The following is a 72089-nucleotide window of genomic DNA, read 5'->3' on the forward strand; positions in this document are numbered from 1 at the left end:
ACAATAGCATTGTATTTGCAAGATTTAATCGTAGGCAAGAAATTATTATCTATAAAGAAATAATCAATTCTTGAGTAGCAATGATGTACTGGTGAGTAGAAAGAATATGTTCTTGAGTTTGGGTTTAAAAACCTCCAGGGGTCTGATAAGTTGTGATCAGTTATAAACTTTGTAATTATCTTTGCAGTGTTAGATGTCATCCCCCCGTGATAGAAGTCCTATCTAAGAGTGGATTTAAAACACAATTAAAGTCCACAGCCATTATAATTTTATGAGTGTTCACATTGTGAATGGATGCAGATAAATTTTGTATAAATTCCTTATCATCGACATTAGGTGCATAAACATTTATCAAAATCATTTTACAGTTAGATAAGTTGCCCATGACCATCACATATCTCCCTTCAGGATTCAATACTACATCTGATGCTACAAATGAGACTGTTCTATGTATGAGAATTCCCACACCTCTAGTTTTCTTTGTAAAGCTAGAATGGAACATTTGGCCAGTCCAGTCTTTTGCAGCCGGAACTGATCCTTGCTTAGTAAGTGGGTCTCCTGTAAAAATACTATTTTAGCATTTAAACCTGTTAGGTGAGAGAATACTTTCTTTCTCTTTAATTCGTGATTCAGGCCTTTAACATTCCAGCTCACAAAGTTAACTGTCCCATCATGGAGACATTGATTCTGAATTTTTGATGTCATTTTATAGTCTTAACTGGAAGTGAGACAGCTTTAACCTTAATTTCCTATTTCCCACGAGTTATTGCCATGCAGCCTATTGTTACATTGGTAGTTATAATTATAGAGATTAAAAGGATAAATTAGATATAGATATAGCCTGCTCTCTTTCTCTCCTCCCCTTATCCCCCCACCCCCCATTTTGCCTCCCCACATGAGGATGGACTGCACTTCACTGAGTCCCGGTCCTCTGACACACCCAGAGATAGAGCACGTCCAAAGCAAAACAAGCCCCCATGCAGCGGCATTTTAGAATTAAAAAATAGAGATATCTATTGCCAATATAGTCTAAATACTATATGCCTAAAATATAATCATTAACAAACTATGAACTTAAAATATAATCTTCAGCAATCTTAAAGTATTAAGATAATAAACCTGGGGAATGGTGTTAGAAAGTGGTCCAGAATAAGCATAGTAAGTCTTAATGCAATATTAACAATAAACCAAGGGTATGATGTTAAACAGTCTCCTTTAGGTTAGAGAAAAAATAAATAAATAAATAAACATAAACATATATATCTGTAATTAAAATATAAACAGATAGCGTCCGAGTAATAAAGAGGATGTATAATTATAATACCCGTATCTTTACAAATAGATCAGACAGTAGGTTATATATCCTTGCCATGTCATGACAGGCTACGACTCACTATTGTGTTTCAGAATAGTGTCGGGATCAGCTTTCTTAATTCCTTTCTGCTTCTTCCTTGCTTGCGAAGACATAAAATTGACCTAGCAATTCCACTTTCAGTTTGGCAGGATACAAGAGGCTGTATTTGATATCAGCTTTCCGTGACCACTGTTTCATATTGTAGAAGGTTGCACGTTTAGTAGCTGTTGCGGGAGAGAAATCAGGGAAGATACGAATGTGGCTATTTTCATATATAATCTCTTGCTTGTGTCTGAGGAGTGCCATCACCTCTAGCTTAAATAATAATCTCTTGAAGCGAATAATAAAAGATCTAGGTCTAATGGTATTTGATCTGCGTACGCGATAAGCCGCTGCTATCTCAGAATCTGCTTAAAGTCCTCTCCAATTATTTTAGAAAATAGTTCAGCTGCGAATTTCACTGGGTTTGGACATTCTCGATTCTCAGGTAGACCTTCGATTCTAATATTATTCCTTCTGCTTCCATCTTCCAAAGCAGCAAGTCTGTCTCTGAGTTTTTTGCATTCACGGTTGGCAGCTGTTGCTTTGCCTTCAGCACTGGCAGCTAGATTTTTGGCTGTTTCAATCCGAGTCATGAATGTCTCCTTGACATCCTCCAGTTGATCAGCAAGTGTGCTCAGTTTAGATGTGGTTTCCTGAATGTGCTCTTCAATTTTACCCAGCATATCTTTAAGGACTGCCTCAAAGTGAATATATATGCGTTTCTCCAAGTCTTTATTATACTTCTGCAGCTCCTGTCTCAGCTTCTCATTTGCCTTTTTATTTGCCTTCTCGCTTTTCCTGATATCTTTCTTTATCTCTTGCTAGAGCTCTGCTTGCTATCAAGGTGCTTGCTTGAGCTCAGTGATCATCACCTTCAGTTAAGACAGATCATTTCTGCTTTCGCGCACCGTAGATGAGGCGGTGGGCTCTATTACAGCCGGTGTTCCCTGCTCGCGTGGAGTAGTTGAAAGCACGGACTGCAAGGCCTTTTCCAGTTTCAGATGATCTTCTCCAATCGGCGAGCTATCGTGACCTGCGTCACTCGCACTCATACATTCGCTCCCCATTTCGTTCTCAGCCAGAGACAATGTAGTGGACTGTGGTCCCGAGGAGTCTGGGCTTTCGCCCATCTGATCCAGGTCAGTCTCTGAAAGGTCGTACCTTGAGCTTGAACTTGGACATGTCGGTCTGAGCTTGGATGTAGATTTAGTTTTCGTTTCTTTCTGAACCCCTTTCTTGTTGGTCATGTTTATATATGCTTGCATATACTGTAGTAGTACCCTCATGTTGGATAAATACAGGATATCTCAGGATAATAAGAAGATAATATGAAAAATAACACCGCTGCTAGCGGAGCTCCGCTTCAGACGTCCATCTCCCGCAACAGACTATTTTGTTTGGCATTTCTGAGTGCAGGCACCACCACATGTTTCATGGTCTGTTTTTGGTATTGGTGCCTGTGGGGCACTTGACTCCGACTTGGGTTACTCCATTCGCGACACCTCAGAATACAAATATGTTTCAGGAAGGCTTGCTTTGTACAGTTACAAAAGGAGTGAAGACCAGGCATGTAATCTTCTGTATTCTTTATTGAAGGCTAGTGCTGTATTTGCATAAAACAAACTCAACAATGTAGAACTTGGGGTGTTGCTGTCTTATCCATTTAGTTTTAAGAGTAAACAGGCAGCATTTGTAGCTCAGACACAAATAAATAATGCCCCTTACGTTCAGTCTTTGGCCTTACTGTACTGCTCCATGCCATCCGCTGCACCCCAGCGTACTTCCTGAACACCCATACACCTGACAGAGCTGCTTCCGCTGTAAGAATATTTGATTGGCTCTGTGTTTCTTACAGTGCCCCAGCTGCATTTAATGTGGTCTTTGGAAATGTGATGTGTGACACTGTCATGTCAAACACATACATATTGGTCACACCCTCTTCCTCACTTCTAAGTTTCTGGATGAATTCTAACAGAGTCATGTGTGATCAATTATTCTTTTGATTCAGTGTATTAGGACTTTTTGTATGTTTTTTTTAACCTTTGATTTTTGGTTAGTATACAGCACTAGGATTGGGTATTTTGGAAATCTGACTTTTGGTCTTGACCTTTTAACTCCTCCAAGGTTATGATTTTTCTCTTGTGTCCCAGTCCTGCTTTTTGCACTTTCTTTTCAGTCCAGTCAGAAGAGCTCCTGTCAACATTTTCCCTAATATTTATCATTTTTCCCCACTTGCTTACCTTTGTCTTGTCTTCTTCTTCTTCTTCCTCCTCAACTTCTTCAGTTTCTCTGATTTCTGTGTGGGGTCAATGTTTTATAGGTTTCCGTGCGATGTCTTTGTCTTCTTTAGTTTTTTAATTGTCCCTGGTATCTCACCCTAAGTTCTATATTAGTAGGAGTTGGACCTCATAGTGAATTACGACCATTAGGTGCTTAGGGCTTCAGTGACCTGAGATGCTCATTTAAGACACCTGATCCTTCACCCCTCTTGTGGGCTCCTTACTTTTATAAAAGATTTAATATTCTTTTAAAAGACCCCTTGGTTTTAAAAACTTTGGTTTTGCGTTTTTAATATTTTAACTTTGACTTTGGCTCCTTGTTTTGTTAACTTTTTTGCTGTGTTTTTGCGTTTTTTTTTTCCTATTGATCTGGTTTACTTCTTTTGATAATTTATTTTTTCTTTGTTTAGTTATTTTTTAGCTAATTTAAGTAGGTAGGTTTTGTTTACTTCTTTAGTCTTCATTTCATTCAGTTTAGCAAAAAAATTTTATTAATTATTATTGGTTCTTTGAATGTGAATCCTTAATGTGATTTATTTAATAAATTAATTTAGTTACATATGAAGTTATGGAAAGTTTTTTTTTAAACTTTTCTGTCGTTCTGATTTTGGATGTAAATCACAACTGGTGCATTTTTCTCATGTTAGAGCCAATCTTAGAAAGTTAAAGTTTTGAGTTAAACTCATATTAATGTTTGCTTAATTTGAATAGAATATAAATTCCTTTCATAGTCATAACTCATGGTATAGTCTTTTCCTGAGTAACAGTGTAATAATAAGCTCAGTTTGTTTGGAACAGGTCTCAGTAAAGAGGGACTTGAAAGACTCATTTTAAGCTTAGAAATAGGATAAGCATACAGTTTTCTGACTGTTTTGAAATGGTTCAGAAATAAATAGTAAATAGTAACGATTTGAGATGTAACAAGATTAAGCTTAGAATTTAACTTTTCTTAACATTAATTTTCCTTTTTTGATATTTTAATTTTCCTTTTTTTGTGTGAACTGTTTTACTTTAAAACTTAACTAAACTTTTAGAAACAAAGATATTTTGTCTGTGGAATCATTTCTGCCCGTCAGGCTTTTGTTGAATCCCATTTTTGAGTTGAAGCTGCAGAACTTATTAATTTTGGGAAAACGCAGCTACAGTCCCCTTTGTACTGACTGCGAAAAGGGCAGTCAGTAAAGGAAACAGGAATGAGGCACAGGAGAAAGAAATCAAAAGCAAATGTCACAGCCAAACAAACCATAAACCAAAAATCAGAGTCAAAAAGTCAAGAGCTTTGTTTCAATAACCAGTAATCAAAATGTCAGGGAAAGTGAGTCACTAGGCTTGGTCCAGTCTCGGGTACAAGTGTCTGTTTTGGGAGAATCTTTATAATGGTGCACAGATGGCATCTCAACAGGTGCAGCCCCAGTGCCCTATGGTAGAGACCCCATGGAAACATACAACACAAAAGCATCAAATTGGTGGCACCCACTGGCAAACCAGAATGGAAATGATGGCAACACACAATCAGCTTTAAAATGGAAGCTTTAGGTAAAATTCTGACTGCACAATTTGATTCTTTAGGTGTTAAAACACCAAACTGATGCAAAATTGAATTTTCTAGCCTAATGAAAGCCTGAGAAAAAAAAATAACTAAAATTATAACACTGTCATGAAACAACAGATGTTTTTTTTAAAACCAGGTGTTCTGGATGAAATCAGTGCCAGGGTGCTGTAAACATGTGCCAGCCAGCTCTACAGGGGTCCATCAACACCTGTTCACTCTTTTCCTGAGTTTGCAGAAAGCTCCTCAGCTGTTGAAAACATCTTGTGTGGTCCCAGGGCCAAAGAAAGGGCATTTATGATGATTCCAAGGACTTCAGACTAGTTACTTTATCCATCATGAAGACCTTTGAGAGGCTAGTCCTGTAACTTCTCCAACCCCTAATTTCAGAACATCTGGATACTCTGCAGTTTGCCTATCATTCACATATAGGTGTGGAGGATGCCATGATCAACATGCTCTATAGAGCCTACACCCTCTGATCTTGGAGTAAATGACCAACAGACAGCAGTTTGAGGCTCACAGACTGTGTGTCAGAAATGGTAGTACTGTATATAGTGCTGGAGTACCTCCAGGAACTGTCTGTCTCCCTTCTTGTTTAACCATACACAACAGACCTCAAATATAACAACAGTGCTTGCAATCTACAGAAATTTCCAAACGACTCTTCCATCAAATGCTGCATTAATAATGGAGACAAGTCAGAGTGCAGGAGGCTTGTGGAGGACTTTGTTTTGTGGTGCAGGAAGAACGACCTACACCTCAACATCAGCAAGACAAAAGAGGTGATGGAGGATGTATGGTGTGCCAAAGAGCTTCTGAAACATGTCATCATTCAGAGGGAGGACATGGAAGTGGTGCAAAGCTACAAATACCTGCAGAAATACATAACCAACAAACTGAACTGGTCTGACAACACAGCAGCACTGTACAAGAAGGCTCACAGCAGACTGTACTACCTGTGGAGACTCAGGTCTTTTCAAATATGCAGCAAGCTGCTGGAAAGGTTTTACCAATCTGTAGTAGCCAGTGTGGCCGGTGTGGTGTTCTGCACTGTGGTATCCTGGAAAGCAACATGACTTGAAATGGTGCACAAAACCTGAACAAACTTATCAGGAAAGGCTGCTCCATCACATGGGTAACCCTAGGAACACTGGAAGCCGTTGTGGAAAAGGTGATAGTAGCAAAATTGGATGCCATGATAAAAAAAATCCTCTCCATCCCCTCCAAAAGGTGCTCTCTTGGAGCACTTTAAGCCACACGCTCATTCCACAACGGTCTGCTAAGAAGTGCCTCTGGGGGTCTTTTCTGCCTGCTGCTATCAGGCAATTCAATCCTTCCTCTTAATGTCCCAGACTAAATACTTACACTCTTTAATTTGCGACAACTGCACAAATATACATGCATGTCTTTCTTTACCTATCTGTTGATTCATTGTACTATTTGACCTGTGAGTCTATATCTTTGCTTTTTATGTTTCTGCTGGTGTAAGCATCTGAATTTCCTTTTAGGATTAATAATATTTATGTAATCTAATCTAAATATAATGTTTCTGTTATTAAGTCAAAACCTAAGTGAAAGCACCATATACATCCTAACCACTGTTTTAGGCCTACCATTCCAGATCAGAATACTAAACACGTTTTTTTTTTAATCTAAAGTTTATTAGCAAAGAAAATAATTATAGAATCAAACATATTTAATAAAAAATTCTATAAATATTTTAAATGTTACCTCTAAGATACAACCCACAAGCACTCAAAACCTAAGTCCAAAAGTCAATAATGAATCACAAGAACGAAACATTTCCAAATGCCAAATAATCACAACGAGAAAGAGAGCTTACTAAGAACTGACAAAGGTTATTCAAAAGCTGATCAACAAGAGCAGAAGCTACTGCCTCATCTTAACATGTCTGGGATTCCCAATTCCCACAAATAAAACGCCAGGTAGTCCTGCCACCTTGGGCTCAACATATGAAATACCAGAATAAAAGCTAACAAAATTAACATAAGAAGAAAGTACAAACTCATTAATAAATAAAAAATAACATTTAAAAAACATTAAACTACTAAAAGAGAGAAACAGAAACATATTTATAAATATAAAAAAACATGAGAAGAAAATACAAACTTGTTAAAAAATAAAAAAAATAACATTTAAAAACATCCATCCATCCATCCATTTTCCAACCCGTTGAATCCGAACACAGGGTCACAGGGGTCTGCTGGAGCCAATCCAGCCAAGGCAGGAACCAATCCCGGGCAGGGCACCAACCTACTGCAGGACACACACAAACACACTACAGACAATTTAGAGTCGCCAATCCACCTAACCTGCATGTCTTTGGACTGTGGGAGGAAACCCACGCAGACAACATGCAAACTCCACGCAGGGAGGACCCGGGAAGCGAACCCAGGTCTCCTAACTGCGAGGCAGCAGCACTATCACTGCGCCACCGTGCCACCCTTTAAAAACATTAAAATATTAAAAGAGAGGAACAAAAACATATTCATAAAATATAAAACACGAAACAATTCATTAAAAAAAATAAATTATCCCTGGTGAAACTATAACAGTAGGTGGCATTTTTCCAGTCTTTATTTGTTAAGTTTTGGTGATGACATGATTCACTGTCGTCTCATCTTTCTGTTTTTAGCTGACGTATGAAGTGAAGTATGGTGTGGTCCAGCCCATCTCCTTCAAGGTCTGACATGTTGTACATTCAATAATCCTCCTACAGTATGTGTGCCACTGTTATAAAAAGCTGTTATTGTGTAAGTGTGGTCTTTCTGTTAGATGGAATGAGTCTGTCCATTCTCAGCAGATCCTCATCATTTTTGTCCACAGCACTGCTACTCACTGTAGGTTTTTGTTTATCACTACATTATCTATAAACTTCTAGAGGCCATTATGCATGAAATTTCCTGGATGACGGCTGCTTCTGAGATGCTCGATCCATCAGATATGGCACCAACAATCAGTACACAGCCATTAAAATTGTTAACAGAACAACAACTAAACCTCTTAACCAAGTTATACTGAGTTTACACCCACATGATTGGCTGTGTGGAGGACTGGGTTAGCCATGTGAGGTCTTTACACCTAATAAAGTACCGAATGAGAAAATATTTTTTTTTATATTTCATACCATCTTGCTTATTTTAGCGACTTTGAGTTTGCCTTGTAGGTTTTGTTTGATCATTATATACCGATTTAACATGTGATCCTGAGCAAGTCACTTAATATTCATCTATTCCAATTATAAAATATTTGCATAAATAATTGGTGTTCAATATTCAAAGATCCATCCATTTTCTAACCCGCTGAATCCGAACAGGGTCACAGGAGCCAATCCCAGCCAACACAGGGCACAAGGCAGGAACCAATCCTGGGCAGGGTGCCAACCCACCGCAGGACACACACAAACGGGCCAATTTAGAATTGCCAATCCACCTAACCTGCATGTCTTTGGATTGTGGGAGGAAACCCACGCAGACATGGGGAGAACATGCAAACTCCACGCAGGGAGGACCCGGGAAGCGAACCCGGGTCTCCTAACTGCGAGGTAGCAGCGCTACCACTGCGCCACCGTGCCGCCCAATATTCAAAGATGCTATATAAAAATAAAAGTAAAGCCACCCTAGTGTCTATTACTCTCACTAATATAAACCCATCATTTATTAATACTAATATTACATTGCATTAATATGTCGCCTCTCCCACACTCAAAGTGCTTAAAATGTCACCCCCCACTCTCACTTTATCAAGCATACCTGTGTCCTCTATGCTTATGAGCAGCACCGAGCAACTTAACGGAGAGTGCTAAAGTGGAAGTGAAGATCTGCTTTGCGCTAAGTGTGCAGCAGGATAACAAATGGTTAGTAGATTCTGTGCCTTCATATTTTTAATAGCCTCTATTACCATTTCATAGTGCTTATTCATACTAATTTAGCTCAGCATTTTGAGTCTGTCATTGGCCATTTCAGCTCCTGTACTGCCAAACAATACCTTTTGAGTGAGATTATTGTGTCCATAGGAGGAAATGAGGTGGACAAAGTTGATGATCTAAGCTGAATTTAGGTTATACACGTTACAACGACATAAATAAGGACATCACAAATGAATAGAATAAATTATCATTATAAAGCAGGGGTGATTAATTATCATTAAAGACCATGACTGACAAACAACATAAAATACACTTCATGTCTGCACTATTTTTTTTTATTATTACAAATTGGTATTTGGTAATGCATTCTCCAAATGTACTTATTCCACTACATACGTGCAGTGAGCCAGGCCAATCCTGGCAGCATCAAGTCCGGTGCAGATTCCAATTTGATGTAATGGGTGTCTGGTGCAGGGTACACTCACACACAAAGCTGCATTCTCTCATTCAGAAGCATTTTTAAATTCTGCTCCATCTGCAATTTACATACACCATAATAAAGCAAACTTGTCCATTTGTTATATTGCATATAGTATTAAAAGGAAAAAATATAATTTCCTGAGAAGATCAACAGAAATTAACCTCAGGCAATAATGATACAACCTGTAGAGAAGTCCAAAAACAATTATAATCATTATATAACTAATTTACCTCTTTGTGTATGCAAGTGACTTGACAATTTAATACCATAGCTAGCATTAACAAAAAATTAATTATCACACGACAGCTAAAGAGGCCTAAATATTTTGAAATTACTGGCCATATTGATGCACCATGGAATAAATAATGATCCTCAATTTAAGTATTAGTGTGGCCTGTTTATATTCTTCAATTATCACAAGGCTAGACAATATTAAGGAAATAAACTTTTAGGGTATTAAAGTATAAGCAAAAACAAAATAAATGTTTTAACCATTCTGTATCTTTCCTGAGGCAGTAGAATGTTTAGTGCATCTGTCAACGGGCAACAACGAGATGCATAGGATTCCCTGGTCAGTCAGCCCTCTTTATTCTCTAGTGGATGAGTTAGTGGATGGATACTACAAAATTTCTTTCCACACTGCAGAAAGACTTAAGAGTTAGATTAATTGGTGTGAATGTTCATGTGTGTTACCCTCCAATGGACTGGTGCACCATCCAGAAGTGGTTCTTGCTTTGCACCCTGACATGGATAAGTGAATAAGAAATTGGATGGGTGTGCCGATTTGATTCCCCATGGACTGTAACCTTGTCATAATTCGATAGCTCATGTATCTCAGTGATGCCATAAGCTACAGTGTGTACAGAAAGTATTCAGACCCCCTTCAATTTTTCACTCTCTGTTATATTGCAGCCATTTGTTAACATCATTTAAATAACTTTTTTCCCTCATTAATGTACACACAGCACTCCATATTGACAGACCAAAAAAAAGAATTTTTGAAATTGTTGCAGATTTATTAAAAAAGAAAAACTGAAATATCACATGGTCCTAAGTATTCAGACCCTTTGCTCAGTATTTAGTAGAGGCACCCTTTTGAGCTAATACAGCCATGAGTCTTCTTGGGAAAGATGCAACAAGTTTTTCACACCTGGATTTGGGGATCCTCTGCCATTCCTCCTTGCAGATCCTCTCCAGTTCTGTCAGGTTGGACGGTAAACGTTGGTGGACAGCCATTTTTAGTTCTCTCCAGAGATGCTCAATTGGGTTTAAGTCAGGGCTCTGGCTGGGCCATTCAAGAACAGTCACAGAGTTGTTGTGAAGCCACTCCTTCGTTATTTTAGCTGTGTGCTTAGGGTCATTGTCTTGTTGGAAGGTAAACCTTCGGCCCAGTCTGAGGCCTTAGCACTCTGGAGAAGGTTTTTGTCCAGGATATCCCTGTACTTGGCCGCATTCATCTTTCCCTCGATTGCAACCAGTCATCCTGTCCCTGCAGCTGAAAAACACCCCCAACAGCATGATGCTGCCACCGCCATGCTTCACTGCGGGGACTGTATTGGACAAGTGATGAGCAGTGCCTGGTTGTCTCCACACATACTGCTTAGAATTAAGGCCAAAAAGTTCTATCTTGGTCTCATCAGACCAGAGAATCAAATTTCTCACCATCTCAGAGTCCTTCAGGTGTCTTTTAGCAAACTCTCCAAGATATGAAGAAATTAGATTTGAATGATGCTTATCCAACATTCCGTATTATCCGACGTCCTACCACACACAGAAAAAATGCATCAATCGGCAACAAGAACTGCAAGTTGCGAGCGTGAGCGTAGTCTATTCTTTGTTGCTCCCGACTCTGCCGCAGCCACTTACATTGGAACCTCGGTTTGCGAGCAAAATTCATTCTGGAAATGTGCTCACAGTCCAAAACACTCGTACAGTATAATCAATGCGAATTTCCCCATAAGAAATAATGGAAACTCAGATGATTCGTTCCACAACCCCAAACTATTCATATAAAAATGATTAATACATAGGCCTAATATAAAGTAAAAAATAAATAAAGCAAATTATCCTGATACTGAACTTTACCTTTGAAAAGAATTATGGCTGGTGTGAGTGAGTTTCTAAACTCTTGTGGGATTCCATTCAACTGGACGACACGTGGAAGAGCGTCCCAAAGCAATCGCAGTCTCCCAGCGCGGTAGCAGTTCGCCATAAAGGCCAATCCAAAAATATCGCGGACATGCTATATGCGCCTGCCATCGATGGGTGATACAAGGTACAAGGAACATTATAAATGCGCAGGGCACAGTGTTACTTTCCCCCCGACTCTGCCTGACTGCTGTGTCTGTGTATAGGAGAATGGCAGATCCCGCTAAAATAAATAACCGCGCTGTTGCAGTTTCAAGCTGAATAAAGCTGGTGTTGCTAAAAGTACTCAGCTTCGAGTTTTCGGGTGCAAGACTATATGAGTGACGGAGTTAAGGCTCTAGAAACTGCAATTAATTACGTTGAGCAACAAGAAGAAGCTACAGGAATCGACATAATGATGCTGCAAAGATGGCGAGACTTGACAGCGAAGAAACGGTACTCGTCAGGGAAGCAGACTACGATCAAAAATGTCTTTAAATCATCACAGGACTGAACGTTTTAAGTACAGTACATAATGTATTTAACTCCAGACCATTCTGTAAGTTCATTTTTTCAGTTAATTTATTCCGTTGTTTTGTTGTAAAACATGATTATTAAGTTCATAATGTGTAAAATTATAACATAGTTTGACGTTTACTGATAGGCTTTTTTTTTAACACCTGCCATTATCCAACATTTTCGCTTATCCGACGTTCCGCCGGCCCGTTTATGTCGGATAAGCGAGACTCTACTGTACTTTAAAAATTGTATTAACAAATACAAATTCAATATTCCAAATGTAAAAAAAAAAAAGCGTTGCATCATTATTTTTCTTATTTCAACTGTTGGTATAGTTTTTTAGTTGCTACCTAGCGACAACACTATCATCCTTCCGAGCCCGGCACGGCGTACGTGCCTACGTATGTACGTGGGTGAGGCACAGCGCCCCGTGACGTAGGCGACGTCGCGTTCCCCGATCGTGCGATACCTCGAGTGACTCACGCCCTGCTGATTGTGACGTAACCACGGCCTGCACAACAAGAGGAAGAAGAAGAGGCGTCCGAGGCGAGTCAGGTTGTGTTTGTACGCACTGCCTGTCTCTGTTCATTGACAATGGCTTTATTTGGAAAGCTGTTTGGTTCTGGGGGCAAGACGGGGAAGTCTCCGAGCCCCCAGGAAGCCATTCAGCGCCTTCGGGAGACGGAGGAGATGTTAACCAAGAAACAGGAGTTTCTAGAGAAGAAGATTGACCTGGAGCTTCAGACAGCGAAGAAGCACGGCACCAAAAACAAGAGGGGTAAGGGGCAACATAGACACGAGGACAGAGTTTAGAAAAGGGGACAAACGGAAATAGACGCTTTCGGGACGTCAAAAGTATATGACAGGACAGTGTGGGGGGAACGAAAGAAGGAGAAGTGGACCGGGTGGGGCAACATAAATGAAGGATTTTGGAATAACTCAAATCCCTGCCATTCGTTCACTGCCCCAGTTACTTTACGATCAGTGTAAACCGAGCCTATATGCAGTGGTACGGAATTCTCCTTCTGGCTAATGTATGCTGCTTACCAGCACTGCACATTCTACGATAAACCTCGAGGAAGTGTTCGCTTGCGATGTCCTTCCGTGTGGTCGACAGAAGACTGCTTGCCAAGGCTACCTGGGCTTTTAGAGCAACATTTACAGATCTGTATCTAGTAAGAATGAGCGTCGGCATCGGGCAGAACTAATCGATAATCAGAAAAATCTACAGAAGGTCTCTACTGTCCCTTATTCTTTTAGCTGTGTTGTTTACCTCACGTGTTTATTATAATTACCAATGTCCGTTGTCACAAGTATTAGGAGTCTATAAAGTAAATGTTAAGGATAACCCTGTTGTAGTGCCGTGGAATGTTTTCTGACTGTCTGGTTTATATTTCTTAACGGTGTGTGTATGTGTGTGTATGTCTGAGCTTTTTTATTTACACAGCAGTATGATCTCCCCTCGAGGTTTGTTGTGAGGATCAGATGACAGGTTTACTGTATGGGCCAAGTTTGTGAGACTACTTTGGGGCACACACACACATACACCCAAAGACCTGCAAGACAAAGCACTAGACCCTGGCCATTTCAGACATGTTACGTGGTTTTGTTTCGAATATCTGTACAGTTGAGTTTCCAGCTGTTGAGCCTAGCAGATTTCCAGAGAAGATATTTGTTTTACTGCTGTCTGACCTTTAACACCTTGCAGCCCTGTGTTTAAATTTATATTATATTATATATAAATATATATATATTATTTTTTTTTGTTTTGACATTTTACCTTGTCTTTCAATTACATGGGTCTTCAATTAAACTCATTAAAACTGTTTTAATTGTGAAGTTATTTTTTTCGTTCATTAACACAATAAAAATATAATTAGAATGTTTCCATCACATGTAAGTGCAAACTTGAAAAGGAAGTTAATTAAAATTTAAGAAATTACAATTTATTAATTTATACGGTTATGCTCTAAATCAGTTCAACATGAAAATATTTGGTCAATCTAATACTTTTTAATCTTCTGTAAAGAAAGCAACACTACACATTCATTGGTAAACTTGCATGTAACTTCTCTTGTATTCGTAGTTCAACATCACACTGACATCCCAGCATTCCTGACTCCCAGGTATCTTCTTTTCATGCCCTTGATATCCTGATGGAATCTTTCACCCCACTTTACACTCATTGCCATAAAAATGTTCAGGGAAATTCTCCATTAGCAAAAGTTGCAACCCGAGTCTTTAAACTTAACTAACACATTTATCACAATTTCTTTATAATTTGGATCTTTATTATTACCTGAAAACGTAGTGACCGCTTCTTTGAATAATAGCCATGCTTCTTATTCCAGGTCGGTTGTCACACCATTAGATTTTGCATCCGAAATACATTTTCTAATAGTGTGTGTTCAGTTCCAGCTATATTCTGACATATGCAATAAAATAACGTTTATTACTGTGTGGTGGGTGCCGTCACATGCTGTAACCGGCACATGCTCCCAACCTATATATAGGTTTTAATTTATGAATTATTAAACTCAAACAAATTATCATTGAAATAAAATATTATTGAATTGTAGTGCAAAACGAATAACTCTAACTGACAGCTAAATGTATTTTGTGAAAAAATGTTTTGCATTCAGTTTACAGAAATGTATAAAAATCACATGAAATACTCCAAACAGCTTTTTCAATGAACTCCTTTGTTATCATAACAGTTTAGTGTGCAGCACTGTCTGTGCTAATATGTGCAGCAATTGGGCTGCATTACTTGGTCATTAAATCTTCTTTCTAATGTATAGTAGTACAGTATGCTGCTGATATAGTAAAAACCTGTTGCTATTAAGGGAATTCTAACTGTCTTCTCTGAACTTCATCTTAGCTGCTCTTCAGGCCTTGAAGAGAAAAAAGAGATATGAAAAGCAATTGGGACAGATTGATGGTACGCTGTCCACCATTGAGTTCCAGAGGGAGGCACTGGAGAATGCCAATACTAATACTGAAGTACTGAAAAACATGGGATTTGCAGCCAAGGCCATGAAGGCGGCACATGAAAACATGTGAGACCCTTCTTTCTTCTGAATGATGCATCTTAAAAAAAAAATCTTTCACAAGCTTCCACAGCTTATCTGATACATTATGCCTGTCATTTTAGGGACATTGATAAGGTGGATGAACTGATGCAGGAAATTACTGAACAACAGGAGCTTGCTCAAGAGATCTCAGATGCCATCTCAAAGCCTGTTGGATTTGGTGAGGATTTTGATGAGGTGAGATGTTTATTTTTTGTCCTATAATTATGAACCAATCACTTCAATTTTTTTTTTTTTCTTAAGTTATTGTTACAGGGTAGATGTCCTTCAAAAATGAATACAGTCATGTACTGCCAAGGTTGGGCAACACTGAGTGAGCTGCTAAATTGGAGGAGCAGAGTGAAGTAGATCCAGATTCAGGAATTGCTAAAACTTTTGGGAACAATAGCTAAAAAAGAAATGGAATGGTTGTGGGATGAGGATATTTTCTAACACTAAGTTGCTTTCTAATCTTTCGTTTGTCCAGGATGAATTGATGGCAGAATTAGAAGTTTTAGAGCAAGAGGAACTAGACAAAAATCTTCTGGAGATTGGTGGCCCAGAAACAGTGCCACTTCCCAATGTGCCTTCTACATCATTACCAGCAAGACCAGGTAAGTACCGAGTAGCAGAGGGGTGCATATTTATCTCTCAAGCCTAGAATTTCTTGTATTGCAATTGCCAGCTGTGTAACTTATACTGCTTCATGCTTAGTATTATGGTGTAGAGTACTTGTCTTGTGTCATAGCAATGCCCCAGAAGAGCCCTTTTTAAATGTACTGTCAGATGTCTGTTTGTTGTTGTCACTTTTTGATCATCTCTTATCATTGCAGCAAAGAAAGAAGAAGACGAGGATGATATGAAAGACTTGGAAGCCTGGGCAGCAATGTAACTTTGCATGGGTGGAGAAAGCACAGACTGTCAGCTTGCACAGCGGCCATACATATGTGGTTGGGAGGAAACTTTACACAGAAAACCTGTAGCTCTTAACGTCTACTTAATGCAGTGAGGGGTGTGCTGATTCATGTCCGCTGCTTCCAAGAAGAAAAGAGAATCGGTGGAAGTTCTACAGACCCCTGGTGTATCCCTACATGACTGACTGCAGCACTCCTCTGCTTTTTACTGGACATAAGCAGCACTTTTCAGTCCACCTTCACCTCACCGAATTCTTAGACTCGCCGCTTTCATGTCCATGTTAAAGGACAGTTTTGAGAGAGTCTGGCCTTGGATTCATGCTCCCTTGGCAGGGTTGCACTATTTAAAAAAAAAAAAAAGAAAAAAAATCTCTTCTCATTATTTTCTTCTTTTCAAAACATGCGTTTCTGGGTGATGTGTATGCAGGAGTAGAGAGATCCCTAATTTTTGAAGGCACCTGGATAGCAGGATGGCATCTTATTGTTCATGGTTTTCATCTTTCTGTCTGGTTTGTGACAACCTTTAATCGGTTCTGGGTGGCATTTGGGCTTTTTAACCTGTGTCAACTTTGAACTCAATTATTTTTAAAGACACGTTTATAGAATCTTTGTTTCTAATGGACTGACATTACATGTAGGGCAGCTTGCTGCTAGAATTGGGTTTGTAGGGTGGTATCCTCAAATTTGTTTCTGACTTAATGGTACACTTTGTGTGGCTCCTTCACCTCATGGCCCAAGTGCACATCTTGCCTTTTTATGCCCACCACATTTTAAGTGGCTGCATGATAAACATTTCATCCTCTGCAGATTGTGCTCACTTGACCCAGTGGTACAAAGAAAACGTCAGACTGGGGGCCCTCGGGGCCAGTATGAGTGCTCATATAATGAGTTCAAAAAGTTAGTGATCCTTAGGCATTCTAAACTATTTACATGAAATCCTGTATGTTTTGCCACATGCTGGCATGAAGAAGGTAGAATACAAGGCTGTTTGGTTTTTTTTTTTCCTTAAACATCAACACCACAGTGAATGGGTTTCTTTTTTTTTTCTTTTCTGCAAGCAGCAACATGAACAGCAGCATGTCTCCATTTCTGTGTACCACTGATCAAGATACATTATGATTTGTCACTTATTAAACTACTTGATTAATTCTTTTTTGCTGTTTGTTTTGTTGGAAATCTGCTTGAGTGAATGACCTGAAAACGTATGCTTTGTGCACTCTGTATGAAATGTTTAATGTGGCTTTGAAAGCACCTGCTTGTGACATTCATATCTGAAGCCTGTATCCAAGCTGACCATTTAACCGGGTTAAAGGTGTTGTCTTGGACCAGTTTGTTTATTTATTTATTTTTTTTTAAAGATGAGGAAATGGTGAAATATTTTACAGTAAATGGAGAGAGTGTGTTTTGTTTATTTCTGAAAAGATAAACCCATCTGTTGATGCAGCTTCAGTTCACTTGCCCTTTTCTGCTAGCAACCTGTGTTGCCATTGTGTACTTGTATTTCATATTAACCAGCCAGAGGCTCTTTGACATTACCGGTGGTCTGACTTGATTATTTTGCAATAAAATCTTGTGAGCTGCAGTTAGTGTTCATTTTGCACAATCTTCTGGTATGAAAGATTGTTCTGATCTATGTTGGAAATTTTATAATGACATTGATTTTTCTCTAGGGCCTTCGAATTTTGTTTTGAAATATTATTAGTGCCAGGTTTATGCCACTTAAAGCTCTCTGTGTGACCATACGCATTGGAAGGGTATAAATATTTTGCTGTGATTCACTTGCAGTGTAATTTTGGTACCTATTGTTTGTGTTGGGAATCATTATAAACTGGCATATTCTTTCTCAATATTTAAAATATCAAGACAAATACAATTGAACATGTTACCACCCAAAGGTGTAGCTATTTAATGTTAACTAATAAGGATATTAGACTTTATCTAGTTTGTTCAAGGGCAGCACGGTGGCGCAGTGGTAGCGCTGCTGCCTCGCAGTTAGGAGACCCGGGCTCGCTTCCCGGGTCCTCCCTCCCGTGGAGTTTGCATGTTCTCCCGTGTCTGCGTGGGTTTCCTCCGGGCACTCCGGTTTCCTCCCACAGTCCAAAGACATGCAGGTTAGGTGGATTGGCGATTCTAAATTGGCCCTGGTGTGTGGGTGTGTTTGTGTGTGTCCTGTGGTGGGTTGGCACCCTGCCCAGGATTGGTTCCTGCCTTGTGCCCTGTGTTGGCTGGGATTGGCTCCGGCAGACCCCCGCAACCCGTATTCGGATTCAGCGGGTTAGAAAATGGATGGATGGATAGTTTGTTCAGGATTGTTTCTAGCTGTGCCCACCATCTCTACCCCTGGAATTTGATTAAGCAGTGAGAAAGAGAATGGAGTATACCATAAAAACAATCCTGTTTGGGAGGTATTTATAATTTGCCCGATAGTAAGGTGATGTAGTTAGTGCATTTAATTTAAGTATAGCTGACTTACCAATTCATAGTTATAGTACTAGGGTGTTGTACTGTGTATGTAGAGAAAAGCCAAGCAAAATGACACCTTTTATTGGCTAACTAAAAAGATTACAATATGCAAGCTTTGGAGGCAACTCGGGCCCCTTTTTCAGGCAAGATGAAAGAATTACATCTAAATGTCTTTTTAGTTAGTCAATAAAAGGTGTCATTTTGCTTGGCTTTTCTCTACAATTCATAGTTATGAAATAGTTCTTTATTTTAAAATCATACTCCTCTTTCAAATAGTTTTTGCTATAGTGTATTCTTATCCATAAAAAGGTTCAAAATGTACTGATAAAGTATGTCAATACTATTTCTTTTTAGTAGCAATGAGAATTTTGGTTATCACCTGTGATTGCAACACGCTGCTTCTTTTGAAATGTGCGCATATACTGTATGTGTTGCTCAAAATCTTAACAAAAGAAGAAGTATTTTGTGGTGAAATCAGATTATTAAATGAATGCATGAAGTAGTGTTCTTGGACACTAACATTTTTAGAATGAAAATGAATGAAACAGAACTGCTTTGTTCCCCATTCCTAAATTTAAAAGCTTAGGCACATACTGGTAAGTTTTATATAGCAGTTGTACTGGTTTCTTGGGACCACAAAAATTAAATGTTACACTTGCAGATATTGTAGTATGCATGCTCCGATGGGAAGGAATTTAAAAGCATATACTATACAGTGGGATGCAAAAGTTTGGGCAACCTTGTTAATAGTCATTATTTTCCTGTATAAATCGTTGGTTGTTACGATAAAAAATGTCAGTTAAATATATCATATAGGAGACACACACAGTGATATTTGAGAAGTGAAATGAAGTTTATTGGATTTACAGAAAGTGTGCAATAATTGTTCAAACAAAATCAGGCAGGTGCATAAATTTGGGCACCGTTGTCATTTTATTGATTCCAAAACTTTTAGAACTAATTCTTGGAACTCAAATTGGCTTGGTAAGCTCAGTGACCCCTGACCTACATAGACAGGTGAATCCTATAATGAGAAACAGTATTTAAGGGGGTCAATTGTAAGTTTCCCTCCTCCTTTAATTTTCTCTGAAGCGTAGCAACATGGGGGTCACAAAACAACTCTCAAATGACCTGAAGACAAAGATTGTTCACCATCATGGTTTAGGGGAAGGATACAGAAAGCTGTCCCAGAGATTTAAGCTGTCTGTTTCCACAGTTAGGAACCTATTGAGGAAATGGAAGACCACAGGCTCAGTTCAAGTTAAGGCTCAAAGTGGCAGACCAAGAAAGATTTCGGATAGACAGAAGCGACGAATGGTGAGAACAGTTAGAGTCAACCCACAGACCAGCACCAAAGACCTACAACATCATCTTGCAGCAGATGGAGTCACTGTGCATCGTTCAACCATTCGGCGCACTTTACACAAGGAGATGCTGATGCAGAGGAAGCCTTTTCTCTGCCCACAGCACAAACAGATCCGCCTGAGGTCTGCTCAAGCACATTTGGACAAGCCAGCTTCATTTTGGAATAAGGTGCTGTGGACTGATGAAACTAAAATTGAGTTATTTGAGCATAACGGGGCGTTATGCATGGAGGAAAAAGAACACAGCATTCCAAGAAAAACACCTGCTACCTCCAGTAAAATATGGTGGTGGTTCCATCATGCTGTGGGGCTGTGTGGCCAGTGCAGGGACTGGGAATCTTGTCAAACTTGAGGGACGCATGGATTCCACTCAGTATCAGCAGATTCTGGAGACCAATGTCCAGGAATCGGTGACAAAGCTGAAGCTGCGCCGGGGCTGGATCTTTCAACAAGACAACAGCCCGAAACACTGCTCAGAATCCACTAAGGCATTCATGCAGAGGAACAAGTACAACGTTGTGGAATGGCCATCTCAGTCCCCCAGACCTGAATATAATTGAAAATCTGTGGTGTGAGTTAAAGAGAGCTGTCCATGCTTGGAAGCCATCAAACCTGAATGAACTAGAGATGTTTTGTAAAGAGGAACGGTCCAAAATACCTTCAACCACAATCCAGACTCTCATTGGAACCTACAGGAAGTGTTTATAGAGGCTGTAATTTCTGCAAAAGGCGCATCTATTAAATATTGATTTCATTTATTTTTTGTGGTGCCCAAATGAATGCACCTGCCTGATTTTGTTTGAACAATTATTGCACACTTTCTGTAAATCCAATAAACTTCATTTCACTTCTCAAATATCACTGTGTGTGTCTCCTATATGATATATTTAACTGACATTTTTCATTGTAACAACCAACGATTTATACAGGAAAATAATGACTATTAACAAGGTTGCCCAAACTTTTGCATCCCACTGTATGTGTACCTTTTTCTTGTTCCAAAACTCAGTCTGAAATATGAAAGAGCATATGAAAAGATTCAGGCATGTTATTTTTACTTTATGGTGTTAATAACTGGAATATTCTGCACCAGCTTTGATGAGTCCAGAAGGTTAAAAGAATGTTGCCTCATAGAAGCAGGGCAGTTGGGCTTTAGTGTGCTACAAATAAAGGTATGGACAGGATGCTTCTCTTCTGCAATGAAGATGCAGCAGCTGAGATATTATCTTGCCCTAAGTGGAAGAAGAGAACTCGCTCACTTTAACACACCCCAGTACCATTACAAAAACTGTTCTTGGTAACCACAGGTTTACTATGAAAGGTTTTATGTAGACTGTGGAGAAGGCTGGGCTATTCACAGAATATTTGCAATAGCTATCATCAACAGTGGGAAACAAAAAAATATTGGGGCAATGAAGTTTTATGGGCTTCTTTTTGTTAAATATTCATAAAATATTTGAGTTGAAATGGACATTGGACAAAAATATAAACAATCGTGGAAACAATGAGTTTTATTGTGTTTAGTCCCACTGTTCCAAACGAGCACAGGTTTTAGAATTAAATAATCCAATGCAAAATAAGGTTTGTTAAAGTTAGTATTTGGTGGTGTGCCAGTTAAACAGTAGTTACCCAGAGTCTGCTATACTTTGATGTCACCAGACTTTTGAGAACTTCTTTTGGCAGGCCCTGTCTCAGTTGGTGTGTGTTTTGGGGCCTCTTCTGATTTTAGTTTCTCCTTTGATAGATAAAATGCATTCTCATTTGGTTTAAATAAGAGAAATGACTTTCCACTTTTTCTTTCCGATGAACTCCTTGGATAGTTGAGAAGTATGTTTTGGGTCATTATGTTTCTCATTCACTAACCTCTTTTCATAGAGCCTGGAGGCATTTGTTTGGATGTGAGAAAACAAGCTGTTTCGATATACTTTAGGAGCCATCTAACCCTGTAAAATATGGTCTTGCTAGCTTAACACACCATGTTAAGTGCACAGCAAAGCCCCAATCTCAAGGGTTGGTAAGAATGGTAAACAGCAGTTCCAATGGTTTTAGACATGACGTACACCTTTTGTGCTGATAATGTGTTAGCTGGATGTCTTCCGGTGTTTGCATTTACATATCATTGAAGGCCAATGAGCCAGTTCTGAAAGCCATCACTCTGGTAAAGGTTACTATTGTAACCATCATATGTCCATAAAACTTGGCAGCAGGACCCTTCCAGCTCATCTCTGTACTTCTTAATGAATTCATGCAAGGCCTTTCTGTTATTGGGGGCGAGGAGAGGTTTGCATCTTGTACTGCTGCTTCTGTATTTTTTCTTTATCTTCTTCTGCAAGCAGTGAATAATGACACTTCCATCCCCGCACCATTTAGACTGCTAACAATACTCCCATCATCAACTGCTGCAGTCTCCGTAGGACAGCTTTCTCACTGTAAATTGCTTACACTTTTAAAGTTTTGAAGGAAGAAAAGGAAACCTGGTGGTGGATTGACGAAATACAGGAGAGTATACAGAGGAAGAGGATGGCAAAGAAGAAGTGGGATAGTCAGAGAGATGCAGAAAGTAGACAAGAGTACAAAGAGATAAGGCGAAGGTTAAGGAAAAGGCGTATGTTGAGTTGTATGAGAGGTTGGACACTAAGGAGGGAGAAAAGGACCAGTGGATTAGACAGAGGGATCAAGCTGGGAAAGATGTGAAGCAGGTTAGGGTAACAAAGGATAAAGATGGAAACGTACTCATAAGTGAGGAGAGTGTGTTGAGCAGATGGAAAGAGTACTTTGAGAGGCTGATGAATGAAGAGAACGAGAGAGAAGAGGTTGGAGATAGTGAATCAGGAAGTGCAACGGATTAGCAAGGAGGAAGTAAGGACAGCTATGAATAGGATGAAAAATGGAAAGGCTGTTGGTCCAGATGACATACCTGTGGAAGCATGGAGGTGTTTAGGAGAGACGGCAGTGGAGTTTTTAACCAGATTGTTTAATGGAATCTTGGAAAGTGAGAGGATGCCTGAGGAGTGGAGAAGAAGTGTACTGGTGCCGATATTTAAGAATAAGGGGGATGTGCAGGACTGCAGTAACTACAGGGGAATAAAATTGATGAGCCACAGCATGAAGTTATGGGAAAGAGTAGTGGAAGCTAGGTTAAGAAGTGAGGTGATGATTAGTGAGCAGCAGTATGGTTTCATGCCAAGTAAGAGCACAACAGATGCAATGTTTGCTCTGAGGATGCTGATGGAGAAGTTTAGAGAAGGCCAGAAGGAGTTGCATTGCGTCTTTGTGGACCTGGAGAAAGCATTTGACAGTGTGCCTCGAGAGGAGTTGTGGTATTGTATGAGGAAGTCGGGAGTGGCAGAGAAGTATATAACAGTTGTACAGGATATGTACGAGGAAAATGTGACAGTGGTGAGGTCTGCGGTAGGAGTGATGGATGCATTCAAGTTGGAGGTGGGATTACATCAGGGATCGGTTCTGAGCCCTTTCTTATTTGCAATGGTGATGGACAGGTTGACAGACGAGATTAGACAGGAGACCCCTCGTGTTTGCTGATGACATTGTGATCTGTAGTGATAGTAGGGAGCAGGTTAAGGAAACCCTGGTGAGGTGGAGATATGATCTAGAGAGGAGAGGAATGAAGGTCAGTAGGAACAAGACAGAATACATGTGTGTGAATGAGGGGGCGATCAGTGGAATGGTGAGGATGCAGGAAGTAGATTTGGCGAAGGTGGATGAGTTTAAATACTTGGGATCAACTGTACAGAGTAATGGGGATTGTGGAAGAGAGGTGAAAAAGAGAGTTTAGGCAGGGTGGAATGGGTGGAGAAGAGTATTAGGAGTAATTTGTGACAGACAGGTATCAGCAAGAGTGAAAGGGAAGATCTACAGGACAGTAGTAAGACCAGCTATGTTATAAGGTTTGGAGACGGTGGCACTGACCAAAAAGCAGGAGACAGAGTTGGAGGTGGCAGAGTTAAAGATGCTAAGATTTGCATTGGGTGTGACGAGGATGAACAGGATTAGAAATGAGTACATTAGAGGGTCAGAGAGGCGAGATTGCATTGGTTTGGACATGTGCAGAGGAGAGATGCTGGGTATATTGGGAGAAGGATGCTAAGGATAGAGCTGCCGGGGAAGAGGAAAAGAGGAAGGCCTAAGCGAAGGTTTATGGATGTGGTGAGAGAGGACATGCAGGTGATGGGTGTAACAGAACAAGATGCAGAGGACAGAAAGATATGAAAGAAAATGATCCGCTGTGGCGACCGCTAACGGGAGCAGCCGAAAGAAAAATAAGAAGAGGTAAATCTAGCCATCGGGCCAATTTTCCTTCGCAAGATCACAGGAGCCTAAAGCAGCAGCAACAGAAACAAGGTACGACCCAACCATGGTTTCTTTAGAGCCATCTGTCAATCTAAAGTAATACCGTATTGACTTAAGCACACTGTGAAGTGCACAGAAAAGTCCCAGCCTTTAGTCAGAATGGCAAGCAACAGTTTCTACCGGTCCAGTCGTGTTAAAAACTGATGATCATTTGTTAAGTTTGTTACAATGTTTCTAATGACATCTGTTGCATTATATCATACGTCGGTTCGTGCGTTGCAACTGCCGTTATGTAAATGACTAGACAAGCACCCTATCGTAAGCTAAAACCGATCACCGAAAATATGTTTAAATACAATGGTCGCGGTTACTTTTCAACGAATTTTTCTGGTGAGTTCACGAATCAGGCGGACCGGGATGATCCTCCTACTTAATTGTAAAAGAGCCTCGTTCAAATCTATCGACCAAGCACATTTCGCTTCTCGCACACCCCCACACTTCCGCGTCTCTGCCCCGCCCTCTTACATTTCGGAGTGCTGATTGGATAAGCTCTTACCCACTAAAACAACGCTTCCTTAAGGGCAGGTGTAGCACCGCCTCCGTCTCTTATTAATATGTAAATGAGCAGAGAACAGATAAAAGCACTCATCATGACGCACTGCCGCCCCCTTTATTAACGGTTGTCGGCAAGATTCATTCTCAGCTGATAGCCTATCCCATACAGCAGAATTCGCGCCATCAGCAAGCGGTGAAATGTCGGAAAAGCTACCCTTCAAAGTTGGTAGGTGCATATCTTGTAGTTTAGGCTCAATAAATGTGGTAGCAAATGCAATGTTTGGAACGTTGATGTTGCACAGAGAGCTTGTGCTACTGCTGTTGATTTAAACCGGGCCAGGGTAGGATTTCTTGCTAGATATACGTTGGGCGATTCATGGCTTCTGGCGAAAGTTCGCGTGCAAAAGCTTCTTGGTACTTGTAGTTTAAATGTAGGGCGAAACCCAGCGTTAAGGAAGTGAGAGCTCAACGGAAGAACTACAAGTCCCAAGTGCTCACTGCACGGTGGTCAAAGTACGCCCTGATTGACAGTAGCAGGCGCGCTTTTACACGTGTTCCTGAACTTAATATACGGCCGTGTGCTTTAAGTTCTGATTAAATAGTTTGATTTGTGCCCGAGGGCTCAAATCATGGATCTACGGTACAAGCACAACAGCATGGCACGTAAAGTACTTCGTGATTTTTATTGGAAAATCTACATTCGCAGACCGAGAATTTATGCCCATGCAGTGATTTGTGATTCATATTTGTGCAGCCCCTCACCATTTTCTGCCCGTCATTACTAATAATTCCTCTCATCTTTCTTCTTCAACGCTTCTCTGACTGGGATTGACCACCTTCCTTGGCCCGTTCTTATTAGCTGACATCGGCTTGGCGGACTGGGGGCGAAAGGCCATTGAAATAGCAGAAAATGAGATGCCGGGGCTGATGAAGATGAGGGAGATGTATGGGGAGCCCAAACCCCTGAAGGGTGCTCGCATCGCCGGCTGCCTTCACATGACTCTGCAGACCGCTGTGTTAATCGAGACGCTGCAGGCGCTGGGCGCCGAGGTGAGTACCTCCAGGAGAAAGCAAAGTCCAGAAAATTACGCCTTCACGTACATCTGCTGCTGCTCTGGGGAATTCCCAGGACAGTTATCTGCTCAGAGAACAAAATCGTGAGATCTTTGGCCAAGTGTTTCAAGTTCTTCACTGTGGTATGTGGAGTCTGCAACAGCTGCTAGGCAGTCCTGCTGTTGAGAAGATTCACAGGTTTCTAAGCTTTGGTCAGCAGAGAAAAATCCACAGAATCCAAGGGAAAGGCTAGCCTGGAACACAGGACTGAATAGGTTATGATATTGTGTACTGCACAGATAGTCATTTGGTTAAATTTAACAACACCGTTTGTTCCGAGCTGTATTCAGTAACAAGCCTTTATTGTACAAATGAAGATCTTGCTCGCATGTCTCCAACAGAATAGTTGACAATGTTACCAGTAAGTGATAATGAATGTAACATCAGACCAACAACACAAGAAATGTTCATGCTGTAGCCTGTACCAGCATCTATTACCCCTATCTAGCTTTATTATATAAACCTCTTATTTATATAAACCTCTATCTAGCTTTATTACCCCTGGATAAAAAAATGTGCTTAAATAGTGTGACCCCCATGGCTGGACATGCCATCAAGGATGAGCTAGGTGCAAACTTGGGGCACTGCCTTCACATATTTTGGGGTAAAAAATGGCTAAAGCAGGCAATGTCCATATTTTTGGCTACATTGCAGCACTCGCAGCAATCTGCTGTCCACACCTAGCCCCCATTTTGATCTTCACAACTGTAAACTTATCCATTCAGACCAAAATATAAAGCTTCAAAAAGAAGTTAGTCCTTTTATGATTCCATCATTAAGAAGGAAAAGTATCAGAAGTATTGCGTGATTAAAGAATTAGTGAAAGTTAAAGTAAGATTTTCAAGACCATGGCCCTATAGTTAGGATATAGTGGGTTGGATAATGGATGGATGGTAAGTCCAGCAGTGATTTACAGAGGACAAGACATGGCCAGTAAAGAGAGTGTAGGAGAAGAACTTGGATGTGGAAGAAATGAGAATGTTAAGATGGATATTAAGTAATTCAGCAAAGGACAAAAAAAGAAATGAGACAATCGGATGTACAACAAAAGCTGGAGAAATATCTAAAAGAGTACAGGAAAGAAGGTTGAAGTTGTATGGGCATGTGATGAGGAGAAACAATAAATATGTGGGCAAAAGAGTGATGGGAATGGAAGTACAGGAGAAGAGAAAGCAAGGAAGGCCAAAGCGGAGATAAAGTAAAAGAAAATCTAAAGGAAGAGGGCTTGACTAATGAGATGGTGCAGAACCGAGCATTTTGGAGAAGGTTGATCGAGCACATTGACCCCTCGTTGAAGTAGGAAACCCTAAAGAAGAAGAAAATGGTTAGTTATACATCATCTTTTTGCTATGGAGTAGCATAGACCCTTTAAAAATGTTTAATAGATGTATGATAATTACATTGCAAGAAGAAAATTAAAGAGTACAACACGTGAGGAAAATCAGTTAGTTTGTTGCATTCATTGAAATACACAAATAGATAAAAAAGGAAGTTAAAATTCATCTGATATACTTTGGGATTTGTTTTTTACTTCAATCCCCGTAACCTGATTTATTATTTACGCAGCATGTGTGTTTACCTGTTGAGGTGATGGGGGCTTTTTGAGTTTCAACTAAACTGGGGGGTGGTTTTAATCCAGCTTTGGTGACTGTTAATGGTCCTGTACCTTTTCATAGAATGGAAAAGGGAGAAAAGTTACTGTGCAGCATGGATGAGGCCTTAGTATGTGGTTTGTCAGTCTATGACAGTGTAGAGAATCTAATCAGAATCAATGGAATGACAGTCAGTGAGGAATATAAACCAGTTTGATTCATAAGAACGTTACCGTTTGACACAATGGCAACCTCTAAGAAACTTCAACATGCAGTTAAGACTTCAGCTTGGAGTAGATATCTGCAGAAAGAACTCTAATATTACTGGATTGGCCAGCACAGAGCTATGCCTTTTACATAGCTGAGGTTGTGTGTGGTCACGCTGACTGGGACATGAATCAAAAACAAAGAGTTGTGACAAATCCTGCAACTAACTAGCTTGGAAGAATTTAACCCAGGACTACTTGGAAAGAATGTAGAGAAGTATACCAAAGTGGATTGCTTCGGTTTAGCACTCAGAAAAATACTGACTTGTTTTAAAAACAAGACCTTCTTTGTTAGTACCAACCTCTGAAAACAATTTTGTTGGGTGCCCTAAGACCCCATTTTCTCCCAATGTTTGTATGTTTTAAGTAAGTTGGAAAACAAATGTATATATTCTCACACATACAAAGTGAGACACAAAAATAACCGGATTGGACTTGGGGCTTTCCTGGAAAACCGTCTGAAGGTCGGCTGGGTGTGAATCGTAGAACTATATCCCCACCTACAAGCCCTCTCAAACCGCCGACCAGCTAGGAATATCCTGTGCGAATACTGGCTGGGCTATTCACAACAATCGCTACACGAGTTGCCGTGATAATGTCTGGTGAAAAAAATCGAACAGCAAATCAACATCAAATTTCCCCTTTTTCTGTAGAGCAGTGTTTGACTGACAAAAATATTCCTGTCTTCGATCATCCTCCATATTCGCCCGATTTAGCTCCCTGTGATTTTTACTTGTTCCCGAAAATCAAAAGTGAATGGATAAAGCGAAGTGAAGACAAAAATGGCAAGCCTGTTGAGGAGCCTCCAGCAAGAAAACTTCCAGCACTGTTTAAATCAATGGAAGATACGTATGGAGCGGCGTAGAGATCGGGAGGGGGAGTATATAGAAGGTGACCATGTTTAGAATGCTGTAATTCATCAATACATTATTTATTTTGACCAATCCAGTTATTTTTGTGTCTCACTTCGTATAATCAATGCATCTTAATAGCCCAGTTTCTAAAGTGAGATGTTCTCCTTTATTCTGGTTAGAGAAACTGGGATATCTGTCTCTGGGAAAGCAGGTTAACACAGGTAGACTTTTGGTTATTTGGCATTTTAAATCCTTAACCGGGTTGCAGTTACGGATTTTGTAGCCTGCCCACGTCTGTGGCACTCTGTTTGCCTGTGCTTGTGTTAGTCTCGCGCACTTGCAGCAGCCACAGGTGGAGGCGTCCACAAAGATACATTTTCTGAGGCAGATGTTCAGGCGATCGCATTATTCCTTCTCCAGTGTGGAATAATCGGTCTCAATATTTTCAGAAATTGATAAATTTATTTTGATAAGCTGAACATACTGTACTAAGCACAGGAACAGTATTGGGGTAATGTGTTCAAAGAAACATGGCTTGGGTAGTCCAATTACTTAAGCAACTGGATGTTACTTATTTTGCTGAAGTACATATGTGTGCAATATTATTATTATTATTTATTATTATTATCTCAAGTGAAAGGCAAGACACACACATACCGGTGACGACACTATTTTGCACAGCTCAATCACAAAGCCAAGCAGTAAAGAGTGAGCTCTGTGTAGTGCGCTAACAGAAGCCTGTTCATAAAGTGTCACTTTAGTTTTTATCCAGCTATTTGTTATAAACGTGTTGAAACAGTGTGATTGGGTGATGCAGCAATCGGTGCCCATCATGCTAATCATCAGGGGGGCTCAGGGCAAGGATGAGCAAAGGGGTGGAATATTATTTACTTCACCACATTTGAAGGACTAAATGTATTTCTAAAACATAAGAATGATATATATCTATTTTTATGATATCAGAGTGTTTTGCTAAAGGAGAGCTCCAGAAGAGGACTCGTGAATCTAAATTTTTTTTTCTTCTTTTTAAAAAGCTCGGTTTCCACCTTAACCAGTTTTACGTGTGCTTGTAAAGGCATTTCATGTACACCGTGTTCCAAATGATTATGCAAATATTTTTCTCTGATTTTCCTAAATAGTCGATGCAAGTGGTAGTCAGCATCATTTTTGAGTCATCAACCATTAGACTATAATTCAAATATTACTGAAGAAACCTCCGAATGATAACGATATGTTTTTCAAAAATAACAAAAACTTAAAATGCACTGTTCCAAATTATTACACGCAACAGAGTTTCAAAACGCTTTATAGGTTGCAAAGAACTGAAAATGGTCATTTGTTGAATTTGCAGCATTAGGAGGTCATATTTACTGAAATCAAACGCTGTTTCAATCAAAAACATCTCAACAGGTCAAGTTACATATTAACATAGGACCCCTTATTTGATAGCAGCTTCACAATTCTTGCATCCATTGAATTTGTGAGTTTTTGGAGAGTTTCTGCTTGAATTTCTTTGCAGGATGTCGGAATAGCCTCCCAGAGCTGCTGTTTGGATGGAAACTGCCTCCCACCCTCGTAGATCTTTTGCTTCAGGATGCTCCAAAGGTTTCTCAATAGGATTGAGGTCAGGGGAGGATGGGGGCCACACCATGAGTTTCTCTCCTTTTATGCCAATAGCAGCCAATGAAGCAGAGGTGTTCCTTGCAGCATGAGATGGTGCATTGTCATGCATGAAGATGATTTTGTTACGGAAAGCACGGTTCTTCTTTTTGTACCATGGAAGAAAGTGGTCAGTCAGAAACTCTGCATACTTTTCAGAGGTCATTTTCACACCTTCATGGACCATAAAGGGGCCGACCAGCTCTCTCCCCATGATTCCGGCCCAAAACATGACCCGGCCACCTCCTTGCTGACGTCGCAGCCTTGTTGGGATGTGGTGGCCATCCACCACTCCATCTATCTGGACCATCCAGGGTTGCACGGCACTCATCTGTAAATGAGACTGTTTGAAAATTAGTCTTCATGTAGTTCTGGGCCCACTGTAGCCGTTTCTGCTTGTGAGCATTGGTTAGGAGTGGCCGAATAGAAGATTTATGCATAACTGCAATCCTCCAGAGGATCCTGCTCCTTGATGTTCACGGGACTCCAGAATCACCAGCAGCTTCAAATACCTGTTTGCTGTTTTGTAATGGCATTTTAGCAGCTGCTCTCGTAATCCGATGTATTTGTCTGGCAGAAACCTTCCTCATTTTGCCTTTATCTGCACGAACCCGTGTGTGCTCCGAGTCCGCCACAAATCTCTTAACAGTACGATGATCACACTTAAGTTTCCATGAAATATCTGAGGTTTTCATACCTTGTCCAAGGCATTCAACTATTTCCCGCTTTTCGACAGCAGAAAGATTTTTTATCTTTCCCATATTGCTTGAAAATGGTGGTCTGCTTAATAATGTGGAACATCCTCCTTTAGTAGTTTTTCCTTTAATTGGGCTCACCTGGCAAACTAATTATCACAGGTGTCCTAGATTGATTTCAGTGATCAAAAGAGCCCTGAGACACAATACCATCCATGAGTTTAATTGAAAAACAAAATATTTAATCTTCATGACACTTAAATACAATTTGCATAATAAATTGGAACGCGGTGTAAATAGATAGATACTTTATTAATCCCAAAGGGAAATTCACAAATGTACGTGTATCTCGTGAGGGACTGGGGTTTTATCCAGTGATATTTTTTGTACAGTATCACCTAACTTTACTCCACTTTCATAATTGATGGTGAAGGATACTGTTCCTCACAAAGGACAGGTGGCTACAAGGTAACAAGCAAAAGTGGAAGCTGCAAAACTGGTGAATCTCCAGCCTGAAGCAATGACGCGATAATCAGATCTCTGGGAGATGGAGTGCAACGAATTAACTTTGTAACCTCCGAGTGTTCAGTTATTTGAGAAACTTGACAATAACGAAGAGGTTTTGATTCTGTAGAACACTGCAATTGACCTGATTCATGTAAGTGTCGTTCAGAGAATATTCAGCTGGAGAGCTTTATAGGTGACTTTAAATGCTGCCAACATTGATTTCAAACAAAGATTTTTGTACTTTTCTCCTTCCTTTGGGAGGTTCTGGCAGTACTGAGTCTAGTTTGCATTATTTCTTTGTATTAAAATGGAGTTGTTTTACTGGTACAACGGAGGACTGCTCCAGCTCTGACTCATACTCTGTTTTATCCTCCCAACAGGTCCAGTGGTCAAGCTGCAATATTTTTTCCACTCAAGATCATGCTGCTGCTGCGATTGCCAAAACTGGTATTTCTGGTGAGTGGATTGTACACCACCGTTTCAGAAAGATGACTTAACAAGAAGCAATTGTAAAGCTACGCAATAACTCGTACATTAATGAAAAGTCCATCACAGACATAGAAGAAGCCTACAAATTGCAAGTGTCTCGGCCCACATATTTTAGTTTTCAAACCTGTTATGTTTATAAAGAGTCTAGCAGAGTCTGGAAGGAGTTCTGTCTTTTAACCCACAATTCAAAAAGACCTGCAAATAAGTAAGTAGGAGCTTTTCTTGATGTGTCACATCAGAAGCCCAAATGATAGGGTTAATAGGTAGAATGCATTCAGTTAATTCACCATATTAAGTGTACTACCACTTAAGGACTTACTGCATTATAGAGAGTATAGTAGCACACAGAAAAATAGCCGCATACACGTCAAGGCACCCCACCCTGGTTTTAACAGCAACAGAAGAAGTCCGTTGAAGCTAGCAGGTGAAGCCCCTGAGCACATTTTGTTAGTTCTTTTGTCTGTGTAGGTGTTTCAGAGAGTACATGCCATTTTCATTGGAACTGCAAAGTTCAGTTGTGGAGTTACAGTATAAATTCAGACAGGACCCATGGAGTGATATCCTATTGCAAGTGCTGCTTCTAGCATACGAGCAGCGTACCAAAACCAAGAAACCCTTTGGTCCGTTCCCCAGTGGCTGTTGCTGGCATTGTGGATTTTATAGAATGAAATCCTCACAAGTCAATGCAGCAATTAATACAGCAGATGGGAGTGTCACAAAGCAATTTGTAGGCTCCTTTTTTTATATTCCACCTGGTCCTGTAATTACAAGTTTAGTGTGGCAACAAGATGTGCAGCATAAACCATAATATTACAAAATCTAAATAAACACTGTGATATATGCAAAGAAATATTCATACAAATAATACTGTAGATAACGGGGGGTTTAAATCTAGATTCTTCTGTCCTCTGTCAGCAACCTTATGAAATGGATTATTCCTCGAGTTTATCTAAACTTAAGATGTCTGAAAAGAGGTTCATCATTTGTCCAATCCAAGACAGAAAGACACGGAGAAAGAAAATGGTAAAGACTTGGTAATGGCTGGTGAAAGCAATTCATAATTAAGTTTAATAAATACCAGAGTAAGAGGGCAATATGTAATGTCGTCCGTGCTAACAAAAATGAGTATTCAGGCTTGATTTAAATGCTGAGACCACTGGGGCTTCTGTACCATCGGTAGTCTACAGCTGAAAGCTTTGCCATCTTTTACTTGTGGAATTTTAAGGAGGTCTTAATTTTGAGACCACAGAGTATGAAAGAAGTGTAGGTAGTTAAGTTCTCTAAAGTATGGTGGAGACGTGTATGTTAAAGGTGGACATCTTACATTAATTTTATAATTAACTGTGATCAACATGGAAAGGGCTGAAATTACAGAAATGAGCTGTATTATGGCACTTATCATTAAAAGCTTAGTTGTGCCTTGAGCTAACGCTAGCCTGTTATTTTCACATATGGTAAGCAGTAATATGCAGGTAAAGTCCTGTCAGGTTTATATCATGTGGCTGAAAGGATCGAGTAGACTCACAAATCAAAGTCTGCTTACTGTTGGGTTATTTTCCATGTACACTAAAATACACACTTCTGACTTTGTCTAACTAATGAGATGATCTTAGTGGCATTGCTTTTGTTTTCACAAAGTTAATATAAACTAGGGGGCTCTGCCCGATGCTTGCTTCACTCGCCAACCCCTGGGCGGGTGCTACACATTAGCCACTTCGCGGATCTGCCGCTCGCATATGGGGAAGCGGGCGCACAATTTAAACCGATTATTTTCATGGGAATTGTTACATATAACTAATAGAACTATTTTACATTACAGTGAGTAATTAACCATAGTAAAACATAATAAGTTGAAAGAAAATTGCTTCATGTTGTTGTGTTAGAGGTATTCATTGCGTTATACGTTTTCATTCTGTTTGACTTTGAAATTAACACACATAAGGGCAGCACGGTGGCACAGTGGTAGCGCTGCTGCCTCGCAGTTAGGAGACCCAGGTTCGCTTCCCTGGTCCTCCCTGCGTGGAGTTTGCATGTTCTCCCCGTGTCTGCGTGGGTTTCCTCCGGGTACTCCGGTTTCCTCCCACAGTCCAAAGACATGCAGGTTAGGTGGATTGGCGACTCTAAATTGGCCCTAGTGTGTGCTCGGTGTGTTTGTGTGTGTCCTGTGGTGGGTTGGCACCCTGCCCAGGATTAGTTCCTGCCTTGTGCCCTGTGTTGGCTGGGATTGGCTCCAGCAGACCCCCTTGACCCTGTGTTCGGATTCAGCGGGTTGGATAATGGATGGATGGATTAACACACATACATTTTAAACTTACACTATTACTGTAAAACGTCAGTAAAAACAATTTTATCAATTAACCTTTCGTCAGTATCACAATGAATTTTGATTCCATGTTGGGACTTGCATCGTGACAACACAAAGTATAACTACCCGTGTGTGAATATCGTTTTTCTCTCTAATAATCTGAATTTTTCGAATGTTTGCCCCTGTGATTTGTTAATTGTCATAACAAAAGCTATTCTAATGGGAAAGTGTAAACGTTTTAATACGAATGGCATTTTAAGATCTCCTTTGGTGTTAATGTTATCTGCGGAAGATGTGCTACATTACCTTTCCTTTCGCCTGTTAAAATTTTACATGTCAGAATTGTTCGACAGCATAGTCTATTGATTTAACCAATTTGCAGTGTAACCAATCGTCAATTTTCAGGTTAATTCGTTTGACTTTGTTTCGATTGCCCGTGTACTCATTTCTTCTGTTGATAACCCTTCGGGGTGAAATTCTTCAATAAGATTTGGACATAAGTCTTCTTTTATTGGGAACTTAAAGTGAGGAAAACATGGAAATTTCTAAGTGTGCAGGAACTGTGTCTGACAAAAGCATTCACACGAATGAGAGGTGAGAGGTCCATGGGCGTGTTTAAAATGGTTGAGAGGAGGTCGCGACTTTGAACAAATCTCTTGGCAATAGTTTCATCTCGTCTCAAGATTTTCTTTTATAATAGAGAGATATATATTTCTGTACCTTACCTGTTGTCAGATCAGTTGTTTTTTTTTCTCTTTGGTAAGATTGAAATATAAGTGTGCTGTGAGGTGTGACTGTGTATCATCCAGACTGGGCTTAGCAGGTTAAGAAGAAGAAATGCTGAATCTTCTATTGTAGTCAATTAGAATGCTGTAAAAAAAAAAAAAATCAAACATTAAACCTTTTTATGAGAATTTGTTTCATTACTCACTTTTACTTGTTGGACAACTTCTTTAATTTTTCAGAAGCCTTTCATAATAAAAGCTGAAATATACACATTAAGATGTACCAAAGGTTTCATGGCATCAGTCAGTCATCAGTTATTAAAAACATTCTGTAAGCGGTTTGACTTTTGAATCTCTTGTGTGTCTTTCCCCTTATAACATGCACGTCTGTTTACTTTTAGAATGTTTGTAGTTTGACATAAAATGCCTTCCTTTATTAATGTGTGGGATTAAAAAGGTGAATTAGAATCTTGGTTCCAAGGCTTTCAGTGGGTGAGCTATGGCCTTATGCCTGCCATTACTAACAAGTGGCCTTCTGTCTTTGTCACAGTTTATGCCTGGAAAGGGGAGACCGATGAGGAGTACATCTGGTGCATTGAACAGACCATTTACTTCCGTGATGGACAGCCGCTGAACATGATCCTGGATGATGGCGGCGACCTAACCAACCTTGTTCACAAGAAATACCCCAAGCTGCTTGCAGGTATAGTAGGGTGATCTGATGCATTCTTTAAGTAATGTCAGATTTAATCTTAGCTATTAAAATTTCATATTAGTTTCACAAACAAGAGTGTTATTCTGTTATTTTTGAAATAGGCTGTAGTTACTGTCTTAGGTGCCTAACTTTACTGTGTATATGGGGTACTCCACGCCAGTCCTAGAGGGGTCCGCCTTGTGTTCAGGTTTTCATTTCACTCTGTTTTATAATTAGAAGCCAGGCTTAGCAGATAATGAAACTTGGTATTTAATTATGTCTTTTTAGTGCTTTAATTCTTCCAAAACCAATCTTTATCATTGTAGATTGTTTTTCAGTTTTTGAGAATGATATCAACATGTTTAGTAGTCAGAAACAGATTTGTACCGATTGGTCCTTCCCTTCTCTCTTATTTATTTCAGAACATTGCATTAACACAAATACTTCATAATGCACAAACACATATTTACACAGAAGCACATTAGCTGCAGAGCTGCTGGTTTGTCATTTGCACTTCTTTATTAACTGATGGCTGGTGAAGAAAACAGGCAACAATTTAAAATCTTAATGCAGCTGATTAAAACTGAAATAGACAATTAAGGGTTCTAAATTGTAACAAATGAAGTTAACTAAAAATTAAGCAGTAGTCAATAAATGTGCTGCAATTAAAAAAATTGGTTATAGCCAAAACCAGCAGCCACTGCGGACTGCCAAGTCGAGTTGAATAACTCTGGTATATGTGAAAGAAGCTAGATCAGAGTCCGGCACATTTGAATATTCATTGAAACTTGTATAGCAAGAGGTACTTGCTTGGCAGTCATTGCCAGAGAAGTGTAAGGTGGTTATTGGTGGTGACCGAGTTTGTCATGTTTTCCTTTTTTTATTGCAGGCATCAGAGGAATCTCTGAAGAGACCACCACAGGAGTCCATAATCTATACAAAATGCTTAAAAGTGGAGAGCTGAAAATTCCAGCCATCAATGTCAATGATTCAGTGACAAAGGTAATTTTAAGCTCCGAGCAATTTGGATTTTTGGAAGGCATGAGGTTTATCACATGCAGTGCTCTTAACAGTTGTGATTACTAAAAGCCTTTAGTGATTCTTGTCATGGCTCTCAAAAACTCTTTTAAGGAAAGAGTGGAAGTGAGGGGCTGTCATGATTTCAACGTATCGTAGATACTCGCGTATAAGGCTGATCTTGAAACCCGAAAATTCGATCATAAAATCAGACCCCCGACTTATACACCCGTTCAAAAATGTGACATTTAATTAAATTTTTTTTTTTTTTACATCTTCTTGCCTCCTCCAATCACGCTTCAGTTTCTCAGACGCATTGAATTTTGTTGCAGCAGCACAGTTGCCAATTTCTTTTGCTACTTCAATGATGTTTAATTTGAAACCAGCTTCTTATTTTCTTCTGATCGAACGCTCCATCGTAGATAAGGGATGCTCTTACGATAAAGGCGTATGAGGGTGTGAGATACAAAAAACACAAATCGGTGCAAACGTCGCTTCGGAAGAGTTTGGGTATTGCTGTGTGGTCACGTAGTCACAATAGAGAGAGAGAGGTTAGGAGCACATGCTGATACAGTGCATTGGCGCACACACATAGGAAAAAAAGGCTGTGTGCTCCATGGTGACTCTCTCAGGTGGGCATTAACATCATCATAATCTCTTGAACCAATAGCGTTAGTTTTTTGCATTCGACTTATACGACCGACATAAAATACCAGAAATTTTTACATTAAAATCAAGTCCTGACTTTTCTGCAGGAGAACTGAAACGCGAGTATATACGATACTTGTTCTGTCCATGTAGGAAGCAGTTAAATACAGGGTGGTCCAGATCTAATTGATCATCTGGATGACTTTGATTTATGTGGGGACGATTCCAGTTCGGCGCGAAGACGATTCTTCATGTCGTCAGTTCACACACTTCTCGATGGTCTGGGATTTTTCAGGTGATTTTCTATGTAGTAAACTTAAGTTATAGTGTAATGAAAATTGCATAATTAGATCTGGACCACCCTATATATGACCAGCATAGTTAGCTGTTCTTTTGGCATAACACAAACCTGGTTGATCCACATTTGTTTAAGTTTTTGCTATCCCTTTGTTTGCCAAATATACCAGGCTTTTCCATTTGTTTCTTGTTTGTTGGGCATAGAAGCCATTAATGGTTTGAAATCCTTTATTGAATAACAAACCAGTTAAGATACAGTGCAGTTATTTTTGCGAAATAATATCCTGAGCTAATTTCTACCCCCCTTCTATCCTAGAGTAAATTTGACAATCTTTATGGCTGCCGTGAATCTCTGATTGATGGTATCAAGCGAGCCACTGATGTCATGATTGCTGGAAAAGTCGCTGTTGTCGCTGGTTATGGTGATGTTGGAAAAGGTTGTGTCCAGGCACTCCGTGCCTTTGGTGCCCGCGTCATTGTCACAGAAATCGATCCCATAAATGCGCTGCAGGCTGCTATGGAGGGTGAGTACTGGGCATATGAACCCGAGGTAATTAAAGCAGAAGGATCGTATTACAATGAAAACAAAGTGGTGGTGTTGTGGATGTGCTAGATGTACCAGGTGACTGCTATGAAAGAACAGTAAGAGTCTGGTGGATGGAATTGTCTTCCGTAAAGACAGGAATTTGAATAGCAAATACGGTAACATGTTAGCCATCATTATATTTTTACTAAGTTTGAGGATTTAATCTGCAGTGCAGTAGAATTTTAATTTGTCAATGAAAATGTACCTTTCTCTCCAAATAAACTGCTAAGTCAGGTGTCATAAGTTTAGTGGGGAAAACTATTCATGAATCCATTATTTTTCTGAACTTACATTTCCATTACAGCAGGAAGCCTGAAAAACTTGTAGTTTATAATCTTTGGTCCATTCCCTAACTTGTAAATTATTTGTGATCAGGTTATGAAGTCACAACTATGGATGAAGCCTGCAAAGAAGGGAATATCTTTGTAACGACGACAGGCTGCAAGGACATCATTTGTGGAAGGTGAGTGGTGTTTGGAAATGCGGAGGTGGGCCGTAGTCTTGGACAATCATTTGAAGTGACCTTACTTTATGTGGGTGACTAATGTCTGATTTCCTGTGATAAACGTCCATTTCACATTAGACTTTGACTTTTTACTTTGAAAATGCCAACTTGCTCTGCAATTTACTCCCACCCAAGCTGGTGATTTGAAACATAGCCTTTGGTTCTTTGTAACTTTTCTTTTTATACTGTTTGTTGTTGTATTCATTAGTGAAACTTTGATGGACACTAGGGGGCACTGTCGCTCCTCAAACCCAACGCACCAACACTGAGGACACAAGTTAAAAGCACCAAGAACTCTTTTGTCAAACTCTTCACAAGGCTCTCCACCACCACTGACACAATTAAATAATCGGTACAACACACGGTTATTCTTTCTCTCTGTTTCTCCTCCGCTCCTCCCTGCAAGCTTTTTCCTCCATCCACCCGATTCTGGCTCCTCTCTGTGACGTCAGTCTGGTCCTTTTATATTGTCCAATGCGGAAGTGCTTCTGCTGTTCCGGCCACGTGATTTGCCAGCACGTCTGGGTCAGTCGGAAACCTTATGCCCCATGGTTCTTCCACAGCACTCCCTGGCAGCACCCAACAGGGCTGAGATATAGAACTCCATGTTCCATGATGCTCTGTGGGAATCCGGGCCACCGCTGCACTCCAGGGAAGCTGCCATCTAGTGTTCTGGGGGAAGAAATGCCGTAAAGAGGCTGCCTTACCCCACCCTTCCATTTTTTCGGTGTCCCTGCTAAACTGGGCTGCCGGCCATCTCTTAAACTCTGCATAATTATAGAAGGTGCCTCCGTAGCGTTAGAACCGAATGTTATTTGGGCTGTGAAAACGGTTCTGTAATCCTTAGTTCTGAGTGTCACTCGGGCAACTGTATAGACTCATCTCACATAAGTGTTAGATCCGAGGATTACTCGGGCAGTAAAAATGCTAACCGTGTCACTCGGCAATGGTATACATGTGTCTTCTATAAGTGTCGGGCCCAGGCGATGGTGTAGACACGTCTTCTCCTGCCCTCATAATGGCATCTCTCGGAAGAAACATTTTTCAGCATCCCAGGTGTTGCACACTCGTGACAGTGATACAAGCAGTGGTGTTGAGGAGCCTCTTATCAGCAGTGATGACAAAGTGGATCTCTCTTTAGGCAGCGAAATTGAAACAGACTTTGACACCATAAACATTTGGGTTTATGTCGCCTCTGCTTCAAATAAACCAGCACCACTTGATTTTGTGGGGCAGCCAAAAATAAAAATGAACATTGACAGCCAAGATCCCTTCCTTGAAGTTATTTCTTGATAATGATGTGATCAAAAAAAAAGATTGTTGTTGAGACGAACCGTTAAGCTTAAATGACCCCTAAGCAATTTTCCCAATTAATGATTTACAACACAAAAGACAGATATTTTGCCAGTATATATGGTACAAGCACCATTATTATTCATTTCATATGATTTTTATTTCTATCTATGCTTTAAAGTGCAACGATTTTATGTGACTTTTTTGTCACACTTTAAATCGAGCTTATTTTAAAAGTTTTTCAGAATTTATTGAACTTTAATGTGATTTTGTTAGATTTTCAGATTCTTATTCCATTTTTAAATTATAAACTAAAATATCAAGAAAGTTGTTTTTATTTTTGATTGAGTAAACTTTCTTTCACAGAAACAAACTATTAAAAAAATGTATCTATTCATAACACCAGTGTTTGTAGTTAGATGATTTAGTTCGCTGAAGGTTGAGTTACGATGACCCATTGCATACCCCTTTAGTTTTCATGCGACTTTTCCTGTTATTTAAATGAGTCATTTTTTTTTAAAGTTTTTTTTTTTAATCTATAAAAATGACAGTTAAAGTGAATGGATCGTTTATTTAGTCTCTTATAAATACTCATCAAGCATAGTGGACCTCAGTTTAACGGGAATACTCCAGTCGGAAAGAGTAAATATTTTATTCTCATTTCATGATTTTTTTTTTTTTTTTACATATTTTTCTTTTGTACATTTGCAGATTTTACTGGCCGCAACTGGGCGGTTTGCCCCCCTAGTTATTTATATCATTATTACACTTTTTACACTTCTGTCTTTATACTTTTCGTGTTTGGCATATTTTACAGTAGAAAGATGAGATTTAATAAAAATGTAATTTTTCAAGCCAAACAATCCAACACTTTTTTGTTTTTTTGAGAGAAAATGTGACGCTAAGGAGGTTAATGCAAATTCCCATATAAAGAAAGCAACGATGACCATTTTAATCATTTAAGCACTTAGTTGTTTCACATACAGTTGACTTTCAGAGCAAGTTAACCTGTGCAAAATAACACAAACTAAGGAAAGTGGCAGGCTAATTCAAAATAGGAATAAGTGAAGGGAAAAGGAAGTATCACAATTCAGTTACCTTAAACAATTCAAAAAATAGTACAGTTTTATCTTTGGTGTCCCATCCAGTGCTTCCCTGTTTTCTTCTGAAATTGCTTGGAAAGGCTCTGGTACCTGCAAAATGTTAATTTATTGCTTTTAAAAAATTGATTAGCAGTGACACATATATGTATATGTGTACAGTATATACGTACTGTATATGAATCTGTGTATATATACCGTGTTTCTCTGAAAATAAGCCCTAGTCAAGATTGTCAGCTGAAAAGTAAGGCGCCTAAAGCCAGGTTTATACTTAACGCGATGGAATGCATGTGCCACATCAATTAAATTCCGAGGGCAACTTACCACAATATCTCTGAAAAGGATGTTTAATGATTACATCCATCAATTCCGGATGCACCCATTCCAGCAGCATAGGCACAAGACAGAAACAAAATCCCTGGACAGGGCATCAGCTCATCGCAAGGTGAACACAAGCACACGCGCGCGCACACACACACACACACACACACACTAGCGTCATTGTAGCTTCCCTAAATCTCCAAACCTTCATGTCTTTGGATGGAAAACTGAGCACACTCTGGAAACCCACCAGGAAAACATGCAATCTTCAGGTGGGGATCACAAGGGACGTGACTCCCTGCAAGACAGCAGTGCTACCGCTCTGCCATTGTGCTACCCCATATGTGTAACATTTTAACAGTATTCATTATTTAAACAAAGTTAACGATTTACCTTTAAATGTAGCATACATATTTTAATGCATTTCATCGTGAAAGTGAGATCAGGTATAAATGTAAGAATTCTAAATGTGCAGAGAGCTGGAATATTATAAATTTAATGTGTCCTGTGTGGCAATGCTGCTTGCCACTGCTGTCAGGTCAGGAGGAAGCCCCAGAAGCGCATAGCGATTTAACAACTGGGTCGGTTTTAAGATGACGTTTACGATATTTCCACTTTAAACACAAAATAGACATTTTCATTATGTCCTTATTTTTTTTCTCAAATACGCCGCTGTACATTCTGATGGTATTGTGAAGGTGCAAAAAAAAAAAAAAGATGGCACAGAAGATGGTATGCGAGACTTTTAAAATGTATCGTGTCATTACTTTTGGGGATATTTGATGCTTGAATATCAAAGCAACATGAATACATTTGTATGTTGGCATTTTGTTTCACCACTTCGAACCATTCATGAAAAATCGAACCATGCACATCGATCCTGGAGGATCCTAAAAGCAGCAGGGGTAGCATGGAATTCAGGGTTTGAATGTGGAGAGTCATGATGATATTCCAGAAGAAGATGACATGGCTGTATATGGATAAATGTATATTGTTGTAGATGAATAAATATAAGAGATCCCCTGAAAATAAGTCCTAGTGCATCTTTTGGAGCAAATCTATACTAATAAAAGGAAAAGCCCACTCACTGACTCATCACTAATTCTCCAACTTCCCGTGTAGGTAGAAGGCTGAAATTTGGCAGGCTCATTCCATACAGCTTACTTACAAAAGTTAGGCAGGTTTCATTTTGAAATTCTACACGTAATGGTCATAACTGGAACCTACTTACGTACGTGTATACGGCCATAGCCTGCAGCTCAGTCGCCGTGTGAGGCGGAGTTGCGTCCCGCATCACCATGCCTCCCACGTAGTTGGCTGCCTCGCGACATACAAGTTTAATGAGAAGACGCAGGGTATACACGAGACTTCTGATCACTTTGTAACGGAGTTAAAATTGCTGGTGAAGGACTGTGCTTATGCAACCGAAGATGAGATGGTCAGGGATAGAATAATGTTTGGCACAAACTCGGCAAAAGTGTGAGAGAAATTTTTGTGCCAGGTCTGAGCTAACATTAAATCTAGCCATGGACATCTCAAGATCGCACGAGATAGCACAAGCACAGCTGAGAACCTTTGATGCATGTACTCCGAGCGGCTCACGTGAACTGACTGTGAACGCAGTACGCAGACAAAAATCAAGAGCTCCGAAGAGCGCTGAAGAAAAAATGCATCACACAATTGAGAAGGCAGCAAAAGAATATGAAGCGAGTGACGCATACAAGCGTATTCATAAGTGCAGCTCCTGCGGAAACAAAGCACACAGTGGAAAAAGTCAATGTCCAGCTAAAGGAAGACAGTGTAAAAAATGTGGTAAATTGAACCACTTCGCTAAAGTTTGCAAGACTGGGAAAGGTAAACCCATGCATGCAGTGTGTGATGTCTCACATAAAGAGGAACGAGCTGTTTATTGATGCAGTAAGAAAGGAACAACCCTCTGAATCTGAACAAGCCTTTGTAGACACATCAATAGGTAAGCAAGGTGTAAAGCTTAAGTTTAAATTAAGTTCATAGACACGCTGCCGCTAAATATTCGTAGGCAAATCCACAACTTAATACCGGGAATGCCTGTTCAACATCTTAGATTCACGAGTAGCGATTTTGGGTAGTGAACACTTCGATGAATGAAACCTGTTATCTTTACCACGGTTGACAAACACGGAATATAACTTGAACACAACACATCCTCCAAATACGAACCTGATTGAAAGAAATAATGATAATCAAATCCTTGCTGACAGCAACACTCACAACAGTGACAAAACAATTACATTGACAATCATGTTCCGTTATTATTAAAATGTTTCCTTTTCTTTTTCATAACTTTAACACACTACTTCACCGCTGCGAAGCGCGGGTATTTTGCTAGTTTCTTATAAAATTCGGCAGGGTAACCATCAGAGCCTGCTGCTTTCCCTCACTGAAGTGAGTCTATAGCATCTAGTAATTGTGATAGTGCCAGAGATTTATCTAATTCCTCTGCACTGAAAGTATCTAGTTGTGTTATCTGTAAAGCGTCCGGTCTTATTTTCCTTGGGTGGAATACAAAGTGATATCATCAAAATTAATTTGAAAGTGGATACTGTACCTTTTTATAAGTTAAGTCTTGTATAAAATGACTTATTCAGTTATTCATACTTACTTAACCCTGGAAATTAAAAATCAACTCATTGTAAATCTGATGTTTTAAAATGGTTTTTGCTGTAAAATGTATTAACATGCAATGTAGTAGACCAGCCTTTGGATTTTTTGAGTGATGATTACCACGCCCATTAGAAAAATGATTTGTATTGGTGGGAAAAAAGAACACATTAAATTTAGAGGGGATATAAGTATCCTTTTATACCCCCCACCCCACAAGGGGTCTTTCCTGTCCAGGTGGTCAAACTGCATTTTCACAGTCAATGCAGAAGAAAGTGTGTAGATTTTGAAAAGCATTTCTGTGTCTGGCCAGATTAGATAGATAGATAGATAGATAGATAGATACTTTATTAATCCCAAGGGGAAATTCACATAATCCAGCAGCAGTATACTGATACAAAGAAACAATATTAAATTAAATAGTAATAAAAATGAAAAAAAATTAAAATAAAATTAATGTTCGCATTTACTCCCCCGGGTGGAATTGGAGTCGCATAGTGTGGGGGAGGAATGATCTCCTCAGTCTGTCAGTGGAGCAGGACAGTGACAAAAGTCTGTCACTGAAGCTACTCCTCTGCCTGGAGATGATCCTGTTAAGTGGATGCAGTGGATTATTCATGATTGACAGGAGTTTGCTTAGTGCCCGTCGCTCTGCCACAGATGTTAAACTGTCCAACTTTAATCCTACAATAGAGCCTGCCTTCTTAACAAGTTTGTCCAGGCGTGAGGCGTCATTCATCTTTATGCTGCCACCCCAGCACACCACCGCGTAGAAGAGGGCACTCGCCACAACCGTCTGGTAGAACATCTGCAGCATCTTACTGCAAATGTTGAAGGATGCCAACCTTCTCAGAAAGTATAGTCTGCTTTGACCTTTCTTACATAGAGCATCAGTATTGGCAGTCCAGTCCAATTTGTCATCCAGCTGCACTCCCAGATATTTAAAGGTCTGCACCCTCTGCACACAGTCACCTCTGATGATCACAGGGTCCATGAGGGGCCTGGGCCTCCTAAAATCCACCACCAGCTCCTTGGTCTTGCTGGTGTTAAGGTGTAAGTGGTTTGAGTCACACCATTTAACAAAGTCTTTGATTAACTTTCTGTACTCCTCCTCCTGCCCACTCCTGATGCAGCCCACAATAGCAGTGTCATTAGCGAACTTTTGTACGTGGCAGGACTCCGAGTCATATTGGAAGTCTGATGTATATAGATTGAACAGGACCGGAGAAAGTACAGTCCTCGGTGCCCTGTATTGCTGCACACAATGTCAGACCTGCAGTTCCCAAGACGCACATATTGAGGTCTGTCTGTAAGATAGTCCACAATCCATGCCACAAGGTGTGAATCTACTCCCATCTCAGTCAGCTTATCCCTAAGGAGCAGAGGTTGGATGGTGTTGAAGGCGCTAGAGAAGTCCAAAAACATAATTCTTACAGCACCACTGCCTCTGTCCAGGTGGGAGAGGGATAGGTGTAGCATATAGATGATGGCATCCTCCGCTCCCACCTTCTCCTGGTATGCGAACTGCAGAGGGTCGAGGGCGTGGCGGACCTGTGGCCTCGGGTAGTGAAGCAGCAGCCGCTCCATGGTCTTCATCAGATGTGACGTCAGAGCAACAGGCCGATTAATCTGCCTGTTAATTAATTAATTGTAAAATGTGCAAGCATTCACTGCCTTTTTTGAACTTCACAAATATGTTCATTTTTTGCTACAGGCACTTTGAGCAAATGAAGGATGACTCAATTGTCTGCAACATTGGCCACTTCGATATTGAACTGGATGTGAAATGGTTGAATCAAAATGCCATTGAGAAAGTGAATGTCAAGCCTCAGGTGAGAAAGGATCTTCTTGCCTTACTCTCTATAACAGACCCTGGAGTTAGAGGCTGAAAAGGACCATCTCGCTATTTTTATGCCCATCACTAGTTAGTCATAGTGGGTTTTGTCTACTCTTGTATGTCACCTCATCACAATATGTAATTTGTCTTTCTGGCACTCAGGTGGATCGATATAAACTCAAGAATGGCCACCACATCATCTTGCTAGCTGAAGGTCGTCTTGTGAACCTGGGATGTGCTATGGGTCACCCGAGCTTTGTGATGAGCAACTCTTTTACCAATCAGGTTCTGGCACAAATTGAACTGTGGACCAATCCAGACAAGTACCCTCTGGGAGTCTATTTCTTGCCAAAGAAGGTAAGATGCCTTTTATACTTATCAATTCAACCCTGAGCTTTTTTCCCCCATTCAGATTTTAAAAGTTAAGACTGCTTTTAAAAAACAAAATGTAAATCGTGACATATGAAAATGCGTTTCAATGCTGATGATATTTTAAGGAATCCATACAATAATGATTCTTTCATACTGGCAAATGCTTGTATTCCACCTTGGCATGCAGGCAGATTTATGTACACAGCATCTGTTTTAAGACGATCTGAAGACTGATTACAATGAACAGTCTGGTTCTGTAGTGAAGTTAACAGGATTTGTCTAGGAATGGAGACTTAATTGGCAGGGTCGGGGATCATTTTCTTGATTAAAAAGACCCATGGTCACTGAAAATAAGGATAGGTGTAAGTTCACCTTTGGCATTTATTTTTAGTTAAAAAGAAATGAATCCTTAAAAAGCACAGCAGCTGACATTGCATCATCACCCCTCCAAACCCAACAACATTTATTTATATAGCACATTTTCATACAAAAAAAATGTAGCTCAAAGTGCTTTAAATAATGAAGAATAGAAGAATAAAAGACACAGAAAATAAAATAAGTCAACATTCATTATCTTAGAATAAGAGTAAGGTCCGATGGCCAAAGGGAACAGAAAAAACAAACTCCAGACGGCTGGAGAAAAAAAATAAAATCTGCAGGGATTCCAGACCACGAGACCGCCCAGTCCCCTCTGGGCAATCTACCTAACATAAATGAAACAGTCCTCTTTGTATTTAGGAAGGACTTGATGATGATGATGGCCACGTAGACCTCTGGCTTTCAGTCCATCAATGTTGGAGCATCATGGTGCTTTGAGTAGGTGGAGGTGGCGCAGGCCGCCACCACAAAGAAACCGGAAAAAGAAACAGAAGAGAGAGTAGGGGTCAGTACGGATTTTAGAGCCACCATGAATAGTTATTATGATTCTGACAACAGATTATTTTGCCTTAATATTGGCTTTTGGATACGTATGCATTAAGTAGCTGTGCTGCCTATCTAAGTCAGGTTGAAATCTAAGTAATCAACCATGCAATGCATGTGACTCTATTGGTATGGGATTTGTAAAAGCATTTTTAATGTTTGTGATGCGCCATCTGTTGTTGAGGTGGTTGGATGTTTTGTATATTTTACTGCTATTTTTTATATCCAGGAACTGTTTAATCCTGAAAGTATCATCCACACAACGTCTTTCAAGTTGGATATTTCATATTTTAACATTTTGATTCAGCATTGTTTTTTGGTTTAAATCTTGGGTGGGCAATTTTGGTCCTAGAGGCCCTCGGTGGCTGCAGGTTTTTGTTTAACACTAGAATTACCAGAGCCTACGAAAAAACTCGTAATTCCGTCCCACCTTAAACTGCTTCTTAAATCCCTTCACACCTCACCGCCAGCGCCCTTTGTCTTCTAAATGTGCTGATAAAGAGAAGCCGGCTATTCCATCCCCCCACCAATTTAGAACGTGCACGAACTTCTCTCAGCTCATGCCTTGATTGAGTATCTGGGAGTGAAGTGGAGTTTTAGAGTGAAATAATAGATCGTTGTTTGGAACACACGCATTTCATGTCTGTTCCGTTTCTACAGTAATCTGTGTCAACACATTGTTAAAACAGAAACTTTTTTTATATTCTAGTAGTAGATGACAAAATGTAGGCATAAACTATATAATGTATGAAGCCTGAAGTCCAAATAGCAAAGAAACATTTTCACAAGAATAACACAATTGCACTTTTATTCAAACATATAACTGCAGAAACAAAAGCCGCCTTAACATGCGACATTGACACCAGTTTACTATAACTGACTCCGTGGTTCAATAGATTCACCCCCCGCTTGGGAATCAAGGAGTCACGGGTTCGATCCTGCGCCCTCCGTTTTGAGAAGTAAACTGCTCTTAGTCTTACTGTTTTAGAATAAAAACATACATTTGATTTCAGTCTGTAACAGCCGGTGCAATTTATGATCTTTGTAAAGGTTAGCTTTTTTTTTTTATTCACTTTTCACTCTCTCAGTCGCGTTCAGAATCAATCCATACAACCCCATCTGACACGGCTGTTTTCACTAAAGACGCGCTATAGCTCTGCAGTGTACCACGATGCATACTAACGCTACCCCCGGTTCTGACACACAAACGCTGGCGAAGCTGCCTTCTTCGTATCTCACCGTCACTTGCTTTTCTTTTTATTCAGTTTTATTGAGTGTTCCTGCCAGTCCCCGCATGTTGCTGTATGCTTTTTCTTTTGCACCCAGGACATGCAGAGGAAAGAATGGTAAAGACCAGTAACTTCGGCGCTATATGCAATCATCAGACACTCCCCATCTGCCCGTGTCGTTCAAACACAGGAACATATATTGGTGTAAAAGTATAACAAAAGTGCACTTTTATTCAAGTGCACTTTTTCCATCGCCTTTTCCTGTAAGAAGCAATGTACACACTTCTCTCTATGCTGTGGTTTCTATTACACACCTGAAAGAAAGAGACAATACATATGAACATATCCAGCATACAGCAACATGCGGGACTGGCAGGAACACTCAATAAAACTGAATAAAAAGAAAATCAAGTGACGGTGAGATACGAAGAAGGCAGCTTCGCCAGCGCCTGTGTGTCAGAACCGGTGGGGGCGTTAGTATGCATCGTGGTACAGCACAGAGCTATAGCGTCTGTATTCTGTTTCTTTTGTACTCCAGGGCACGCAGAGGAGAGAATAGTAAAGAGCAGTAAGTTCGGCGCTATATGCAATCATCAGACACTCCCCATCTGCCCGTTGTTTTGTTATACTTTTCAATACTTTTATACTGCTCAAACGGGCATGCTCAAAAATACGTGTAATGCCACGAAAAGTGCACGCAGACACTTCATTTCGCAAACAAAACAAGTGCACTTTTATTCAAAACTACCTGTATAACCGAAGAAAAAGAAAGCAAGATACAGTAGGCGATTGATCGACATCTTGCATGGTGCAATGCTAAGAAGTGCAGATTTTCATTCCGTGCTATATAAAATCATCACATTCAAATATTAACAGTTCCCACACACCCAAGGACCGTCCTTCCTACATTTACGACACGTGTACTTGTTGCCGTGTACACACCTCTCTGTGCTATGGTTTCTATTACACTGAATGAGCACCTGACACTGTACTTTCTTCCCTGGGGGAAGGTCCCGCATCAGAGAATTTCCAGTTCCTGCATAAATTCACACCGATCTGACGCTGTTCGCTTTCAAATAATATTGCATTAGTGCGATTATATTTTCACATATATTGTCTTTCTTTCAGGTGTGTAATAGAAACCACAGCATAGAGAGAAGTGTGTACACTGCTTCTTACAGGAAAAGGCGATGGAAAAAGTGCACTTGAATAAAAGTGCACTTTTGTTATACTTTTACACCAATATATGTTCCTGTGTTTGAACGACACGGGCAGATGGGGAGTGTCTGATGATTGCATATAGCGCCGGTTACTGGTCTTTACCATTCTTTCCTCTGCATGTCCTGGGTGCAAAAGAAAAAGCATACAGCAACATGCGGGACTGGCAGGAACACTCAATAAAACTGAATAAAAAGAAAAGCAAGTGCGGTGAGATACGAAGAAGGCAGCTTCGCCAGCGCTTGTGTGTCAGAACCGGGGGGGCGTTAGTACGCATCGTGGTACACTGCAGAGCTATAGCGCGTCTTTAGTGAAAACAGCCGTGTCAGATGGGGTTGTATGGATTGATTCTGAACGACTGAGAGAGTGAAAAGTGAATAAAAAAAAAGCTAACCTTTACAAAGATCATAAATTGCACCGGCTGTTACAGACTGAAATCAAATGTATGTTTTATTCTAAAACAGTAAGACTAAGAGCAGTTTACTTCTCAAAACGGAGGGCAGGATCGAACCCGTGACCCTTGATTCCCAAGCGGGGCTGATCTATTGAACCACGGAGTCAGTTATAGTAAACTGGTGTCAATGTCGCATATTAAGGCGGCTTTTTGTTTCTGCAGTTATATGATTGAATAAAAGTGCAATTGTGTTATTCTTGTGAAAATGTTTCTTTGCTATTTGGACTTCAGGCTTCATACATTATATAGTTTATGCCTACATTTTGTCATCTACTACTAGAATATAAAAAAGTTTCTGTTTTAACAATGTGTTGACACAGATTACTGTAGAAACTGAACAGACATGAAATGCGTGTGTTCCAAATAACGATCTATTATTTCACTCTAAAACTCCACTTCACTCCCAGATACTCAAATCAAGGCATGAGCTGAGAGAAGTTCGTGCACGTTCTAAATTGGTGGGGGGATGGAATAGCCGGCTGCTCCGAGCTTCTCTTTATCAGCACATTTAGAGAACAAAGGATGCTGGCGGAGAGGTGTGAAGGGATTTAAGAAGCAGTTTAAGGTGGGACGGAATTACGAGTTTTTTCGTAGGCTCTGGTAATTCTAGTGTTAAGCCCAGCTTCTTAATGAAAGGTCAGTTATTGCTCAAGTGACATTTTGATGCTTCATTTTCGTGGTCTCGCTTGTTAAGGATTTCCACCCTTAATTGCTTATTTCAATCTTAAACCGCTGCAGTCACTGTTTTTAATGGCTCCTTAATAGCAATACGATGCAAATAACAAAGGAGCCAGCCGTTCTCTGTCTAACTTGTTTCCATTTACACCTATGTGTGTTCATCATGCACTGTTTCACTTAATAAAACACTTAACTAGAAAATGTGACAGACTGAAAATCATTCATTTTAGGCTTCAAATCGTTGACGTAATATCCTTGGAAGGGGAAAAAAAAAATCTAAGATATTAGAACCTAACATCGCAGACTAACAAGCCATACAATTAAATAAGGTTTGAAATTGGCACTCATTGGTTTCTGATTAAGCAGTGAGGTTGGAATGAAAACCTGCAGCCACCGCGGCCCACCCCTGCTTTAAATGATCAGTGGATTGATTAGATGGATGCTTTATTAATCCCAAGGGGACATTCAAATAATCCAGCACTGTTACAATACAATTTATTTTTGTATAGCCCAAAATCACACAAGAAGTGCCGCAATGGGCTTTAACAGGCCCTGCCTCTTGACAGCCCCCCAGCCTTGACTCTCTGAGAAGACAAGGAAAAACTCTCCTAAAAACCCTTGTAGGGGGAAAAAAAAAATGGAAGAAACCTTTAGAAAGGCAATTCAAAGAGAGACCCCTTTCCAGGTAGGTTGGGCGTGCAGTGGATGTCAAAAGAAGGGGGTCAATACAATACAGTACAATACACAGAACAAATCCTCAATACAGTATAAAAATAAATAATTGTTGTAATGTAGCATTCATTTTGGAATTTTACTTTGCTTTCAAACCTTAAAGTTCACTTAAGGTGTATTCCAAACATTAAATTAATCCATACTTGCCCCAATAAATTACTTTGTTTGCTATAATCGTAAGGCAAGTGTCAAGAACAAAAGACTAATCTGTTAGTCCAAAGCAGAGGGCTAAATTAAGTAGAGGTAGCTAAATAACGCCTAGCTTAAGTCACCTACCCATGGGATTTTATCTCCAAATATAATAGTAAAAAAAAAAAAAAATACAGGGAGAAAATCTAATTCACATGGAGGCCAGTAGCATCATTGTCTTCACATTATCCCTAAATGTAGGTATGTAGTGTGCAGACCTCCGGTGAACTCTCAAGTCTCATTATGTGCAAAATGCCTAAGAAAAAAAGCACACCAAGCTTCAATCCTGAGCCAAATATTTAAACTAAACTAAAGTGTGATCTGACTCGGGTCTTACTCATCCATTGAACTTGACAAAACACGTGTGTGTGTGTGTGTGTGTGTGTGTGTGTAGGGAATCACTAACATAGGTGGGTGGTGTTTTCTGATAATGAAATGGTATGATGTTCCATCCTCGTAGCAGGGGGCCTCTACCGATGCTCACCTGCCTCATCTCCAGACTCTTCCTAGCCTGATGACGTGTAAACATCCTAATGTTTTATATCTCTGCTTTTCAGCTTGATGAAGCTGTTGCTGCTGCCCACCTTGACAAACTGGGAGTCAAACTGACCAAACTTTCAGATAAGCAAGCAGAATACCTGGGGCTGCCCAAAGAAGGCCCCTTCAAACCAGACCACTACAGATACTAAACTGGTTGATGCCGACCTCATTCATGGCCCCAGCGAAGGGATGAAACTCCAAAGATTGTGCAATTCATTTCTGGATTTTCAGACACTTGCGGATGACATCATTCAGATCACAGTGCCAGGAAACGCCTGTCTGCCTTCAAGGTCTTATAACGTATGGGCAGTGCAGCCTGGCTCAGAGTGTTTTGAGTGGCCAGATACAATCTTTGTCTGCTTTTGTCATTCATTAGCCATTTGTTTTCTCTGCTGATTGTACACTTTGTCCAGTAGGTGACCATGTCAAAGACACCAGAATCCAGAAATGAGTGTTCACTTTCTGTGTATCCATGTACTGTGTGCCCTCAGTCCAGCCCCGACCTCTTAGTTGATCTAAGCTTTGCTGGATGCAGAGAAACTGAGGTAAACTGTTGCTATATGTGGTAACTTCAGCTCTAAATAAACAACTGTTACAAATGGAGTTGGTGTGCTCTGTGCTGATTGTGGTTTTTTTTTTTTTTTCCCAATTGGAGATTATCATTAAGGGGTCACTTTGTCAGTCATAGCTACCAGGAATTTTCTGAACCTTTCAGAAGACCAAAATGTAAAACACGTACAACGATCGGTGCTGACACCGGGCCCCGTTCCAAGTCCTCAATCAACCTAGTAGGTAACTCTCTTTTGGAATGTGGAAGATAATTTTAAAGCTACAGCAAAGCAGTCCTGTCACTGGGAGAACCCACAAACTCCATTCGGAAAGGCCTTGCTGTTTCTCTAGATGCACCGTCTTTATTTGAGCTACAAATATTCTCTGTAAAACTAGCTTGATCATTTTCTATTTGGGGTAAAGCGGTGACTCCCAACGTGGGGCGCACACCCCACTGAGGGGCAATTTGATTTTTTTTGGGGAGCAATTTGAGAATTTAGGTAAGTTAAACAATTTATAAAATGAAAAAACAGAAATTCACTGTTAAAAATGATAGAAAAAAATAAACAAATTTTTTATGTTTTACAGAGACCTTTATATAAACATAGAAGGGATGGTGAAGAACCCATTAATTTGATTTTACAACTGGCTTGGGTTTTTCTACATGGAAATTGTTTTTACCATTAAAATAATATGAATTGTAACAATTATTATAAAATATATGTTGCAATATAACATGATCAAAATTTTACAGAAAAAGCTGTCATTAGTTATTTTATATTTATGAATATCACATCTCATGTTTTCAAGCTGTTTTTGCTGTATTTTCATATTACAGTAATCCCTCGCTATATCGTGCTTTGACTTTCGTGGTTTCACTATCGCGGATTTTATATGAAAGCATAACTAAATATATAACGCGGATTTTTCGCTGCTTCGCGGGTTCTGCGGACAATGTGTCTTTTTACTTCCTGTACATGCTTCCTCAGTTGGTTTGCCCAGTTGATTTCATACAAGAGACGCTATTGGCGGATGACTGAGAAGCTAACCAATCAGAGCACGCAGTTAAGTTCCTGCTTGCTGAATGCAGTGTTAACCAGGAAGTCTCGTCTCGCTCATTCAGCATCAACGTGTTTCGCTGTGTAAAGAGTTGTGCTCTTTTGTGTTTATCTTTGTGCATAGTCAAGCCCTTCATTAAGGCTCCAAAACGATCTGCTACTGCTTCAGGGGCCGTGCCCAAGCGCAAACGGAAGATGTTAACGATTGCTGAAAAGGTAAACGTTTTGGATTTGTTGAAGGCTATGATTCTTTTTATTTAAAAAGTAGGAAAGGAATATAAGATCTACGGCCGCAGTGTCCTTTTAACCAGGGTGCAAAACAAGTTGTAAGTGGATGTAATAAGGCAGTAGTCTGGATGGAATCTGCTTCAGGGATTTGGATTGAAGAATAACAACGGTGCTACACAGTCGCCTGAAGTGGCTCCTTTAGAAGGGCTGTAACGCTCTCCTTTGTTGTGCAGTAAAATTAAACTCATTGTTATCGGACAAGTCATCGTGTCATTGTTGGTGAGTAACCATAATTAATTTTCTACTTACAGTACTTAGTACATGTACGTGCGTTTAGTGTCCCTGTACACACATTTACTGTATACTATTTTTGTTGCATTGTACGTATTTATTGCTGGTGGCCTGTCTATCGTAATGGCTGTAACATGATATCGGAGACACTCAATATCTTTAAAATAATATTTAGGTTTTACTGTATATAAACAGTGTGTTTATATATGGCGTTATTTCAGTGCCACTATTCTGAACGCACGTAAAAAAATATTGCAAGTGCAAGTGTTGCATTTTGAGGAGAAATTTATTTTGAGCGTACAAAAGCTGAATTTGAGTGAACAAAATTCATTGCTGCGTGCAAAAAATGTATTTCAGTGTTTGCACTTATCCATATACACACACACAATAGCACCCCCTCTCGCTCAGTTTTTTCATTTGCGCTTGCTCGCAATGTGTTGCTTGCGCTCACAACATTCTCTGCTGCAAGCGCTCAACTCTCTGTACACCGTTATAAGTGTGCCACAAAACCAACCAATCACAGACTTGGTTTCAAAAATTCTGATTGGCTCTTACGGTCTCCAATCAGCTCGCTAGCTGCTGCATTCCGGAAACAGTCCGAAATGTAGCTAAATCCAGCTAAACTCAATTAAACCCCAATTTGCGGATAATATCTTTAATTATTTTATTTTAAAATATATTATTTGTTAAGACTATCGTTGGTGTAGTATAATGTAGTTGCATTATACAACCATGCCAACTGACTGTTTCCGGAATGCAGCAGCTAGCGAGCTGATTGGAGACCGTAAGAGCCAATCAGAATTTTTGAAACCAAGTCTGTGATTGGTTGGTTTTGTGGCACACTTATAATGGTGTACAGAGAGTTGAGCGCTCGCAGCAGAGAATGTTGTGAGCGCAGAAACACATTGCGTAGCAAGCGCAAATGAAAAACTGAGCGAGAGGGGTGCTATTGTGTGTGTATATGGATAAGCGCAAACACTGAAATACATTTTTGCACGCAGCAATGAATTTTGTTCACTCAAATTCAGCTTTGTACGCCAAAATAAATTTCTTCAAAATGCAACACTTGCACTTGCAATCTTTTTACGTAGCCAATATTTTTACGTGTGCTCAGAATAGTGGCACTGAAATAACGCCATATTTATATACATAATTTCAATGAATCTTACCTAATATCTAAGAGAATACAAAGGGATTATGCTGTATAACTCTATGGGAATATTTATAAACAGTGTGGGAGAGTTTATAAGGGCTTAAAATATATAAAAATAACCATAGAAACATATGGTTTCTACTTCGCGGATTTTCACCTATCGCGTGTCTGGAACGCAACCCGCGCGATCGAGGAGGGATTACTGTACTTAATTTTTTTTTTTTTAATACAATTTCTTTTTCAGTACTTCAACTCTCCTTTCCCTCTTTTGTTTCCATGCTCTTTGGAAGCTTGTTTAGACCAAATTAATGACATTATGGTCTTCCTCCATGTGAGTAGTTCACTTTTTGAATAGATAATAAGAATAAGGTATATGTTACAGTGGGGAACAGCATGATTTTAGAGAGGCCTTGCTGGGGCATGGCCAAAAAAAGGTTGGGAACCACTTTGGGTAAAGGAATATTCATCTTTGCGTAGAAAATCCTCACGTCCATTTGTATTATTGTAGTATTTCCCTCTACTTGCCCTTTACCTGTTTCCTCTCGTCAAGTTCGTTATCAGGTTGCTCTACTGCTGCACTTTAAGATGAACACACACACACAGATAAACACACACACACACAGACCCTAACCACAACAGTGCCCCATGAATGACACACACACGCTGATTAACCCTTAGCACTTTAAACCACACAAGTGCTATAGGAATAACAGCCTTTTATTTAGCACTTCAAGAGGCTTACTTATTTTTGGCACGAACAACATACGATGTTTTAGTGATATCTCAGACCTAAATATTACTTTTGGTCTACAAGAATACATTTAAACATACAAAGACTCTGCACTCTTGACTATAGGCCATTCATCAGCCAAGAAAACCTTTATCGTATTGTCCCTAACTATTGAGTAGCGCTCTCACTCTCAGCCTTATAAACCTCGCAGCACAGATATAATGGCAAAAATCCGGCTGTCACCAGGTGCTCAAAGAAATCTAACTTATTACTTCAGTCACTCTAGACATTACGACAAAGCATAGAAAGTTAAAAGCAGCATGGTATTTATTACAAGAATAATACCACAAGAACAAAGAATACTAGAAAATAGATACTGATAGGAAAGTCTGAATAGATAGTATATATAGTCTTTAGAAGAAGCTTACAAAAAAAAAGTTACAGATGACAAGGTTGAATGTCCCAGGGAGGCGTTTGAGTTAACAATTGATGTTCATTATGCCTTTCTGACGACCAGGGCCGTTTTCGTCCGTTCCTCCTCCTCTTCTTCTTCTTCTTCTTTTGCTTCTCCTCTCCTTTTCTGTCTCAAACCGAGGCAGATTTATTATGAAATGTCATGCCTTGGTTTCACAACACATTCACCTGATTGGCTGGCTGTCAAAATGATTGATGAATTAATTCACTGTCCGTTTTCCCACACAGCAAAACCTTTGATGTATTCTGAGGTATCAGTAGTTCTTCCTTTCCTGGGCTGTAAACCAAACTATTGTTCCAGATGTCCATCCATAAAGTAATCAATAGCCTGAGGTATCGGCTCAGCATCCTTACTAAGCTATGAACAAGTGTTATAAAAGTAAGGTGTAAGGGAAGAAAACCTGCTTTAATTTGTCTTAGTTCATCTGTTGTCTTGTCTTGAACAAAATATAATGGAAACCAAAATGTACAGATTTTATACACCATAACACCATTAATCACACTAGTACTCTTATTACCTGATCACAGTAAGTGAATAGTTAATAAGATACATGGAGAAACGTAAATTGATCATCAGAATGAGCTTTGAAACACTGTTGTACCGCCATTACAGAGGGTGTTGTAAATCAAGAGTTGTTTGCAGCAATGTAAATAGGGGCAGCTGAACTGGTTACATCAAGTGCAGCATCAGTCACATTAGCACTGAGCAGCAGAGACATATTGTAAAAATGATTAAACTTGGGGTACGATATCTTAAGTCGCTCAAAACTCTGGCGTAATCTTCCTACCATCAAAATGTTGTTTTTCACATCTAGGGAAGGTTGATGTTCCCGGTATAGGAACATATCACTCTCTAATGATAATGTATTAACAAAAAAACATTCAGACGTGAGCGTTAGTTGGCTTTGCGTCCTAAGAACCAAGTTACCTGAACTATTTTATGACATTTCAGTAACTATTTACTGCTCTGAGGCTAATCTTTCTGATCATAAAACGGGTCCTTACGATAGCAATTGACAAGAAGAATTCATAATTAATTGCAGAATTACCATATTTGAGGGAGTGCCTCTTTCTTTTGCATAATTTGACTCAACTAATCCGCACATCATTATCTCATAATAGGCTTAAGTTTCAAGGTTGGAGTTTTTTCCATCCAGCCGTTTTAGCTATAGACTGTCCTCAAGAAACCGTGATACCCATCATCGAGATATCCGTGTTTTTGGTATCAGGGGACCCTAAAATGTCAAGATCCATCAAAAACCGGAGATCAAAATTTTTGATGTATCTAAAGCTTTTGCTCTTCCCCCATAGATGATGGGTTATGGTGCAAAGCAAAAATTGAAGAAAAATGCTCACATAAAACAAATTGTTTTTAGTTTAGTTTTTTTTTTTTTCTTGTTTCCAAAAGTTCAACCTTTTATGACTACTTCTGGGTAGATTGTGCTCAAAAACCAAGAAACTCAAGACTGAAACTGTGACACACAGACACATATACCCGTTATTGAGATATCAATGTGTTTGGTATTGGGGGGGACCCTAAAATGTCGGATCTGTCAAAAAGTGGGGCTCAAACATTTTGGACAAATCTAAAGCTTTTGCTCCTCCCACATAGACGATAAGTTAAGGTGGGGGAGGGCGCCAAGCCAAACACTACAGTGGACATATGCGGCTATTAGCGTGTCTACATTTGTTTCCTCAGACCTACAGTGGATTCAGAAATGCATTGGAAATTAACATCATCCGATCCGGAAAATCCTTCCAACGCAGCGACGAAAATGGCAGAGACTGCGCATTAGGCTTCCTTCGTCTGTTATGCAGCGTAATCCGAAATTAAAGAAAGCCAAGTTATTTCTCCAACGTGATTTCTTACTGCCGTATCACTAAGGGAGGGGAATCGCCTTTTTATATTATATCTATACCTGTACCAGTGAACCGCACGAATACACTTGTAGTTTTCATCCTCTTTCTCTGTACGTTTAGCATTCGTTTGCTCAGAGGTTGATGCGTTTTCTGTTTCCCGAGCAGCCCTTCTGTTCACCCTAGTGGCCCGCTTCTTCTCTTCTTTCATTGGCATCTTTTCACATTAAAACTGATTAAGTCAGTGATTGTGTTGCAATTACTTAGCGCGTTTTCTCTAATTTTTCACTTAAGCTGGCACTTAAGTCTTCAATCTGCCTCAAGAATGATTTAAGATATAAAGAGGTAGGGGAAATGAAGGTGGTAAGGATGAGAATGGCGCCTGTACACATGCGCCGCACGGCTGGCCACTGCCGAGAGTTGATTCTACAATAAAATAAAAATAAAGAGGAATAACCTTGAAAGTCAATCATCTCCCCGAAAGAGTATAGTAGACGTCACATAGTATATGTGTACCAAATTTCAGGTCAATAGGTGAAACGGTTTGCGAGCTACAGGTGATTTAAAATCCTGGGCAGCCAAGGTAGCGTATTAAATATAAAGATAGTTTCGGGTTACGTAACATGCCCGGATTACAAAATTAACTCATTCCAACAAGGGAGCTAGCGCCCCCTGCTGGATATACATATGTATTTAGGCCCCTTGCTGAGGCTCTGCTTCGTGTTTGCTTTAATTATCCTAAAGATTGACTTGACTGGAATCGATGTGTCGCAGGTGGAATTGAGTTGACATCCTTTAAAATGCACACGCGTGTGGATAGAAGATTCCACAATTCATACTTCATGTCAGTACAGAAAACAAGCTGTGAAGTCTAAGGAACACTCTGTAGACCTCCGTGATAACATTGTGGTGAGCCATAGATCAGGGCAGGGCAATAGAACTATTTCTAAAGCTCAGTGGAAGAGGTTTGGAACCACCAGGACTCTTCTTAGAGTTGACCATCTAGTCCAACTGAGGAATTGGTCAAGGATGACCTTAGTCAGATGACCAAGAACCCAATGGTAATTTCTAACAGAGCTCCAGAAGTCCTGTGTTGAGATGGAAGAACCTGTTGGAAGTCTGACCATTGTAGAAGGAAAATTTTTTTATTAGCATAAGAGAATAGCAAATTAGCATATAGAGCCATAGATTAGATTAGATTAAGCATAAATTAGAATATAAAAGCAAAATACGATATGTCTAGCACATGGTTAACTAAAAAATCAGTTATATTGCATTATTTTATAGGCTTACAGCTAAATTGATACAGTGAAACCAGTTTTGGACAGGATAAGAGTTTGAGGACACCTGTGATTCAAGGCTAGGAAGAGATAACATGGAAAAGGGGCCTCTAAAGGCAGCTGGATTGATGAATCAGCAGAAAGGAAACAAAAGGCCTCTTACTACAAGCAAGGTCACACTGTAATGCATCTTAGCAAATGCAGGCATTAGCCAAAATATTATAAGAATATATTAGCAATTAACTTTAGTGTAGAAATTAAGACAAATCAAGCATGCCAAGCAATGATCAAATGAAAGCACATACTACACTTGTTTTTAATTAAAGCTTAAGATTCAGGTCACTATAGTAAAAAGTTTGGAAAGCCTAAGAGAGGAAAACCCATATATGGATTAGAAGCCTTGGCCAGTTAGAAAAAATGGGAACAGAATAGAAAGAAACACATTCCACAAGTAGACCAGTCTAACGAGATAATAAGGGTTCCCATGGATACTCAAGATTTGGTCGGATGGGAGTAAAAGGGAGTCAGTGAAGGTAAGCAAACCAGCTCATTAGAGCAAGGTTAGAAAAGATAGGAAATTACATTAGGAAATTACATCAGGAAAGCCCAAAGATGGAAAGAGGAAGCCATCCACCCAGTCTAAGACCAATCAGAATAAGCCAAACAGACACCAAGAGGAACAATAGACAGTAAAACCAGGTGTAGAATGAATTAATTAATTGAGCTAAAATGATAAGAAATTGTTATAAAAACTCCAATGGCTGTAATGATCTTTGCTCAATCTAATTTGGCCGTATTGGGTTGAGTCCTTGTTATTTTTTGTGTTGATTTATTGCAATAAATCCTTAAAATTCTGTCTGTCTATCTGGAGTCCTAATAGCGTTTATTTTTAGGTAAAAAGCCTTCTGATGATGAATTTTTCGCCACGACACCATCTCAACAGCACATCATTAATCGGGCATTTATGGCAGACTGTCTAGATGGAAGCACTTTAGTGCCAGAGGTGTATGTCTTGGAGTTTGAGAACATAAGGAAAAAAGATGTTGTGGTCTGATGAAACACAAACTGAACTCCTTAAGCAGAACTCCAAGTACTATGTCTGGAAAAGTCCAAGGACTGCTCATCACCTGCCTAACACCATCCCCACGGTGAAGCATGAGGGGTTCAGTATAATGCACTGGGGCTGCTTCTCAGCGGCAGGAACAGGGAGACTGGTCAGAATCGAGAGATCAGTGGATGCAGCCAAACTCTGAGAGGTCCTTGAAGGAAACCTGCTCCAGAGTACCTGAGACCTCAGACTAGGGTGAGACAATGGCCCGAAATGTACAGCTCAGATAATGCCTGAGTGGCTTTGTGACAAGTCTATGAGTGTCCCAGCCAAATGCAACACTTGAACCCCCATGGAACATTTGTGTAGGGACCTGAAGATGGTAGATTACTGTGCTTCCCATCCAAACAGGGTCTGAGAGGACCTGCCAGGAAGAATGGGATAAACTGCTTAAATCTGGGAGTGCAAAGTTTGTAGAGATGTACCCAAGAAGACATGAAGCTATAGTTACTGCCAAAGGGGCTTCTACAAACGTTTGGATAATTATTTGAATGTGAGATGCCAGTTTTTAATTTTTAAGAAATTTGCAAACCTTTCTGAAAAGGTATATTCACTTTGTCATTAAGAGGTACTGAATGTAGATTGATGGGCCAAAGATGGAAAGGGTCCAGAGGACAGTGCTATCCTATCACTAAAGTGTATGAGTTTTGAAGAAAATGGGAAAATATTTTGCATGCATCCATTTGTACATCTGTCTTAGGGCTCAAAGCCTATTCCTGTATTAGTGGATAGAGTAGGGCAAGCCAAATGATCATATACCAGTAACGGTGCACTGCACGATAACGTGGAATGAATACACTTGACTTGAGAGTTCCTAGTTTTCCTCCTCATTCTCTGTCTCTGTTTAGCATTCGTTTGTTCAGAGGTTGATGCGCTTGCTGCTTCCTGAGCAGCCCTTCTTTTCTCCACCCCAGCGGACCGCTGCTTCTCTTCTTTCGTCGGCATCTTTTTGCATTAAAGCTGATTAAGTCAGTGTTTGTGTTACAATTACTTAGTACGTTTTTCTTAATTTTTCACTTAAGATGGCACTTAAGTCTTCAATCTGCCTCAAGAATGATTAAAGATATGAAGAGGTAGAGGAAGTGATGGCAAAGGTGGTAAGGATGAGAACGGCGTCCGTACACATGCGCTGCACGACCGCCCTGCTGCTGAGAGTTGATTCTACAATAAAATAAAATAAAAAGAGGAATAACCTTGGAGATCAATCATCACCCCGAAAGCAGATAGTAGATGTCACATAGTATACGTGTACCAAATTTCAGGTCAATAGTTCAGACAGTTTGCGAGCTACAGGTGATTTCAAATCCTTGACAGACAAACGAACAGCCACGGTAGCGTATCTATACTAATAAAAGGCAAAGCCCTCACTCACTCACTCGCTGACTCACTCATCACTAATTCTCGAACCTCCTGTGTAGGTGGAAGGCTGAAATTTGGCAGGCTCATTCCTTACAGCTTACTTACAAAAGTTAGGCAGGTTTCATTTCAAAATTCTAAATTCATAACTGGAACCTACTTTCGACCATATATACGGCCATAGCCTGCAGCTCTGTCGCCGTGTGAGGCGGAGTTGCGTCCCTGCCTCATCACGCCTCCCACGTAATTCAGTGCCTGCCCATATAAGATAAATATTCGCGGGTGAAGGACTGTGCTTAGCAAACGAAGATGAGATGATCAGGGATAGACTAGTGTTTGGCACAAACTCAGCGAAAGTGCGAGAGAAACTTTTAAGTGCCGGGTCTTAGCTAACATTAAATACAGCCGTGGACATCGCAAGATCACACAAGAGAGCGGCTCACGTGAACTGACTGTGAACGCAGTACGTAGAGAACAAGGAAGAGCTCCAAAGAGCGCTGAACAAAAAACGCATTACACAATTAAAAAGGCAGCAAAAGAATATGAAGCGAGTGACGCATACAAGCATATTCATAAGTGCAGCTGCTGCGGAAACAAATCACGATGTAAACTGTAAGTTTGAATTAAGTTTATAGACAGGCTGCCGCTGGCGTTTGTCATGCCTACGACGAATATGATATTCATAAGATACAAGTTTAATGAGAAGACACGAGGTATAAACAAGACTTTGGATCACTTTGTAACGGAGTTAAAATTGCTGTAACGGACAGCAAAAGTGCGACAGAAACTTTTAAGTGCCCGGTCTGAGCTAACATTAAGTAATTGCTGGTGAAGGACTGTGCTTATGCAAACGTATAGAAAGCAAATGTTACGTTATTTTTAAAATGTTTCCTTTTCTTTTTCATAAATTCTTTAACACACTTCTTCTCCGGTATTTTGCTAGTTATATATAAAGTTGTTTTTTAAAAATTTGGAAATATTTTGAATTTATTTAAAGATATCTCCTAATCATTTAAAGATATCTTCATGAAAATTTCAGATCAATTATAGATATCTCCAAATATCACTTTGGCTTAGAATATTTTAGTCAAAGTTGTTACTGAAAAATGTATGACTCTTTAGGTAATTTATATATATATTTAAATGAATTACATGTATCTTTGCATGAGTGCGTATTTAAATATATCTTTAAATGATTTTTAGTGTATTTAGAGATATCTTTAAATGAATTGCAGATATTTTTAAATGCACAATTACTCATTTAAAGATATCTTGAATGTAGTGAGAAGTCAAGCAAAATGACACCTTATATTGGCTAACTAAAAAGATTACGATATGTAAGCTTTCACAGCAACTCAGGCCCCTTCTTCAGGCAAGATGTAATTCAGAAACTGGAGTCCCCTGTGCTTATAAAGACACACTAGGACAAATAACAACATTGGAAAACCTTTAAGTGAGACATCTTAAATGTAAAACATGAATAGACCTCTTCAGGCTGAGATGCATTTAGCAAGAGAGGAGAACAATGTATGGTCAAGATCTTTGGATAAAATAATTATTGTGATGAAAATAAGACCACTTTGAGAAAAGAAAAGAGTTGGGGACCATCCCCGTATAATGTCCAATGGGCAAAGAATGAAAAAAGGCAAAAATAGGTTATCAAAATACTTTTTTTACAGCAGTTTGATAAATGGAAATGACAAAGATGGCGTTTATATACAGTAACAACAATTTGTTGTGGCAGGAAATGACGTCGTGACTGGCAGACAGAAGTGATGTCATCTTCGGGGTGCCGGAAGTGACGTCATCAGAGGGAGCCGGATGCGGAAGTGACGTTTGGTGTCCATCTTGGGCTCCCAGAAATATGGAAGGTGGATTATTTTTCTTCTTTTTGTCTGACGAAAAAGAGAGAGGGGCATTAGTCCGCGATGTTTCACTCACCTCCGGGCTTGTTGACTGCCTCCTAAGCGCACGCGTGTGAGTCTTTTGAAGTGTCTGATGAGTTTTTTCAATACAATGCGGCTCTGTAGTCAGGTTGTCTGTGTCAGTCCGAGGGATGCAAACAATCATAAAACTCTTGTCTCTATTCAAACCATGTTGTAATGTGCTAAAGTTGAGCACGAGTTTCACTTCCCATTCTTGTTTCTCTTGCTGTGTTCTCAAGTTACCCAGAAGCACTGTGACTTTAAAGTCCCTCTCGCAGTGTCCATGGCTGTTGAAGTGAGCTGCTACAGGAACATACGTGTTGCCATGCCTAATGTGGAAGCTGTGTAATATCGAGACATTTAGAGATATCTTGAAATGAATTCCAAATATCTCTAAATGATCATTTGGCTTGCCATAACAGAGTGGCAGACCACTGCAGGGCCCATTCACTCACAGGCACATTCACTCAGTGCAGGCCAGTATGGAGCTGCCAGTTTACCCAACACATCTCAGATGTGGAGAGAATTTACAAACTCAACTCATCTGTGCTGGTGTTTATGAGCCTATAATTGGTATTTTGATGTAATAACCGTTTGCTTTGGCTTCACAACATGAGCTTTTTGAGTTTTATTTTATTTTTTTTTTTTATGGTGGTATAGTACAGGTGCTGGCCTCCTGATCCTAGTGCAGGTCCATCGTGTTCTTTTTTTATCTTCACTGGAGATTATGCCTTAAGGGCGCCATTAAGGACACATTCCTCACTTGTGTTGCATGATTGCTGTTGACATTTGTGGATTTCTTGTGGGACCTGTGACAAGCTCTGCGCCAATTTAAAACCAAGCTCCACAATATGAAACAGATGCACACAAGCAACAGACACGTCTTTGAAGTCCAGCAAGGCCTCGTCTGGTCTCTTAGCTGCTTACTGCTTAATAAATGTTTATAAATGGGGCATCATGACAGGAAAGTAGCTTATCTCTGCACATTTGGTAGGATTTCAGCTAAGTCATCTTACATATTGCCTGATATGAATCACAGAGCGGATTTTAAAACGGCTCTCTTTGAAGTACTGAATATACCAACTAGATGAGGTATTTCTGCTTTTGCTTTGTGCTTCTATTTGACTAAGATTTCTCTTCTATGGCCACCAATTCTGTCTGTGCGCCTTATTTTGAGACACTTCTGTCTAGGGAGGCAGTTAATGTTTGTCATTATTTGGAAGCAAAATGGCGGGTGTGAGGACACGTTGTGTCTGGTGGTCAGATCAGCTGAATTATGTTCTACTGTAGTTTGTATTATATGGCCAGTGTACACAGTAACAGATGTAAACCCCATGGAAATGCACTGTACTCGGTAACTGGATTAAACGTGAAACAAAAAGAATACACACACCATCGTCCTGGAATTGCGTATATAGAGGACAAGTCAGCATATCATGGAAAAAATGTCTAAATTCTGCTTGAAGCAATTGCAGCTGTCTTTTGCTGGGATGGAGCCCTTGCTATATGAAAATGAAGATGAAAATGATATTGCAGTTTTTCCAGTTATCCATCCGTGAGTTTCACAAAGTCACTTTTTCCAGCACCCGTATGAATGAAGGCCTATGCTGATAATGCTGAGTGCCAGACAGAGTGCCTGCCCTACACAGAATGCCATTCCCTTGCGAGGCATACACTTGGCATGCCATTTCAGAGCTGTCAAAACTCGGAACCAACATGTAATTGTTTATCCATCCATCCATTATTCAACCCACTATATCCTAACACAGGGTCACAAGGGTCTGCTGGAGCCAATCCCAGCCAACACAGGTTGCAAGGCAGGAAACAAACCCCGGGCAGGGCGTGCGCACACACACACACACACACACACCAAGCACAATTTAGAATCGCCAATGCACCTAACCTGTATGTCTTTGGACTGTGGGAAGAAACCCAAGCAGACACGGGGAGAACATGCAAACTCCACGCAGGGAGGACCTGGGAAGCGAACCCGGGTCTCCTAACTCTGAGGCAGCAGCACTACCACTGCAGCACCGTGCCACCTTATAATTGTTTATTGAGAAAAAATTATAAAATTTCATGGACAAAAGAAGCACGTGTACACTTTGTACTGCAGGGACCAAGTCCAGTCTAGAGGCATCTGGTGAAAGAAAATGACACCAGCCCACTAGAGGTATCGTGTAAAAAGTACAAGTGCTGATGTTGACTCAATGAAGCCGGTCTCACTGCTACTATGGGACTCTTCAAGTTCACCCGAGGGGGGTAAACGTTAACATTATACAAAGTTATTGTCTGTTTTACCTGCATTTTTATCACTCTTTAATTTAATATTGTTTTTTATCAGTATGCTACTGCTGGAGTATCTATCTATCTATCTATCTGTTGTATAGTGCCTTTCATATCTATCTATCTATCTATCTATCTATCTATCTATTGTGGACGCGGCCCGGACACAGACAGGCGGACATGTTGTAATTCACCACCACACGTTTATTTACACAATTATTTACACACAAAGTCAAGTGCACAAACCCCAAAGTCACAGTCCTGGCCACAAATGCCTTCTTCGGGCCGCCTCCACACTCTCCTCGTGCCTCGTCCTGCTTCCACCCGACTCTAGCCTCGAATGAATGGAGACGGCCCCTTTTATGCAATCCCCGGATGAGCCCCAGGTGTTCCCGGCATTCCTCCCTTGGCCACCCCCCAGCGTGGTGGAAGTGCCGGCTGTCCTCCCGGCAGCTCTCCGGGTGCCATCTTAAATCTTCCCCCCAGCACTTCCTGGTGTGGCGGAAGTGCTGGGGTAACAGGTCCCCAAGGCATTGGGGAGCCTCCTGGCGGTGACCATGGGCCCCTACAGGGTGGTGCTGCCATACTCTGTACCCGTGGCCCCCAGAACAACCAGGAAGGCGACCCCCACGTGATCCAGGGTGGGCACAGACCCACATCCGGTCCCTCATGGCGTCCTGGCCGGGTCATGGCCCCTGGCATCCCTGACACTATCTATCGTATATAGTGTCTTTCATATCTATCTATCTATCTAATATAGTGTCTTTCATATTTATCTATCTATCTATCTATCTAATATAGTGTCTTTCATATTTATCTATCTATCTACTTGTAGTGACTATATGAACTATGAATGAAGGGAAATAGAATGACTACTGGCAGTAGAAATATTAATGTTATGAGAATCATCCGCAGCTTTTTTTAGGTCATTAGCTGTGCTGCCCATCTAAGATGTGTTGAATTCTAAGCAACCAAAGTAGACCTCGGTGTTAAAATTTGCAGTGCACTGCACAGTGCATGTGTCTCTGGTATATGCCGTTTGCTATGGGATTTGTAAAAGCTGGGTTAATTTTTGTGATGTGCCATCTGTTGGAATGACAGAGACATATCAACCGGGTAGACACACCCTTTTATTAAGGTGGTCTAGTGCTGCATAGGGTGTGTCCTAGAAAGCAGGCATGGGCTGGCATCCCAGCTGGAATGGTTAGTGTTCCCATTCCCAGCCAGGAGGCCAATATTAAGGAATGGGAGACAGCCTCCCGGAATCATGTGCTCCATAATTGCATGGCAGTATCTCTTTGGTGGAGTTCCCTTTTAGACAGCTACAGAGCTACGTGGGAAATGAAGTTCTGATACCTTGGGAACTGCTGGAGGGTGTAGCCAGGAGGAAGTTCCGCCCTCATGTGACCCAAAAAGTGCTTCCCAGTTACAACATTGACATATCAGAAAGATTCCCATGTCTGGCTTGAACAGGAATCAGTCTGCCTACGTCTGGCTAGTCAGAGTTGGGAAAGGAGGAGTCGAAGGGTTCATATTAATGATTCTGTGTGTATTGGCACCATCCTTTATGGACTGAAACCTGCTCATTTATTTGTGTGGAGGGTTTGGAGAGTGAAACATGCCCATAAGACCATAAGTTGTTTCGCTTATGATTACACTGATGAAGGACACATTTCTTAATGATTATAATAATTAAACACATTTCTTCTTTTCTCTGTATAAATTGCCATTTGTAAGTAAAGTCTTGTTTTATTTCAACATTTTAAATGTTCAGATGATACAGAATGCAAGAAAACAGTTAAACAAATACATAGATAAACTATTAATTTTCAAATGATCATTTGTAATTTCACAATCAGAAAAACAGCTGTCTTTGATTTCTTTTGCCTTGAAAAGCCCAGATTAATGTAGGTTACGATTTGGACATAATAATTCTAACTGAGAAATCTACAGAGTTTGTGAGAGGATGGCAAGACAAATATTCACAGAACAAATCATTGCTTTTACTAATGATTTAACAAAGCTGTCCTACTGACATAGGAATCCAGAGATAACTGGAGGACACACAGGCAATACGCACCGTACTCATCACACAGAGTGACCCGACCAGATCTGTGAGCCTTTATGCCATTCACTTCACATTCAGTTTCAAAGAAAAGCTGACAAATTCAGCCTTAGGCCATTACTTTAACAGCCATTTTCTTACTCAGAAATCTACTGTTGTCTATTAAATCCTGCAACAACGAGGCACTTGACCAACCTTAAATTTAATTACACTTTAACATAAATTCTGTTTTAAATTCTGGACTCGGTATAGAGAATGCATATCTCTCTATTATAATAAAAAAAAATCCTGGGACAAGATGTGACTTTCTCAGAGAGACACTTTTATGTCCCGTGAGACAAGAGATTTAATCACACCTGGGGCCGGAAATAAAAAACAAAGAGTAGATGACAAAGTAGAACGTCATAAAGAATTCAAAAATGTTGGCACGATACACATGCAGAGCAGGTTAGAGATAATGGAAGTACTAAAATTTGAAAGTCTCAAAAAAATGATAAAGATCGCATTAGAGCAAACAGTGAAATAAAAGAACAACGAAAAGAGATTGAATGTATTGTTCAGATTTAAACTTTAAGTCGGAGACTTGTAGATCGTGTAATTTGTGTTGCTGTAAGGGTAAAGTAATGTTTCTTCCTAATGAAGAGGCATATCCACGAGAATTTTTTGTTGTTCGGTGAAAGTGAAATTCACATACGCTTGGGTCACAGAGTTGCACAGATACAAAGGAGATTTTAGAGACAGAAACGTTATTCAAACACTTCAAACAAACTCTCTTTCAGGAGTGAATCGAGCTCCGTGTGTAGTCGGAGGGGACAGTTCTGTCTCTCAATTAAAAGAATAGAAAAAATCTTCCTCCTCATAGGGGTGCGCCTTGGGAGTGGGACCCCCAACAGGAGCAGAGGATGTCTGGTGGAGGCAGGCTTTTAAATGTTTGAAGCGCCGCGTGCTGCAGCAGAAGAAGAAGATCGAGCAAAGAGGAGGTAAAGAAAAAGCTGCATTTGTTTCCCATTGTATTATCGTTTAAGAGGGGGTTTCGGAGGAGTGACCGTGTCTCCTTTGGGTGCATTCAGTCCCCCTCTTCACAACGCGAGCAGCAGAGACACAAAGTGGCTGGTGTGTAACGCAGGCTGGATGGGGGGGTTGGTGAGCGAAGCCCCCTAGTTGGAACATATTTTCATAATGTGTCTCTTTCTCTTGTCTGCCGATACTTGAGTCATTTGCACAAGTTAGTTAATGTGTTTCCACAAGTTACTAACATGTTGCCCAACATTCTCAAACCATTTCCCTGATTTATTTTTTCTTGATGTAGAAGCAGTGACAAAGGACACTGGACAACATCATTGGCCTTCAGCGGGCCTTGGGCAGTGTTAAAGTGAGAGAGGAACTGTATGGGCATAGAGATAACCCATATGAAGATTAAATGTTCAAAACTCACAAATATGAGCTATGAACTAAACAATATAAACTGTTCAAAAAATTAAAGGAACACTTTGAAAACACATCAGATCTCAATGGGAAAAAAAATATCCTGCTGGCTATCTTTACTGATATGGACTGATATAATAATGTGTTAGGAATGAAAGGACGCCACATCGTTTGATGGAAATGAAAATGATCAACCTACAGAGGGCTGAATTCAAAGACACCCTGTGACGATGTGGGTTCTGGCTCCACACTCCCATTGCTATTGGAAGCACTCGAACCCAACACCGTCGATAATGTAACCGAGTGAGCTAGTCAATGGAGGCAAATAAACAATTGAGCAAGGGGTGGTATACAAAAAGTGCAATAGTGCTTTTATTAAAAGCAGTCAACAAAACAAAAACAGTGTTCAAATAAATAGTGCAGTTCTTCATATTCATTAAATAAATAATCCATAAAATCGAGAGGTTAAAATGATCAGGAAGCTGTCTTTAAAAACAACAACAAATAAGCTTGGTGCTTCTTTTCTGTATGCGTCTCACCTGCTTATCCCGTACGGGCTTAGCAGCAGGCAAGACGCTCTCTGCAGCTGCCCTCCTACATCACACGCTCGAGACTGGAGACCTCCCGATCCCTGGCTTCGGTCTGGCACTCATCCCAGTCCCCGAGACTTGATTACCCTCAACGGCCAGGTCGCCCACGTTGGGGATTCCATCACCAAGTCTCCCGACTTCCGCTGCCTTTTCCATGGCCTCTCTGCGGCCCGTCGCTTTCACCTTGTCACTCCCGCTACCAGATCACTCAGCGGGAGCGACATCTACACAAACACCTGGGTGTCGGCCCAACACCCAGCTTCCTCGCAGCTGCCCACGAGCGCTCGATCGCGCGCCACCACACGCTCGGCGTGTCCGTCTCTCTCCTGCACCGCTTGCTTCCACGCTCCCTGTAACCTCCGTCCTCTCCTTTCCTTTCTCTCCGATCGATTCTCTCTCTTCCTCCCCAACCGACTTGCGCTTCTTTTAAAAACGTGAGGGGCTATCACAGCTGCAGCATTAGCCACGGGAGCAATCACGAATGTGGGCAGTTCCTCACCTGTGCACACGGTGAGAAACGCCCACATCGACGCATCGCCCGCTGCTCGCTACAACAACGCCCCTCACGAAGCCGCCTCGGGTGCGGTGATTATTTATTTAAAATCAATGGCCTTTTCTCCACGAGCTGTGGACCCATAACACCACACACCCCGAAAATCAAAGTGAAAAAATGATGCGGCAGGCAGGCGAGTCCATTTTGCCGAACTTTCATTGCAGCAACTCCAAATCTCACTCAGTAGTTTGTATGGTCCCCACGTGCTTGTATGCATGCCTGACAACATTGGGTGGGGGGGGATTGGTTATGCTCCTAATGAGACAACAGATGGTGTCCTGGGGGTTCTCCTCTCAGATCTGGACCAGGGCATCACTGAGCTCCTGAACAGTCTGAGGTGCAACCTGGCGTCCTCGGATGGGCCGAAACATAATGTCACACTCAGAGGTGTTCTACTGGATTGAGGTCAGGTGAGTGAGCGTGGAGACCAGTCAATGGTATCAATTCCTTCAATCTCCAGGAACTGCCTGCATACTCTCACCACATAAGGCCGGGCATTGTCATGCAGCAGGAGGAACCCACCACTGCACCAGTATATGGCCTGACAAAGGGTCCAAGGATTTCCTCCCAATACCTAATGGTAGCCAAGGTACTGTTGTCTAGCCTGTAGAGGCATTTGTGTCTCTCCATACAAATGCCTACCCAGACCATCACTGACAGACCACCAAATCGGTCATGCTGAATGATGTTACAGACAGCATAACATTCTCCACAGCTTCTCCAGACCCTTTCACGTCTATCACGTGCTCAGGGTGAACCTGCTC

The 72089-nt window shown here is 40.3% G+C and overlaps 2 protein-coding genes across 2 annotated transcripts; both read left to right on the top strand.

The window, feature by feature from the left end:
- The first annotated feature begins 12740 nt into the window (after positions 1–12740).
- On the top strand, positions 12741–17810 carry chmp4ba (charged multivesicular body protein 4Ba). Its single transcript, XM_039734980.1, has 5 exons — positions 12741–13021; positions 15125–15302; positions 15398–15512; positions 15802–15928; positions 16148–17810. Exons 1-5 carry the CDS (start codon positions 12838–12840, stop codon positions 16204–16206), a joined length of 663 nt encoding a protein of 220 aa, XP_039590914.1. The 5' UTR covers positions 12741–12837; the 3' UTR covers positions 16207–17810.
- A 7187-nt stretch (positions 17811–24997) lies between these two features.
- ahcy (adenosylhomocysteinase) lies at positions 24998–53000 on the top strand. Its single transcript, XM_039735211.1, has 10 exons — positions 24998–25147; positions 25781–25971; positions 31988–32063; positions 35677–35829; positions 36710–36822; positions 38099–38306; positions 38744–38831; positions 45942–46059; positions 46227–46421; positions 52415–53000. The coding sequence occupies exons 1-10, from the start codon at positions 25120–25122 to the stop codon at positions 52544–52546; spliced, it is 1302 nt and encodes a 433-aa protein (XP_039591145.1). The 5' UTR covers positions 24998–25119; the 3' UTR covers positions 52547–53000.
- Positions 53001–72089: the final 19089 nt, after the last annotated feature.

The sequence above is a fragment of the Polypterus senegalus genome, chromosome 14 (genome assembly GCF_016835505.1).
Source record: "Polypterus senegalus isolate Bchr_013 chromosome 14, ASM1683550v1, whole genome shotgun sequence".
NCBI classification, from domain to species: Eukaryota; Metazoa; Chordata; class Cladistia; order Polypteriformes; family Polypteridae; genus Polypterus; species Polypterus senegalus.

Excerpts from the sequence above, each read along its gene's own strand:
- chmp4ba (XM_039734980.1), top strand. The coding sequence starts at position 12,838 with ATGGCTTTATTTGGAAAGCTGTTTGGTTCTGGGGGCAAGACGGGGAAG. Across the intron at positions 15,303-15,397 it reads AAGGCGGCACATGAAAACAT|GGACATTGATAAGGTGGATG; the intron begins GTGAGACCCTTC and ends CTGTCATTTTAG. Across the intron at positions 15,513-15,801 it reads TTGGTGAGGATTTTGATGAG|GATGAATTGATGGCAGAATT; the intron begins GTGAGATGTTTA and ends TCGTTTGTCCAG.
- ahcy (XM_039735211.1), top strand. The coding sequence starts at position 25,120 with ATGTCGGAAAAGCTACCCTTCAAAGTTG. Across the intron at positions 38,832-45,941 it reads AAGGACATCATTTGTGGAAG|GCACTTTGAGCAAATGAAGG; the intron begins GTGAGTGGTGTT and ends TTTTTGCTACAG. Across the intron at positions 46,422-52,414 it reads TCTATTTCTTGCCAAAGAAG|CTTGATGAAGCTGTTGCTGC; the intron begins GTAAGATGCCTT and ends TCTGCTTTTCAG.